This window comes from Sapajus apella, unplaced genomic scaffold, assembly GCF_009761245.1.
Source record: "Sapajus apella isolate SASKATOON/1434 unplaced genomic scaffold, GSC_monkey_1.0 scaffold22, whole genome shotgun sequence".
Classification (NCBI taxonomy): domain Eukaryota; kingdom Metazoa; phylum Chordata; class Mammalia; order Primates; family Cebidae; genus Sapajus; species Sapajus apella.
In genome coordinates, this window is record NW_022436962.1 from 21,839,291 (window position 1) to 21,911,379 (window position 72,089).

Genomic DNA, 72,089 nt, shown 5'->3' on the forward strand with positions numbered 1-72,089 from the left:
AGTATTACTTATAAGAAAGGTAAAAACCTGATTTTGTGTTGATAGTTAAGCCTTTCATATAAACAGAAGGAGTTTGATCTGAGTTTACTTGTACTGTCTCACTCAAGATGCAGTTTTAAAAATCATCCCCTGGCCCGGCGTGGCTCACACCTGTAATCCTAGCACTTTGGGAGGCTGAGGCGGGTGGATCACGAGGTCAAGAGATTGAGGCCATCCTGGCCAACATGGTGAAACCCTCTCTCTGCTAAAAATACAAAAATTAGCCGGGCGTGGTGGCACTTGCCTGTAGTCCCAGCTACTCGGGAGGCTGAGGCAGAAGGATCACTTGAACCCGGGAGGCGAAGGTTGCAGTGAGCTAAGACTGGGACACTGCACTCCAGCCTGGTGATAGAGCAAGACTATGTCTCAAAAAAAAAAAAAAATCACCCCCTTGTTTGTCACATGTTAGGGTGTGTATGAGAGCAGGAAAGAAGCAGCCAAGGATTAAATTCGTTGGTCTTAAAATGTTTAGCTTGTAGTCAATAATTTCACTTCAATGTGCTATATCATGCTACAATAATTGTTTTAATCCATTTCCTGGTGACCATAGCAAACTTTCTATGAAATCAATTTGTTTGTCCTTTTGAAATTGCTCTCTAGAAAACAAGCGATATAAAGTTTTAAAGCAATTATACAAATAATTATGTCAAAATCCAACTGTTTTAAGTGGAGCTTGTATTTTTCTCTATTGGCTCACATATTTGGACATATTTTTCATGTAAGACACTCAGCTGTACATTTTGCAGGATATCAAAGTGCTTAGATTAAATGGGTCAATCAGTTCATTAACAATTAATTAATAACTTCCTACCTCACTCTTCTTCTAAATACATAGCTGCTAATATTGCTTTGGGAGAGCCAAACATAATATACTGATAATTATTCCCATAGCTATTATTTCCTGTTATAGAGGTTTTGTAATACAACATCACAAAATTACAATGTCCTTTTAAAAAAATCCCTTCCCCCACCCAAAAGAAAGCTATAAATTTAAGCCAATATAAACTTGTCAGAGTTCTCTCTCTCTCAATTTCACACCAGGGCGTGGTGCTACACAGCTGGGGAGCTGAGCTAATAAGTGTTGAAAAATGAAAAATACTGCTTTATGGCATCACATAAACTGGCAAAAAGAATACTTTTACCTCCACCCCATTTTTGACAAACAAATGCCAGAATGTGGATGGTGTAACAATGAGACTTTATGGTAGTAGGCCCATGGGGCAAACAGAATTGTTTTGTGGGATTTTCTTTTTATTGAATACTGTATGTAATAAGAAGTGGCATAGTATTTGTAAAATCTAATCACTTTTGGTTCATTTTTGAACCTCAAAGGGGTCATTTCTAGAAAAGCTGTTGGAAACACTGCATAATGATCTATTTATGCAGTAGTGAAACAGTATTATCCCTTTTATTCCTTTTACAAGGAGACAGCTTTCCCTAACAATGTAAATACTATAATACAAGTGTACAACTTGAGGATTTTGAGGAACATCATGTTCAACAAATATTTACTGAATAACTACAACAGAGTTCAAAGAATGATGCTAAGAGTTCTTGTGAAATTTACATGACATCATATAGTCAGGACCCAGCTGTTTTTCTTGGGCTGGTTTGTTTCCCAGCTGATGGTCATTCACCCACTCATTCACCCTCTCACTCAATCACTCACGAGTCACTCATTCAACTTCCAATCAGTAAATGTCTATTGTGAGTTTACTATATCCAAGTCACACAAGCCTAATAAATCACAGAGAACGTGCTGTTTTAGCAAAAGATCTCAAATCAATCATAGAAAAAAAAATCCCTTTACACAGGGGCTTGAAATAAATGAGCTGCAGCCAGAACAAGGTAAGCAAGAAAAGAGAGGCATGAGGGTGCATTGGTAGGGTACATTCCTTTCTCACAGGGAAATACTGAACTTCAATGAAACAAGAGTACACAGAGTAGCTCTAAGCACTACCTGAAGGCTCCTAGGTGCTATTGACTCAAGTAGCTGGGAATTTCTGATTATAGTATTTAGAGAACTGTGATTGTCTGTTCTACAGATGCCTTCCCTGATTTTACACAGCTAGAAATCTATTCTCGCCCCTGAACTTGTAAAAAAAAAAAAATTGCTATGACCTTATTATAGCAGCTATTGTTAGTTATCTTATTTTATAAGTATACATCTCATGTCTCTTTACTAAATGTAAACTCCTTAAAGGTAGAACCAAAGTCTGATTTATCTCTCATTTTGCATAGTACATTACAATTACAAACATTCTATACTATTTTGTTGGATAAAGTTTTCAATGGATTCAACCAATATATAGTCAAATACTTACAGCATCTTAATAACACACTGTAGTAGTAAATAATGACAAAAAATATAAATACTAGTTTAGAAACCCAAAAAGTTAACTAACATTTGAGGGAAAACTACCATTTTGGTAGTCTAAATCGTGTGCAAATTAGAAAATAATGGAACAAAATAAGGAAATCCTGTTTGCACCTTTTAAAATGTAGAATTACATGAAGAAGCCACTGAAAAATGACCTTTTTCAAATTCCCAAAAAGTATCTGAGTATATTGAGTGTACTATATTAAAGGACACAATACAAGGCTGCAGTTACATAAGCTGTGTGATATTACCTTTATATGTTCCATAATTCAATAAAATGTATCACTGGAGTATTTTCCTTACAAACAAATGCAAATTCTGAAAATAGCAGATGATTTCCATGAGCAAATTCATTCCCCTGTTATTATTACTATTCTTTTGTGTGTATTTGTGAGATGGAGTTTCGCTCTTGTTGCCCAGGTTGGAGTGCAATGGCACAACCTTGGCTCACTGCAACCTCTGCCTCCCAGGTTCAAGTGATTCTCCTGCCTCAGTCTCTCAAGTAGCTGGGATTACAGGTGCCCACCACCATGCCCAGCTATTTTTGTGGGTTTTTTTTTTTTCGGTAGAGATGGGGTTTCACCATGTCGACCAGGCTGGTTTTGAATGCCTGACCTCAGGTGATCTGCCTGCCTCAGCCTCCCAAAGTGCTGAGATTACCAGGCGTGAGCCACCGCGACCAGCCTGTTACTACTCTTTGTGTTACTAATGTTAAGTATCATGGAAATGCTAAAAACAGAACCATTTTGGTTAGTTTTAGTAGGTTCCAACACATTTTTTAATAGTACAGACTTATCAATTAGCTTCTGTAATAGTGCTCAGGCATAGCAGGCAATCTACCAGTGCTATTAACATTTCAATGAACTTGATTAAGTTTGATAAAAAGTTTCTATTACTGATCCTCAGGTAATTATCTATCCTTAGGTAACATCTACTCAATTTTTGGTATCTAGTTGAATTTTGAGGATGACTAACACTGTGAAGGCAAGTTTGCCTCATTTCCACATAATCTTTAGGAAACTAATTACTGATTTTACTCTGGAAGGAAAGATTATTAAAAACTTTTTAAGAATCTCCTGCTTACATTGGGTAAGTGGTGAATACTGGACAATTCTGCATTGCCATGATACATCTGGGTATGTGAGTTATTGCTGATTTTGTATCCTTTACAATGAGATTTTCAACCACTTGAATTTAAATTATATTGATCACAATACAATTACACTGGTCTAGGCACAAAATACCCTAAAGGCTTTAATGAGTTTAACTGCAAATAGCAAGATCCTGACAGACAGACTCTTACAGATGCAGTAAGTACTTCTTCAAACAACATGGGAGGTAGGCAAGAAACATCAGCAGAACAGCTAGGAGCACAGTACTGTGGAACGTGGTGACATCTTTTGAGAAAAGGATTTAGTCAATCACCGGTCAATAAAGACAATAATTAAAAACAGAGCTTTTGACAACAAGAACCATAGCTACAAAGTAAAGTTCTGTCTTCAAAGAGCTTCATTTTAAGTTACAGATCCCAAAATAATTGCCATAATTAGCATAATCTTTGTATATAAAGAAAAACCTTTATTTTCTTCCTAACTTGTGACATAGGCCATTATTAAAATGAAAAAAAAAAAAAAAACTGGTTCTTTACAAGATTTGTGTCTTTTTTTTGAGTTCCTATGAACCTTTTAAATGCCATAGAATCTACAGTAACAGTCATAGGGACAAAATAAAAATGTCATCATTATTAAACTGTATTTTAAAGAAATTGCTAAAGAAGCTTCTTGGATTGATATTACTGAAAATACCTGAGACATATGTGGAACACAGTTAAATGACTGCTGTTCAGTAAAAGAGTATGGCTAAATTTTTTATATTACACTCTGTATTTTTTTCCATACTCAGAAATGAACAAGTCTGGCTAATAATGTTATGAGAGAAACTTGGTGCTTTACACAAAGCACAAATTGTAGGAAAAAAAATGCATGCACCTTGTGTTTATGGCCAGGGCCATGGGTCAAAATGAAAATCACGTCCTGTGTAAACTGAAATAATCAAGAGATTTCATTTGCAGTGCATTTTTATGTTTTCTGGAAGTTTGGTTTAGGACAAAGAACATATTTATTGACAGTTCAATCTTTTTACTAGCCTAATGGATGACGTAAAGACAATGATGAGATTTGAGTCCTTGTGTGTCAAAAGAGATATAGAATTTTCCTTCTTTACTTCCATTCTGGTATGCCTCCTCTGAATAAGCAACAAATCCATGGTAGTTATTACCTCGAGTGACTTCCAGATGTTAACCATGCCGCATGGCTGAACTCAACTCTTCTCTAACAAAAGTGGCAAAGAGGAAAATTGTTAGTATATATGATAATTTTAATAACCATGAAAAATGCTTTTTTTGTCTATCACATCCATCTGCATGATGTAAAAACCCTACATAAATAAGATACTTTTTGTGGAGAAGAGGAAGACTTAAATATGTATAGCATGGGTGAACTTTCTCTTAAAAAATAGCTAAATTAATGAAAGCAGACTATAATTTATTATCTAATCCTTTGTTTTTAGATTTTAAATTATATGCCTACAGTCTATAGAAAGGGACATACATTATTATGGTTTATGTTAATTTATGACAAGCCCTTTTAATGTTTTCCACTTTCTCGGTAAATATATGCTGTTAAATTGTTTTCAGCCAAATATTGATGCACTTCACATTTTCTATTAAGAAAAATAAATAATTCACACTTTTGCAAGGGAAGGTATGTTCTTTTTCTGGCTTTCTTGAAGTTATATTATTACTAGCAGCAAGTGCCAGCAGACTTCATGGGTGGTATTTCTTAGAAAAGCAAGACATGAATCAATATTTTTATTAGAGTCAACTCACTTGTCTTCATAAATAAAATATTAATGTTTTTCCATTTTGATTTTAATGCTAGCAAGAGGAATATACAAATTGTTAGAAAAGAGAAACAAAATACCTGGATAAATAGTTTTTCAAAGACTGTTATTGGTACTTACTAAAGCAACAGTTGAGAATGTCAGTTAAGGTTCCAAAAACTGATGTGTAGTGTGTGTGTGTGTGTGTGTGTGTGTGTGTGTGTGTGTGTATTTTAAAATCTAAATTACTGAGTAAATTGCTTGTCTTTTATATTTTTCCTATAGAAGCTGACATGTTTAATATAATTTGTGACTGTCCTTTGTGTTTTATACATTCTATAATGACCATACAAGTATAATAATATGAGAAAAAAATTAAGCAAAACTTCTTTCTAAACACACACACACACACACACACACACACACACACACACACAGATATAAACACACAAACACACACACCCTGCATCCTATTTTTAAGTGAGAGAATAATTAAGGACTTAAAATAGTGTCAACACTAAGAGGAAGCTCTTTATTTTTGTTGATATTATTGTTTCTCAGGCACACAATGCAGGTATAAAGAGGGAAAGGCAGAATAGTAAACAGTCAAATGTGCAAATGCTATGTTAGTGGTAGCTGAGCTTGCTAGGAGCCAGTATAAGAGGACTGACCAAAGGAAGAAAAAAAATCTGAGCTTTGAAGAATGAGTAGGCAGGTGAAGAAGTAAATAGAGGAGGGCTACACACTTAGCTGAGATTAGAATGGGCAAAAGTGAAGGGACAGGAGGTAGCACTGCACATTTTTAAAACTCCTGGTGTTCAACATGGTGAAAAGTGTAGAATATAAGACTATATGTCTCCAGATATAAAACTGGGAAGGTAAGTGGAGGTGTGTTCCTAAAGAGCTTTTGGAAAACTGGTATCAATCTTTATATTAGATGCACTATAAAAGCATCTTTTTAAAAAGACAGCTCTGTGAAGAATGCTTTTATAGACGCTGAGAAATTAAAATGAAAAAAAAAATCAAGTTAGCCTATAAGGTCACAGAATTAGACACTCATTGAGATATAAGTTATATATAATCTATCATAAATTAGGCTTTGGGATATTTATTATACTTTCTTAAAATGAGGCATTCCTATCAAAAGGATCTTACTTGCTTTTGTTTCCATGCTTAGATTTACCTAATTAACCTAAAGATAGTATTTTCTAAATAAGATTACTATACCTCAAGGGTGTACAAGACAGTTCTTTGGCATGTGGAAAGAAAATATTAGATTTTATTTATATTTTACTTTTATCCTGTGTTTTACATTTCTACTTTTTACTATGTTAAGTATGCACATAATGCATTACTATAATAGTGCATTAATATAATTTATGAACACATACATATATATTTATAAGAGATGTTGTAGAAACTTTTTACTGATAGGTACATATAATAGAAAAATTTCTGAGACAACCACCATAAAAGTTAATTATTTTTATTATACCAATTAAACTGGACAATCATAGCTAACACCAGGTAAATGGTACTGCGTTGATTTAGTTGAAGACATAAAGCACAGGACCTCTCATAAAGCTTTGCTTTGTTGGGAATTGGAAAGGACCTGTGGCCATTAATTTTATGTGTTGCTGTCCTCAAAAGTATAAAAGCATGAGGTAGGTGAGTCACACTCTGAGATCCACATTTCAAGGGGTTCACTCATTAGCTTTGGTGGGCTCACAATCCTCTAAGCAGCATTCAGAGTAGAGTGTGTGTGTGTGTGGGGGGGGGATACATATTGGTTTCCCTTTCACTCGAGGGGTCTGTAACTTTAAGCTAAATCTTAAATGAGACTATAAATATCTCCTGCCATTGTCACCATCAATTTAATTGATTTGCCGCAGTATAGAGTCCCTTCTTCATTGGCTGACTGACCTCCAATCACACATGCCACATTTTAAGCTACCAGTCTTCCTGTATTATGATTCTTTCCCTTCCTTGTCTTTTATGACCTACTTATTTCTTGCTCAGGGTCATGTTCTAGCTTTGCTTGGTTCTCACTACAAGATTTGACATTGGGCTTTGCAATTTTCAAAAATGTTGCTTCCCACACTAAGCTGAAAACCAGTCCTAATATTGTGATCCTGACCCTGGCCTTGGTTGGTTTTCTCTAAGAGGTGGCCTGTTACCTGTCTACCTCTGGTTCCTGCTTACATGCCAGAGTAACAAGTAGATGCCAGAGAAGTGTAGTGTTTCCCTCTTTGTTCATCCTTTCCGTTCAAAATATAACTCAATTAAAAACATAATTTAACTCCAACAAGTAGTATCTAAGGCACTGTTACAGGTATTTCAGGAGGATATGAAGAAATAAACAGTTATTGCTATTAAGGCAACTTCAATTTAGTAGTTCGCAGGGATAGCCATGGCAGGAAAAATATTCAAACCTAGGTTTTCCTACCTCAAATCCATTGCACCTTCTACCACAGATCAATAACAATTTTGCTTATAATTACTTTGAAATTGTGTACGGGTTTTCAGGTTTGCAAGAGTATCTAACAAAGATATTTGTTTTCATTTATTTTATTTTACTCAGTTAACCCCTGTGGGGAAAATGAAATAAATGCATATAAATGAAAATATATAATGAATGACAAACTAATATTTTGAACAATCACTGCTTTAAACTTCCCTTGTTACTTGCATCCTGTTTTCTATTTGTGATTTAAAAAAGCACAAAATGTAAAACCATCTTAATCATTTTTAAGTGTACAGTTCAGTAGTTTTAAGTATATTCACATTGTTAGGAAAGAAATCTCCCAAACTTTGTCATCTTGCAAATCTGAAAATTTATATCCATTAAACTACTAATCCCTTTTTCCTCCTGTCTCATATTTCCTATAAGGGAAAGCAAACAGTATTTGTCTTTTTGGGACTGGTTTATTTAACTTAACATAATGTCCTCACGGTTCACCCATGTTGTAGCATGTGACAGGATGTTTTTAATTTTTAAGGCTGAATAATATTCTATTACAGGTACATGCCACATTTTATTCATCTATTTATCTGTTGATGGATATTTGGGTTGCTTTCGCTTCTTAGTTAATTGTGAATAGTATAGCTATGATCATGAGTGTACAAATATATCTTTGAGCCTCTGCTTTCAATACTTTTGGGTATATACACTTGCATCCGTTTTGAACCTACGCAAAGAATATACGCTCCTGAAGACTGACATTTTGCCATCAATCTACAAGTAAATAAGTTCTTTGGAAATATGATAAGACAAAGGAATTGTATTAACTTGCCTTTAGAATATGAACTAAGGTGAATTTTTCAAAGCTTCCTTATTTTCTTCACATAAAATTATGACAAAAGAAAATCCATTTACATACCTTGATGCCAATTATACATATATAGAAAATATTCATATACATATACACACACACACACACACACACACACACACACACAGAGAGAGATGCATACACACAGACACATCCTGAAAATAGTCTACTTCAGAATAAACTGCACTTCCATTTTCCAAATTGCAAAGATTGACTTTATATTTTCTAATTATCTTTTTTAAAGGTCCTTTTTTTTTTTTTTTTTTTTTTTGAGACGGAGTTTCGCTCTTGTTACCCAGGCTGGAGTGCAATGGCGCGATCTTGGCTCACCGCAACCTCCGCCTCCTGGGTTCAGGCAATTCTCCTGCCCCAGCCTCCTGAATAGCTGGGATTACAGGCACGCGCCACCACGCCCAGCTGATTTTTGTATTTTTAGCAGAGACGGGGTTTCACCATGTTGACCAGGATGGTCTCGATCTCTTTTTAACTTTTTTTCCTGACTGTTAAAAGTCATCACAGAAAGAATAGGAAGAGATTAAGGCTGCTAAACCTAGCCACGCAAGGAGGAAGGAGAACCACATGTGCTGAGCTTTCTCATATTATTAACTAAAAGTTTATGTAGTGCAATTAAAAGTTTCAAACCATTAATTTGTAAGCAGAATTAAATATCAGAGGTATATTCATAAAAGAGTGGCACATGTCATATATATAAATTCTTTCAGGATCTCAGAATTGTAGAACCTAGGGCTCCTCCAACAAGTCCTACTCCCTTATTTCACAGTTGGAGAAATGTGTCCGATGAGACTAAATGGCCTAATGTTACATAGCTTGTCATCCCTGAAGCTGGAACAGGAACTCCTATCATTTCATTACTTCAATATTTTTCATATCTACCTATCTAATCTTCTCTTACATAAATGTGGCAAAATACAGTAGACATTCAGACTGTACTAATAGGGAAATTAATGTTTTTGCTTTTCATTCTTTTCTTTGTAATAGACATATGCAATGCAAGGACTTCCCCTCTCATGGGAGGATTTGAACTTCCCTCCCCTCAAGGACCCAAAACCTGATTAGGAGTTGCTGTTAATTTTTGCCCTGGGTTTGAAAAGCCATCAAGATTTGTTATAGGAAAAAAGTAATAGGTTCTAGAGTACATAGACAAATATGAAGATTGAAGGAGGGACTACTGAGACTAATATAAACACTGAGTGGAAGTTGAAGGAGAAGCGTTTACAGAGGTGACTCAGGAATTTGAGAACCGGCCATGAGAGGTGCTCAAATGAAAGAAGACCCATCTCCCAGAAAGAGGAGACAAATGGCAATGCAAAGAACCTTGTTCTGGTGTCCAAGCATATACAATGACCCTGTAGTCTGCACCCAAGGGAGGAAAGTTCACTGTCCTCTAGGGCCTACACATTGCTTTGGTGTGGATCACATTGATTATTAATAATCCAGCAGAGTAATCACTATCCATGTTCCAAGGCTGCATTTGGTCTGTGTTTGAGGAACCCATGTATTCCTCTACCCCCAGTGCCAATGCCGTCACAGCCCATCTCATAATGCCCCAGGTGACCCATCTACTCTAAAAAGAGAATGAGACCATGCACATCTAGTAGTGGGGTGAAGTAGAGGAACCACCCACATCTGTATCTAGAAAGACTGGACTGAAAAAGATTAAGGTCTCCAGAACTGAGGCAATGGTTATACTAAAGTTTATAAGCTCATTTTTAAAAAGTATTGGTTTTCTGTTTTATAAGAATTCAAGACCTGTAAGTTTTTTTTTTTTTTTCCCTAGCTTTTCTTTCATGAATAAACAGGGGGAATATATAAAGGAACTCGTTTTGTTAATCTATAAAAAATGTTAAATTACCTAAAGTTGAAGTATTTTGTGCAATGTGTATGTATTATTTATGTACACGTGTTTCTCTCTCTCTCTCTCTGAATGATACAACAGTTGAAAACTAACCAATAGAGAGGATATGGTTTGATGCTTAAGAATGAGCCAAACAACAAATGCATAACTGTGTACTATTTGCATGACTAATGCAACTTCATTTAACTGTTACCATTTGAAAATACCAAGTACACTAATCTTGTTTATTGTTTTTGCTTCTTTTTTGAGACAGTCTTGGCTCTGTCACCCAGGCTGGAGTGTAGTGGTAAGATCTTTGCTCACTGCAACCTCTGCCTCAGGGTGCAATCAATTCTCGTGTCTCAGCCACCCGAGTAGCTGGGATTACATGCATGAACCACCATACCCAGCTAATATTTTGTATTTTTAGTATAGATGGGGTTTTGCCACGTTGGTCAGGCTGGTCTCAAACTCTTGGCCTGAAGTGAGCCACCCGCCTCGGCCTCCTAAAGTACTGGGATTACAAACATGAGCCGCTGTGCTCAGGCAAAATATAAAAATCTTAAAGGCTGAACTGTCAATTGTTTTTCTGTTTTTTAAGCCAAGTGTGGCCTAAAGCATTTCTCAACATACTGAAGAACAGTAAACTAAACTCCAACTTTGCCATTTACATGTTAGATCCTAATAGATATTGAAACCCTGCAAAACAGGGGATTTTTTTACTTTTGTTCTGTTTACTTGCTTTTTTTAGTTTATAGAGTGGCAGAAAGCAAACAAGTAACAACAAAAAAAAATAATTAGGAGCTATACAAAAGTAAAAGAATGTATGAATAGAAATCTTCCAGTAATAATATTCCCCCACCTTTCATAGGGCAAAAGATCCACCACAAAAGAAGCAAATAGCCATTCTGAAACTTAATTACATTTCAAAGTAGTACAGTAACATGAAAGGAACAAAACATTTTTGTTCAACAGTTTGCCTACCAGATGGCATCTCTAAATATAGTAATCTAAAACCTTTGCTTATCCTATAAATAAATAAATAAAGATGAAAGGAATAGCAACAATAGCTAAGAATTTAAATCACTGAAAATAAAATAGCACTTTGGTTAGGTTTGGAAGAATCTGGCTCATTCTAACAATGAATCTGGGAAGGCTGGAGTTGTCAGTGAAATTCAGAATACAGAAGGTTGCTTCTGGTATCTACCACCTGCTTATCGACCTGTTTAAACTGGTAGAATGGTTGGAAAAACAAATCAGGAACTAATAGCAGGAAACTTGGGAAAAACTAAAGAAACACAGGAACACCTAATAAATAGAGACTCTAAAGGGCCACAATACAAATTCCAGATTTTTGCTTTTGAAATAAGAGTTGGGACATGCCCTTGCTTTATTTCTGTGCACTCATGTGTAAACATGGGTAATAGTTAAGGACCTGTGCCCTGGAGTTAGGCCTAGCATATGAATCCAGGTTCTACAACTGACTGGCACTATGACTTTGAGCCAGGTTCCTTACCTCTTTGAGCCTCATTGAAAAAAGCAGATAGTAACAGTATTGAGTTTTGTTGGAATTCATATATGACAGTTTTTGGCACTTAGTGAATCCCATGAATATTAGTTGCTTATTATTATTAATAATCATGACTCTTAAATAATAATATTCTGATTTTTTGCTGTCTCAAAAGCATGGGGTGATGTACGGCAAGATTTTCTGGTAGTAAATGGAATTCTAAGAGTAGAACTCAAAGCCTTCCCTGGCATATCTCCAGCTGGTCTCTCCTAGCAGCACTGCCCTCTTCTCACCTGGCTATGGAAGGTTATCTAGAACTTACACGGGGAAGGCAGGTCAAAAGACAGAGGCATTTTTTAAGAATTGGCTATCAGAGCTCAGCCTATCCTAGTCTGTCCTCCTCAGGGACTTCATTTTTACTACTCTTAGCTGCAGATGTATGGGCTTTGGAGAAATGACTCAGGATTTCTTTTTGATCTGGTTAACTAATGGCATGTAGGACCGTTCTGGTTGACAGTATTGGTATTAACACAACACCGAGATAGCTGCGAGTTGATTTTGGCAACTAACCTTTGATAGTAAATAATTTAGTTACCTGGAAGTAGGGCGATTATCTGGAACAAATAAAAGATAAGTTGTAATTGCTTAAACATGATGCAGACTACAATGAATGGAAGACCAGTGTTTAATGGCACTTTAGCTTCTACTGTGTTAGTTTGTTAAATTTTACATGAGGAAAGAGCAACCTGCTGGTGCCACAGCCTTCAGAATTAAAAGATACCTATGTTTCAGCCTTTATAGAGGAAAAATATCCATTTTTTAGTATTTTTAAATTGTGGTAAAACACACATAAAATTTATTAAGTGTACCGTTCACTGGCATTTATTAACAATGTTGTACAACTATCATCACTGCCCATTTCTAAAAATGTTTCACTATTCTAAGCAGAAACTCTGTACTCATTAAACAACAACCTTCCAACCCCCCTTCCCTTAGCCCCTGGTAACCTCTATTCTACTTTCTGTGTCTATGCATTTGCCAATTCTAGATATCTCATGTAAGTGGAATCATACAATTATTTGTCCTTTTGTGTCTGGCTTATTTCACTTGGCATAATGTTTTCAAGGTTCATCCAAGTTGTGGCATGTATCCAAATCTCATTCTTTTTAAAGGCTGAGTAATACTCTATTCCAATATGCACACAGCACGTTTTGTTTCTCTCTCCATCTGCAGATGAACATTTGTTTCCACCTTTTAGTACTTGTGAATAGTGCTGCTATAGAACACTGAAGTATGAGTATTTGCTTGAGTCCCTGCTTTCGTTTCTTTTGGGTGTATACGTAGAAGTGGAACTGCTGGATCATACGCTACGTCAATGTTTAACTTTTTGAGGAACCACCAAATTATTTCTATTGCTGCGACATCATTTTACATTCCCATCAGCAATGCACAAGGTTTCTAATTTCTACACATCCTCACAAATACTTATTTTGTTTTTTTTATAAGAGCCATTCTAATGGCTATATAAAGTAGAATCTCAATAAATTAGATTTGCTTTGTAAACTATTAAAAATAAGAGACACGAAGAGAAGTTATTACATGTCTGACTTACCCTGTATATCAAAAGCTGCAAACATCCTGTGCGAGTCCCAAAGTGAAAAGTAAAATATGGTTCTATTAAATTTTAAACATAGTAATACTGATATTTCTACAGGTAATCTTGACTTTTGGGATTGTATTTAAAATTCCTACAACGAATGTGCGGGATATAAACATATCCATTAGTCATTACAGAAGTCCATACGAGGCTGACACACGTAGAATACCATTCTTGGCAAAACTAAATTCAGTAAGGTTACAACTGCCTCAAACTTGACTCCAAACTACTGAAATCTCAGAGAGCGGGCCAGCCGCGCTGCGCATGCGCGCTCCCGGGCGGACTCCCTCTCGTGCGTGCGTGCCTGCGTGTTTGCGTGCGCGGCCCCGCTCGGCAACGCAGGGGCGGAGTCGCATGACTGGCAGTGGTATCAGCGATGGCGGCTGCGTCGGGGTCAGTTCTGCAGCGTTGTATCGTGTCGCCGGCTGGGAGGCATAGCGCCTCTCTGATCGTCCTACATGGCTCAGGTGGATTTCAGTTTTACGTCCTGGTTTTCTACAGCTCGGGAAACATCCTCCCCTCGGTTACCCCAGTTTTGCCCAAGTGGAGGTGTCGCTGGGCCCACATAGGGCCCGATGGGTGGCTAACCCGTCTCCAGCCCCGGCTGTGGATTCACGGGCAGCACCACCTTCCCCCAGCCTCCCCTCTTAGTCGTCCTCTTTCTATCGGGCGGTCACTGGCCCACCACCCTCGCTTAAGGGCATTGTGTCCCGCTGCTCAGCCAGCCCTCTATCCACACATTCTCTCCAGTGCAGCCTATACCACATCCCCATTCCTCGCCCCAAGTTTAAACAGAGCAAATTAGTAAGGTAAGTCTTCTGCTAGAGGGAAATTATTTAGTTTTTGTCATGATCAGCTGCTAGTGATTTTTGGGTCGTAATTGCCCATTGCTTTCTCCAGGCTCCCCTACTAATGTAGACAATTGAGATTCACAGTTAACTTAGGTACTGTTTACAGAGTATCTCCTTTCTGTGAGCCACTGTGCCATGGCTGGAGTCCTTTCACTCCCTTTCCTTTTTCCTGCTCCGCTTTCCTTCCTTCCCCTTTATCGCCTGTGTCATTAAACTTCCAATATAGACTACAGGGGCAGGAGCCCCAGAGGCAGGTATATCTTCCACTGCCTGCCCTTAGTAACGTGTACTTAATGCTGTATCGTTTTTTACACTCATCTGTAATCACTTTTATCTGTCTTCCCCACTGGACTGTGAGAGTAAGGGTCCTTGTGTCAATCTTTGCACCCCCAGTGCTTAGCCCAGGGTAAGCTCTCAGGAAATTTTTTTTTTTTTTAAAGAAATGCGATGCAGCCGGTGTCCTTAGGGGGCCTACCTAAAGTTAAAAACAAAAACAATTCAATTAGCTTGAGTCAGCAGTGCATGGAAGATCACAAGACGGTGCCTGGTTTCCTGCCAAGTGAATTGTAAGAGAAGAAAATGTGGTTAGGCATTATTAAGGCATTTGAAAGATGAAAAGCTTGTCAGACTTTTCGAAGAAAGTGGTCTTTGAGCCGAGACGGGTAGGCTAAAAGGAATGGTGATTGGAAGGGAATTAAAAAGGTACTGGGCAGAGACCTGGAAAAGGGCAGTTCTGGGAGGTGTTCTCTTTATTTTGAAAATGAGGCCAGACAAGTTCAGCAGCTTGGCCAAGTTCTCTTAGCTGTTACTGTGAGTGGTGGCGGATTTGGGATTAGAACCCAAAGCTCTCCGACCTCACACTCAGGGTTCTGGTTGGGTAAGGTGAAAAAGCTTGAACTAGGATGTATCGTTTTGGAGACAGGGAAGAAGAGGACCGATGGTGTTTAAAGGGAAAGACTTGGCATATATTTAGAAAGTGAGGTGTGCAAGATGACAGCGATACTTAACTAGGAGGTTAGTAGTGCTATTTAGGGCTCCAAGAGTGTTCATTTATAAGTACCCAGAAATTCCCCAACACTATATCCTTTTGCATGAATTATCAATTCTCATTATCTTTAGGAAAAACTCCTAGACTGTGTTCCTTTTTTCCTTCCTGGAGCACTTTGTTTAAAATAACTATCCTTACTCTTTTAAATTTCAGATTACATTTTTATAAACTGTAAGGGTATGTCTCTAAAATTCAGTCATATATATATATTTTTTTCCTTTGTACTTTGAACAAAGAATTTACGCAAAGAATTCTGCAAAGTGTGCAAGTATAATGTGATTCCTATATATTTAAATCTCCATTGAAGTAAATAAAACCCTTATTGGGAGTAGGTCTTTTTCATCTTTGTTTTTGGGAGTAGGTGTTTATCATCCAGTAGGTCCTCAGCAGCGAATGATTTTACATTAAACTGTAATGTATGTGGTTATGTTATAGGAGGTGTTTCGTTTCTGCTTAATTAGAATATGGGCAAACCAATTCTAATAGTTTTATCACACTCAGTTTTACCATACTGTTAACAGTTCTAACAGTTTTACTCTGGAATAAGGTACCAGCTTTTTTAAAAGTGGACCTTGTGAATGGATAGATAGATGCCATTTTGCAGCTTCATTCTTATTCTTCAAGGTCGAAAAAATGTTACGACAGTTTTTTGTTTGTTTGTTTGTTTGTTTTTTTAAGCCTTAAAAGCTTGAGATTTTCTTCTAGGAGATAGCAGCCATAGAACATATGAGAGTGTAAATTGTATATAGCCAACTTAATTTGAGCCTTTTCTATTAATAAAATACTAAAGACAGACCTTCTTTTAAGATGATAAAAATAAATGATAGGTTAATTAGTTTTGTTCAGTCTCTCAGATCAGATTAATTCACTGTTTTTCTCCCATAGGACATTGGTTCTTCTTTCAGTGGTAGTCATATCTGTAATTATGTAATGTCTGTATTCCACATTAAGTTATTAGGCTCACAAAGCCCAATCCATGTGTCTTGTTTATGGCTTTCTTCCTGTATAGTAAGGCTCAGCAAGTTGACTGAGTAGCCTCTTGGTAAAGTCGCCAGTAAGCTCAAGCTCTGTGTCACTCAATGTAATGGACATTTTTTCAGTCTTCCTCTTACTTGAACTGTCATCCACATTAAACTTTCTTCTCAGAAAACTCTCCAGGTTCTTTTTCTGTCTTGATTTTCTGCTTCTGCTTTCTTTTGCAGACTCATCCTCCTCTGCCTGGCCATTAATGATAGGGTTTCTCTAAATATGGTCCAAGGTCTTTTCACTCTATATTTTTCTCCCTACGCTAATCACAGAAATCTCCTAGAGATACCCATTTATGTCACTGATATATAGGGAAAAATAGAATCTTTGAATTTCAACTGCCTGATAGAGATTAATTAATGAATTCATTCATTCAAGAAATATATCACAGCCACTATGTGTAAGGCACTCTTCTGTGCTCTGATCATAACGCAGTGAACAATACAAATCCATGGTCTCATGGATGTTATGTTCTAATGAAAGAAAGAAATACTGTAGTAGAAGGTAGTAAGTTTTATGGAGACAAAGCAGGTTAAGGGAATGCTTCCATGGTTGAGGAGTTGGAACAGTGTTACAATTTTAAATAGGATATGCCTCACCACAAAGGTGACAGAAGATGACACTTTACAGCTAGACTTAGGTGAAAGAATAATGTACATATTGGATTAGGCTGTTTAGACAAAGGAAAAGCCAAGTCACAGGCCCCAGGGTAGGTTCCTTGACATGTTCAAGGAACAGCAGTAAGGCTAGTGTGCCTGGAGTGAGGAGAGTAGGAAGGGATATCCAAGAGGGTACCAGCATCAGGTAGTGTAGGGCAGGGGTTGGCAAACTTTCTGTAAAAAGTCAGGATTTTATGTTTTGTGAGTCATGTAAGGTCTCTTCCACATGTTTTTCCCTTCTCCCTCTTTTTAAGAAATTACACTTTAATAATATAAAACCCATTATTAGCTTATCCTCCTTAAGGACCCTAGGCTGGATTTTGTCCTCCCCTCTAGCTGGCCATAGCTGCTCCATCAACCCATGGTATAAGAACTTGTTGTATTCAGACTCAACCTATGTATACCTGTTGCTTCTTGTGTTTCCCATCTAGGCAGGTGTCTAGTATTATTGTTCACCCAGTTACTCCAGCCAAAAGCCTGTCAGTCATCCATGAAACCTTTCACTATTGACCCTTCATAACTAATCTGTTGTCAATCTCTATTAATCTTACGACCTAAATTTCTCTAGTATCTGTTTCTATCTACATCATCACCCTAGTCTAAGCATGAACAGTAGTTTCCTAACTATCTCTGTACATCTACTTTTGCTCTCTTTCAGTTCTGTCTTCACACGGCTTCCAGATTGATCCTTTAGAATCATGCCAACATTGCTGTCAGAAATATTCATAGCTTCTCCATGAACAGATTTGTCACGTTCCTACAGTTTCTCTGGTCTCATTTTATAGTCACTACTCTTCCTTTCATTCTCTGCTTTTCAGTTCTTTTTTTTTTGAGACAGTCTCACATTGTTGCCCAGGCTGGAGTGCAGTGGCACAATCTCGGCTCACTGCAACTTCTGCCTCCTGGTTCAAGCGATTCTCCTGCCTCAGCCTCCCAAGTAGCTGGGATTACAGGCACGTGCCACCACACTCGGCTAATCTTTGTATTTTTAGTAGAAACTGCTTTTCAGTTCTTACATGTCATACTGCTCCCTCTTGTCCAGACTCTTGGCACCTCTCCTTTCCTTGGCCTGAGATACTTTTTACTTCTGTATTGTACTTGTCACCATCCTGCAGATTTTAGTTCAAACCATTCAGCAACTATCTTTGGATACCCACTTTTGTCAGTCCTGTTCTAGGCAGTAGGTGAACAAATAACTCAGATAAAATACATAATAAACTTAATCTTGCAGAGTTTATAGGCCTAGTGCATTTTTCTTTGAACTCCTTAACCCAATCAGTTCTAAATCCTTGCAGCACCAAGTGTCTCATCTTTGCAGCAGTTATGTTTCTCTTTCACATTTATTTCTGTGATATTTTGACTAATTTCTGTTTCTCACAATATGCTACATACTGAACGAGAGTAGGGACCCTATTCCTCCCTCATCCCACCATCATTGCCTCTCTAGCAGTGAACACAGTGCGTGACACATTAACAGGGATTCAATAGACAAGTTTTTGAACTGACACCCTAATGAGTTAATTGATTAAAAAATTAAAGTTGTGACCTCTCAATTTCCTCCTCAGGACTACATAAGATGGATTTATATTTCCTTCCATTTTTTGTGTAAATACATATATATTAATTTTTGTAGAAGTTTTTATTTTCAGCTTTGGAGTAGATAATCATTCTTTTAGGTCATGTAAACATGTTTTCAAATTTAAATTGTAATTTCTTCAAGTTTAAAATTACACTGAATATATCTTTTGGGCTTTTTTTTAACCAAGAAAATTATATTAGATTGTTCTAACTACAGAAGTTTAACAAAGTTTAAAAATCACTTTGGGAATTTATTAGTATTAAGAATAAGATAAGAAATGACTATTAAAAATCACACATAAATATGGAAATAATATTTTTTTAGAAAAATCAAGTTATTTATTTTTTCCTGTAATACCCGCTAAACAAATTAGGAAACTTAAAACTTAAGCTTAAACAAAATCTTTGAAGTAATCAATGGTAAAGCCAGGAATAAAATAATCAAAATTATTACTAGTTATTGAGGCTTGATCAGTTGATTTATATTAATGAATCAGTTTCTATATGGTTATTACTACATATGGAGTTTTTTTTTAATCCCTTATTCCATCCTCTGTGTGGCATAAAAGTTTTAGATTGCTTTTAAGTGCATTGTATTACTGAAATAATTATTTTAATCTAGATTTTGTGATTCATCAGGTGATTCTGGACGAGGTTTAAGAATGTGGATCAAGCAGGTTTTAAATCAAGATTTAACATTCCAACACATAAAAATTATTTATCCAACAGCTCCTCCCAGGTATGCAGTAATTTATCTCACTTCTCAATATAACTCTGTGGCATAAAATGTATGTAAAGAGATGTGCCAACTAGATGTTCTTTAAGCTTAATTTTGTATTTAAGATACTTTAAATTAGAGTACTTTTTCCTCAGAATGTATTCTTTATTGCAGTTACACTGTTGGGCCAAGTTTTGCCAGTTGAATAATTTATTCCCTCTCTGTAAAGCATTCCCTAAAGCTCTGAATTTAAACTGTGTCCCAAGCATGGCTTATGTAACTGCTTCCTCTTGCCCTGCAGATTGCTCAACTTTCATACTTTATTCTTCCCTACATTCACCCCAAAAGGAAACTTAATAACTCCAACAAGTATAATCTTTCTATTAATTTAGTTAAGCCAGAGTTCATAATCTCTGGAAAAGGGTTTTATTACATTCTTTCCACATTTAAAAGGATTATTAAGAAATAATGTTATGCCTTTTGAATCAGTAAACCAGAATAGAAAAACGGAATTGACTACTTAATAAATATTTAGGTTATGTAAGCTGTAGGTGTGTACAACAAAGTTCACAGTAATAAAACTAGTATAGTTTTGAGGTTAAACTGCTTTTTGTAAATATTAACATCTGCATAGTCTTTATTCTGAACACATGCTGTAAATCAAGGATCGGCAATATTTTTTGTGTTAAGTGAAATGATGTGTGGAACTACGCCCCAATCTGATTTCTCATAATCTGTTCTTGTTTTTTTCTTTTCTTTTTTTTTTTTTTTTTTTTTGATAGAGTTTCGCTCTGTTGCAACCTTTGCCTCCTGAGTTCCAACGATTCTCCTGCTTCAGCTTCCCGAGTAGCTGGGATTATAGGTGTATGACACCACACTTAGCCAATTTTTGTATTTTTAGTAAAGACGGGGTTTCACCATGTTGGCCAGGCTGGTCTGGAACTCTTGACCTCAGGTGATCTACCCACATTGGCCTCCCAAAAAGTGCTGGAATCACAGGCATTGAGCCACTATGCCCAGCCTATTCTTGATTTTTTTCTTATCAGGCATACTATGCAAATGCTTTGCTTTATCTTTCCATTAACTTAGTATTAAGGAGAAATTGAGCCAGAACTTCAAGGACATTTTTATATGTACTAATAAGAATTTACTTACTTTAAGTGATAGAATTCAAAAAAGGAGAACAAAAGGATAATGTAAGAGTAAAGATTCAAAGAAGTTATTATTTAAATGTAATTTTAGTAGAGTTTAAAAGTTTGGTAATGTAGTTAAAAGACCCAATCAGCAGTGGGATTTTTTTGTCAAAAGAGCTTGTTGTTAGTGGTTTTTAGGGTAGTTGAAGTTGGAAGGGAGAAACAGTGGTATTTCTGGAGGGATGAGAGATAAGTTCATTTCTGCCTCAAATAAATACAATTGGATGATTAGTCATAAGACCATTGAAAACCTTATTCTAGGAATTAGTATTTTTTATCTTAAGAATTTCATGTCATGGCTGATTGTGATAGTAATTCTAGACAGTATTTTTCAAACTTTAGGCCAGATATATTTCAGAAAATTCAAAAAATCTCCATGTGCATTAAGCATTATTTGTGGGTACTGTTGTGATTTAGTAAAATATGAAATTATTAGACCAGCTTCATAATAACTTTTTGTTATACATTTTTATAATAAATAGTTATTTGGACAGATCATCAAACATTTTAGGCCATACTCACCAATAGAAACATAATATGAGCTACATATAAATTTAAATTTTCTTGGTACCACATTATAAGAAGGAAGAAATGGGTAAAATTAATTTTAATAATATATTTTATTTAACCCAGTATATTCAAAATATTCAATAAGTATAAAATTATTACAGTGATAATTTATATTTTTAACATTAAAGCTTTGAAAATTGGCATGTGTTTTACGTGTACATCTTATTTTGGATGCGAATTAGTACATTTAAATTAAATAATAGTAAAAATTAAATTCCTCAAGTTGCACTGACTACATTTATGTGCTTTATAACCTTATGTGGTTAGTGGCTGCCATTTTGTACAGCTTAATTTTAGACCTTAAAGAGGAGTTACCATATACAATATGTTGGGAGCCACAGTTATAGATCAAGTCATCATTTTAACTTATGCATACAATACTCATTGGTTTGTTCATTCACTTATTAGTAGCAAAACATAGATTTCCAATATTACTTTAAATATTAAATTATTTAATTGCAATAGAAAATGAAACTGGCATAAACAAATTTGAGAACATAGTTGACTCTTGGTAAGCATAAAAAGCCTAAGGCTCCATTTGTAGGAGCAAAAGTGTGAGGTGGTGCAAGAATGAAACCTCTTGATCCGGACCATTTATTCTTCCATGAGCATTAGACATAGGAATACATGGCTTTGGTTAATATTATGAGGCAATTCAGTGGAGGTCAGTTAAGAGAGTTAATATCATACTTAGTATATTATAATTAGTTGATTTTTTTTCTACCTTGTGCTCTAGACTAATTTTCTAGAGCATTTTATATGATACTTACTTCTGTATCTTTACAGACACTTAGGGATACAGTATCTCTAAGCACTTAGCATAGAATCTGACAAATAGAAGACTTTAGTGAATATTGAATAAATATCTTGCAGTATTTGTTTGTTATAATTTAAAATAGTATAGTAGGAATGAGTATTTGTGGGTATTTATATATAATACTAATATTTTAATTGTATAATAGTTTATGCCTATGTGAGTTTTTAAAAAGTGTATTTTGTTGTGGTAAATTACTTAAAAATTGTTGTTCATAAGGGCTTGCAGTTACTTGTCCTAGGACTTGACCAGTAATAGTTTAATTGAGTGAGCACAAGATTATGGACCACTTTTAACTAATGAGTCTCAAATTGAGGAGGACTGCAGTATTATTAAGCCTACAGCTCTTAACTGGTTTCTAGATTTCAGAATGCTGTTTGATAGTATTTTATTAGAATGCTCTGGTATTCATGATGTACTTTGCTGTTCTAAGACTTCTGACTGATGCTCCTAGCATGTTACTCTGTTTAGGCAAGTGGTTTGGGCATAGATTTATTGTCCTTGTTTTCGTAGCATAATATGGCTTCATTTGGGGTTATAAGGATAGTTGCTGCCTTCCATCTATTATGGCAGTGTTTCTTGTGCTGCTGATAGAGAGACTGGTGTCATCTACCTTGCTTGCTACCTTTCCAGTGGCATCTAAAAGAGGCATATGGTAGATGCATGCCTTCCTTTACTGTCACTCTTTTTAATGTGATTGATACAGGATAAAAATGAATTTTAACAACCTTTTTAAAAGTTTATCAAGGTTTCATGCTTTAACATTTTGCTACGTACTTTCTGATATAGTCCACATTTCTGGTATTTATTATCTCTCCTGTTTTTTTCTTTTACCACCTGTAAACCTGTAAGTTTTTCTATATTATGGATATTTCATTGACTATGTTACTCTATAGGGTATACTGAAGATATCACTTGGCTTTTAAAATCATTCCATTGATGGCATCTAAATGATATTCAGGGTTTACCTGCCTGTTAGTTGGCCAGTTTTGTCCTAGAATGTATCTAGTCTCCCATTACATTGAAATGATGCTTACTATTATGTGCCTTTACCCAAGCCAGTATTTATAGAAGTGAATGAAAATGACATGTATAAAAGCAGGTTAAGGTTTATTAGCTTTGGCACACAATGCCAACATATTTCCAGAGAGGCTGTAACAATTGACAGCCTCACCAGCAGTATTTGAGAGTCCCATTTGTCTCACATCCTCCTGAACACTTTCCATTGTCAGTCTTTTTAAGTTTAGCCAAACCAGTAGATATGTAGTGGTATCTTATTGTGCTTTTAATTCATATTTCTTTAATATTAATGATGGTGCACACTGTTTCATATGCTTATTGAGCATTTAGATATCTTCAAAAGAAATACCCACTCAGATCATTTGCCGATTCTTTTATTTAGTCATCTTTTTCTGTTGATTTGTGGAGCTTTGTAGTTTTTGGATACAGTTTGTTATTGTTGTTGGATATATAAATACAAATACCTTCTCTTTGTGGTTTGCATTTTCACATTCTTACTGACATCTTGTGGACCTAAGTTCTAATATGTTTCTTTAAAATTTACAGTGAAATACAAAAATTGTATATGCATACTTAATTTTAATAAACTATTCTACACAGAATTTTGATAAAACTATCTCCTGTTATCTCAATTAAGTTGGAGAATATTCACATCACCCCAGAAAGTGTCCTCCTGCTTCTTTCAAGTTAGCTTCCATTCTCACATAGGCTATTATTGTTTGGATATCTATTACTGTGACATAGTTTGGCTTGTTCTTGAATTACAGTTAAATGGAATCATTTAAGGAAATAATCTAATGGAATCTTTGGTCTGGCTTCTTTTATTCAACTTAGTATTTTTGGGATTCATCTGTATGTATATATCAATAGTTCAATTTTTAAAATTGAAAGTAGGTATTACATAAATAATACCATAATTTGTTTATCTGTCTACTGTTGTTGGACATTTGGATTATTTCCAGTTCTGAGATCTAGTGTATAATGCTGCTATAAATATTCTTGTTACAAGTCTTTTTGTGAATATAATTTCAATTAATTCTTATCTAGAGTCTATTCCATTGGTCTGTTTATCTAATCTTCTAGTAGTATAAAATTATTTTAATTAACACAGTTTTTAGAAAATTTTGAAATCCAGTGGTGTAAGTTTGCTCATTCTATGTTACTTGCATTTACGTGTAAATTTTAGAACGTACTTTTCAATTTAATGAAATACCTGTTTGGATTTTTATTAAAATTGCCTGGAATCTACAGTTTGATTTGGAGGAAATAGATGCTTTCTAATACATACACATGGTATGTCCCACCATTTATTGAGGTCTTCATTAATTTCTCTCAGAAGTGATTGAGAGTTTTTAGTGTAGAATTCTTTTGCTAAATTTATTTACAAGCATTTTGTTTCTTCATGATATTGTAAATGGAATTTTAAAAAATTTAATTTTCAGATTGTTGCTAGTACTGAGAAATATTTTTATCTTCTTGTATCCTGCTGTCTTTCTAAATTCACTTATTTCTAGTACTTATTTAGTATATTCCTTATGAATTTTGTGTGTGCATTTTATTTCCTTGTCTTGCTTTTTGAACTTGTTTGAATTTTCAGTACAATTTTAAATAGAAGTGAGTACTTCCCTTCCTGTGCAATCTTAGAGGGGAAGTGTTCAATATTTCACTGTAAAGTATGATATTTGTTATACGGATTTTTGGATACATGCCTTTTTTATATTGAGGACATTTTTTTCTTAGATTAGTTGAGAGTTTCTTTGTGAATTTATCAAATGCTTTTTTGTGTCCTTTGAAATAGTAATGATTTTTATCTTTCATTTTGTTAACACAGTGAATTACATTAATGGATTTCCAAGTCATAAACCAACCTTACATTCCTGGGATAAACCCTTTTGTAATGTATTATTCTTTTTATATATATCTAAATTTGTTGTGCTGATACTTTGGTAAAGAATTTTGTATCTGTGTTCATGAGGAATATTGTTCTGTGATTTTCTTTAATGCCTTTGAAAAGCTTTATCATCAGGATTATGCTAGTCTCTTAAAAGCATTGGGAAGGATTCCCTTCTCTGTGTCTGAGTTTGTTTATATTATTTCTTCCTTAAATGTTTGATAAAATTCACTAGTGAAACTATCTGGACCTGAGATTTTCTTGTGTGAAGGTTTTGATAACGAATTCAACTTCTTTCATAGAAACAGAATATTCAGATTTTATATTTATTTTGGGGCCAGTTTTGATTATTTGTGTTTCTCATTAAATTTGTATATTTAATCTGATTTTTCAAGTTTATTGACACAAAGATGTTCATGATATTTCCTTTTAATGCTTTTATGATTTGTTGTTGATACTTTTTATTTCATTACTGGTAATAATTTGTATCTTTTCTCTTTTATTTCGTGGTTCATCTTACCAAGAGGTTACCAATTTTATTAATCTTTTATAGAACCAGCTTTGGCTTTTGTTATTTTCTCTCTTATTTGCTTTCTATTTTATTTATATCTATTCTTACATTTCTTATTTCCATCTATTTACATTAAATCTATACATTTCTCACTAATCACTACTTTAAGTTCCACTAATTTTTTCTCTTCTTATTTATGTTGAAATGTTTTGAAATCTTCATGGTCCCATTTCTATACTTGTATAACAGACCACCTCAAATAACAGTTTTGTTATATTCACAAATTTTGTAGGCAAAGAATTCAGAAAGGGGACAGTGGTTATGACTTGATGTGGGGACTCTCCTGTGGGAAAACTTGAAGACTGGTGATGACTCATGATGTGATTGCTAGGAACTGGAATCTTACTCACATGTATGGCATAATGCTGGATATTAACTGGGACCTTCCTTTGGTCTTATTACTGTAACGCTTATGTGAGACCTCACCATGTAGTATTTTGGACTTCCTGGCAGCATAGAGTCTGGGTTCCAAGAGCAAGTGTCTAAAGAGAACCAGAAGGAAGTTGTATTGCTTTTAAAGACCAGAAAGAAGCTTTATTGCCTTTAAAGACCTAGTGTTAGCAGTTACATAGTACTCTTCCCTCATTAGTTAGAAGACTACTTAGATTCAAGCAGACAGAACATAGACCTCTGTCTCTTAATGAAGTATCAGACAGAGTTACACTGTAAGAAGGGCATGTGGGAAGGAAGGTATTATTCTGGCCAGTTACGGAAAATATAGTTCTGGGACCTATATTACCCGTGGGACCTAAATAACCCATAAGTTCTGGGACTTAAATAACCCATGAGTTATTTAGAAATATATTGTTACTTTCCAGATATTTAGAGCTATTCTAGATATTGTTAATATCTAGTTTCATTTCATTGTTGTTAGAGAAAATATCCTGTATGATTTTATTCTTTTGATACTCATTGGGATTTTTTTTTTTTTTATGGCTTTGCATATGGTCTATCTTGGTGACTGTTATTGTGCATTTTTGTGTGTCATGTTCTATAAATGTTAATGGTTCAAGGTGTTGGAAAACATTACACAAATTCTGTATATGCTTAGTGATTACTTTTCTAAGTTGTTAACATTAGTTACCAAGGGATGGATATTAAAGTCTCTAACTATGATAGATGGGTGTGTTTCTCCCTTTAGTTCTGTTAGTTTTCTCTTTATGTGTTTTAGGCTACATTGTTAGGTGCATACTCATGTAGTATTATTACCGTCTTTTTTATGGCTACTTTTATAAATTGTTCCTTTTTAATTTGTGGTAATACTCTAAAGTATACTATGTTTAATAAAAACATAGTATACCTCAGCTTCTCTATGCTTACTGTTTACACGGCACTTCATTTTTCATCCTTTTACTTTCTTTTTATTAGAGCTGTACAGTATGTCTTTTTCTGTCCTTTTGCTTTTAACCTACCTATATTATTATATTTAAAGTGGATTTCTTATAGACAACACGTAGTTGGGCTTTGTTTTCATCTTTAACCAACCTGATAATTTGGTCTTCTAAATGATTTAAGCAATTTACATTTAATGTAACAATTAATATACATGAATTTAGGCCTACTGCTTTTCATTCCTCTATTTCCCTTTTACACTTTCTATTGAATTATTCATTTTTTAATACACCATTTCATTTTATCTATTTTTTTTCTGATTGCCATAGGGATTATGATATACATAATCAGAGTTGTTTTTTTAACCACCTTAAGTGTACTGCAGAAACCTTGTAACTATATAGGTTCCTTTATCCTCAACTCGTGTATGTTACAGATTTCATATGTATTTCATCTGCATACATTGAAAACAGTACCAAACAAGGTTATAATTTTTGTTTTCAGTAGTCAACCATGTTTTAAAGAGCTTAAGAGGAGAACAATGGTTTATTGTATTTACTCCGTTATGGTCTATTACGGCAAATAAGTATGATTAAATTGTGAATTACTATTTTGATTGTAAGGCATCCCTTTTCCCCAACTATATTTAATAGATGTTTTAAATTAGCTAAGGTAGGGGCATATTAAGTAAAAGTCAGCAGTTACTTTGCTGTGTTCATTTAGATAGAAAATACTGGGTTTTTTTTTCACTATGGTAATTTGTAAAGTGCCCCATAAAGATTTTTATTTCTATGACATGCTTTGACTGTATTTACAATGAGAGGTTTTCTTAGTTTGTGTTTTATTATTAGAATTCCCATTTAAAAAATAAATTTAACAAGTCATTTATGATTTACATGATAATATAGTTTCTTTTAGTGTTTTAAAAAATTCTAAAAGTAATAAGATTTGCATAGTGCCTATACTTTTGGATTCACTGTTTTTCCACATAACGTTTGTATTTTTCAGTAAATATGTATTCTAAAATAGACTGGGCACTTTTTATTTAGACATAGTCAACAATGAATTCCTCTTTACTCCATCACTTAGGATTCCTATCTGAAGCATGATAGTAGGAGAGTTCCTTTCCTTCTATCAGTAGATCTATACTACAAGTATGCTAGTAAGGAACCCTACTAAAAACAGCTATTTTGAAGAAATAATATACTTCTTTGGTAAGTATTAGATATGTTTAAATACTGATATGAAAAAGTTTTCTTGGAAAAAATGGTTTTTAAACAAAGAAACTAAAATGGTCTGTTTTCTACAAATAACAGTATGGATTTTATAAGTGTTAAAGTCAGAATATGTTCAAAGCAAAAATAAAATAACTTTAGACGTTGTTATTTCTACCTGACACGAATTATTCCCAAGTGATACAGATGATTACTGAAATTTATTCAGCAAATATTTAGCATCTGTTCTACGTCAGGCTTTGTTCTTAGCACTGGGACTGTATCTATAGAAGGGATAAAGTCCCTGCTCTCAGTGAGCTCATGTAGAGACAGAAAATAAACGGAAATTAAATGTAGTAATTTCAAATAGTGATAAATGGTATTAAAACTGTTAAATAGAACAATGGAATAGAGAGTATATGTGTATATTGCTGGGTAAAAGGGAGGTATACTTTCAGTTGGAAAGTCAAAGAAACTCCCCTGAGAAGGTGACTCTTGAGCTCAACCTAAATGGACAGTGGGAGCCCACCATGCAGAAATGTTGTCAAGAGCCTTCTAAGTAGTGGGGATATCAGAAGCAGAGCCACTCAATGAGCTTGTCCTATTTGAAGAAAAGGAAGTGACAGATGTGACTAGAACCTAGTGAATGCTGGGAGAAGTGGTGTGAAATGAGGATAAAGAGGAAGACTGGTGCCAATTTGTTATCTTAAAGGTTATGAATGACCTTTTGATTTTATGACTGTAAGGCAACACAGATCAAAACAACTTGGTATCAAGCTGAGTGTCAACTCTTTTTTTTTTAACCTTGGACATTTTATTCTAGCTTAATATTTTACGAATGTGTAATAGGTTGATTGATTGATTGACTTAGGAACCACACAGATGTTCTTTGCCAAACATATTTACTTATTGTGGTAATGTCTGAGGAGTTTTATACCAGCTAATAAAGTGATTTATTTGGGGAAGAAGGTGAATGAGTATAACACATGTGACAGTTTTTAGCTGTTTAAAAAACCTTTATGTTTTATTAAATGTTGTTCTAACATTTTAGGGGATTTATACATTCTTGGTTATGCTTTCTTAGCAAAAAAGTTCTAAATTATTTTTTGACTCATTAAATTTTCCAAATATTCCCTTTGAACAGAATTTTAATTTTCTTAGCTACCACATTAGTAAAATACTTACACTGGGATTCTTACCTCTACTGAGCATCTATCTCTAATTAAGGCATTGTCAAAGAAAAAAGTTAAGTGAACGTCACTTTTTTCCATTAATGGCTGAGTTCCCAGAATGATTCACATTTTAGTCTATGATATCATCCTTATTTAAGTATTTAGACAGACAAATAAACACTTACAGAAATAGCAGAATAAAATGAAAAGGGAAGTAGAAACAATTCAAAAGGATAATACTCTCATTTGAATTTCACAGTGATTGTTGTGTTTTTGATATTTTGATTTAGAATTTCACTGTGATTTTAGTGACAGTTTAACTACAATTTGGGGTTTCATTTTGTCTGACAATGACTATTTGGAAAGCACCTACTCTCATTTTCAGAGTACTTTAAGAAGCTAGCTAATTTTGAGAAGGGATTTTGGGAGGAGGAAATTTGAATGCTTTCTGCCTTCTTTCCCCTTCTAATTCCAATTTATCTACCTTGCTAGAGCCACACAGCTTCTGGGGTCAGAGTCATATGGGGTTGTGGGATAATTTAGACTCCGTAGGAGTACTAGTATAGAGTCGGTGCAAGATTTTATCTTTCCTGCACCAGTTGAGAGCCTGGATAAAGAGCAATGAAGGAGAAGCTCAGTCTGCAAAAAATAAGCCCTCCTCGCAGCTTTATGTCATAAAATGTTAATTCTCAGACAATAATGCAATATTAATTACAATTCCAAAAGGATTCTTTAAGGATAATTACTTGAAAGTATTTTAAAGTTTACTAAATTTTTTGATAAATTTCTTTGATAATGAAGAACAATAGATGCCTGAGAATAGCTAGGGCAAGTATGAAAACACAGACTAGTAGTAATGACGGTAAGGAGAGGGGTACTTACCTTACACAACTTCGAAACATGCTCTAAAACCACTGTAATATGATTAATGTGATACTAACTTAATAGATAAATAGATTAGTGGAACAAAATAGATCCGTTCTTAACAAAAGCACTTCATCTTAATCACAAGACATGGAAAATTGTTTGAGTGACTGTTTACCCGCCGCAAGTAAGATACAGATCTAGTACGATTCTAGACTTTTAGAGGGAAGTCAGTTCATTATATATAGCATATGTCTTAGGTCTTAGGCCTTAATTCTCTCACAGAAACCAGGTTTAAGGAGACTAAATAATGCAGAACTATTATGTGGCAAAGCTAAAATTTCACTGTTCTCTGAGAAAGGTGTCTTCCTCCCTCCCTCCCTTTCTCTGTCTTTCTTTTAATAGCACAAGCACAATTGACTATCCTATGGGATAAATGAATTTGAATCCTTAGGTTACCCCATGTATGAAATACCCCCAAAATTCAAGGCTTAAATGTAAAACTGAAAACAAAAATCTTAAAAGAAAATCTGGGCTTCCATATATAAAAACATGTATGGATTGCCAGGAGCTTCCTAAGCAAATCTGGAGACCCAGAAATTTAATTTTTTTAAACGACATTATGTCAAATGTAGAGCCCTTTATCCAGACCAAAAAAAAAAAAAAAAAAAAAAAACCCTTAAATATGTAATAACAATATTAATATTCAAAATAGACTTGGAAGAAAATACTTGAAAGAAATGTAACAAATATTTGTTAATAATAGACAAAATACTCTTTTAAACAAGAGAAAAAATGAAACCCCAATAAGAAAAAAAAAACAGCAAATGACATCAATCAGCATTTCCACTTGTGTGGAGTTTTAGAACAGGCAAAAGAAATCAATATTGATAGACTCAGTTAGTTGCCTGGGAAGTTTACAGGAGTTGCTTGTGAAGGAGCATGATGGAATTTTTCAAGGAAAAGGAATGTTCTGTATCATTGTGGTGATTGCATTGTAAAAAGTAACTGAACTATATGCTTAAACTGTGTGTAGTTCAATATAGTTTAAATATACATGTAAATTATACCTCAATAAAGTTGATTTTAAAACTTCAGTTGATACTCTTAAATGGTTAACATTTTAATATATGTCAGTACCTACTGCTATTATTTCTCTGGGCAAAAGGACATTTCACTACCTTTCTTGTAGAAAGGTGAATTTTTACAACTTTTATGTAAGCAACTTTGAGACATCTATTAAGACAAAAATTGTACCTTTTAATCCAAGCTCTTTCTTGACTTCCATAGGAATAAAAGTTCCAGTAGATAAAAACATGCGTGTATAAGTTTAATGAAGCATTGTTTTTAGTGACTAAAAGCTATGTACCAAATTAATGCCCATTAGTTGGGGAATGGCTGATTAAATTGTGGAATATCCTTATCATAGGGTATAATATAGCCATTAAAAGGGTAAGTTAGCATTATATCTGATGGGAGGATTTCCATGAGAAAGTGTTGAAGAAACAAAGCATGATGTACATAAGAGAATCAGATAGGCTACTTTATTCTTGAAAAGCAAATAGTGCTCCAAGAAATAACCTGTAAATATGCATGTTTATAATGTGTAAGAAAAACATTGAAGAATACATTTCAGATTATTTACACCATTTACCGAATATAAAGAACAAGATGTGTGAGGGAGTTGGAGAGAAGAGCAGGAATGGAGAGATGGGTAAAAAATGAATAAGATTTATATTAAAAACATCTAAACAATGTATATATGTATATATATAATCTCATATCTTAAACATTTCATTTATCTGCATAAGCTTAGGGAAAACATTAAGTTTTTATGTACTGACTTTCAGAGGTTTTAATCATATCTGCTTAAATTTTTTAGAAAACATGTTACAAAGTAATGTTTATATGATTCTATTTGAGTAAATAAAAGATACCCTGTATATGAATTTTTGTTAAATTTTAGTCAGCACAACTTTCTTGTTTGCAGGTTTCTTCTTCAGTTTCCCTGAGAAACTTTCCAAATATTCCAAGGAGCTTGACGCCCAAGCTCCTTAAGTGGATGTCCATTTATTTTGGAATGTTATGATCAATCTAGAAAAATAGTGTAATTCTGTTCCCTTCCAGTACCACCCATGAGTCCTAAAGATTATATGCATCCCAAGGCCAATGACAATTGAATATTTCTAGCTCCTTGGATTTGCCGAGGTTTTACTTCTGTTTTTCACTAGAGAAGAAGTACAAAAGCATGTTCAGGTCTCACCTGTTGTCTTTTATCCCTCTATTTTTCTTTCTCAATTTAGCTGCACATTTTTTATGCTTTTACTGTCACCTACTTTGGTGGGTGACAGCATACAGCTAAATTTGAGATGGCAAAGTAGTGCATGTATTGGTATGGGAAGAATCCTGTATCTGTGTTCATCAAAGGGAAATGTTACTTGTCATTGGTTTAGAGTTCTTTAAAATTACTACAGGTACTTTTGTCACTGGTTATGTTTTCTGTGGCACTCTATTTTTCATTATTACATGAGGAGAAAGCAGGGCATGCCAAGGGATAACCATTATCTTTTGTACAACTCTTCTCTTGTACAAATGTTTGGAAAACTTTTGTTCTCTGTGTTTTTCTACTGTATCCCTTGTGCCTCTCTGTTTGCCCACAGAAATCTCTGAGATTTTTTTTGTTCACCTTTTATTTATGTCTACAAACATAGTACTTGAACACAGGACCCCCTTTACTCCATTACAACCTGGAATATCTTGATAGTGTGTATGTCTGTGCATGTAAGTGTGTGTATTAAAAAAAAAATCAACATAGTATTCCAGAGCATGAATATACAATGAATGGGTTAAGATTCACTGGTACTGTAACTGTTCTACCTCTTAAAAGATGGAGGGAGTAAGTAAAGATGATACAAACTGACATTAGTAAATTTTAATGGATTAAATATAAGTATAGGATAGTTAATGCAGTGTATATGGCAGTATTTTTAATATGCATTGAATGTATAAAACTTAGAGGAAATTGAAATCATTTATTCAAAACACTAATATTTTGGGAATTAAAGCATCCATTTTCATATTCCCTTTTCCTTTCTTCTCTTTTTTGGGGGGCGGTTGTTAAATAGATCCTATACTCCTATGAAAGGAGGAATCTCCAATTTATGGTTTGACAGATTTAAAATATCCAATGACTGCCCAGAACACCTTGACTCAATTGATGGCATGTGTCAAGTGCTTACTGATTTGATTGATGATGAAGTAAAAAGTGGCATCAAGAAGAACAGGATATTAATAGGTAAGACTTTTAAATGTTGGTAATTTATAGCTCTTTTCACTTTTGTCTAATTCTATACATCAAATCTTACTTATTATTATTATTTATTTTATTTTATTCTTTGAGACGGAGCCTCGCACTGTTGCCTGGGCTGAAGTGCAGAGGCACGATCTCGGCTCACTGCAATCTCTGCCTCCTGGGTTCAAGTGGTTCTCCTGCCTTAGCCTCCCAGGCAGCTGGAACTACAGGCGTCTGCCACCACACACCCAGCTAATTTTTTATATATATTTTTTAGTAGAGACAGGGTTTCACTATATTAGCTAGGCTAGCCTCAAGCTCCGGACCTCATGATCCACCTGTCTCAGCCTCCCAAAGTGCTGGGATTATACAGGTAAGCCACTGCGCCCGGCCTGGAACATTATTTAGAAGCACTTGTATATCATTTGATGCATTCATAGTTTCAGATAAACTTTACATATTGAGGATTTCAAAGATATTAGAATTATAAACAACAACTCATAAAACTTTTAATTGATTTTCTTTTTGAGTAATAACAAATTTTGAGAATCTTGTGGCAGTTAAAATTTTCCTTCTAGTTTAATTTTCAGTTAAGAGATTATTTAAATTTTTAAAACATGTTACTTCTATTACCTTAAGTCTTACAAGTTTAAACATCTATTGCCATTATTAAGATATACAGTCAAAATATACCATTAAATTTGTGAAAATTATAATCTTCAGAGTTAATCTCACAAGAATAAAGTATTAATCTCACAAGAATATTTATAAGTTTTCCTTAAACTTGTCTTTAGCAAGCCCTGTTTTTAAGGGAGTAAAAATAACTTTATATAGGCTCTTTATTCTGCTTAATACCTTTGTTTGGTTTCTGTACTCAGCATATACATAAATTATTAAAATCTCTTTTTCAAATACATACAAAAGTGAGATTGAACATGTAGAATGTGAATGGTACAGGACATATTTTGGTGAAAGGGTTTTATTTCCAAATGTAACTATTTAACTTATAATGAATTATATTTAATTATGAAATTAAAAAGCAAATTAAGTATTATGTTCAAAATAACATTAAAATGTACATTGAAATTCTTTATAGATGAGATATGAGTAAATGAATAAACTTTTTTTGTGTTTATTGAAATACTGTCTGTTGAGTTATTAGAGACAGCATGATATAATTGATAAAATCCATTCTATTCTGTCTTGGTTTTAGTTTCTGCTTAATTAAAAGCAGTGTGGCCTCTAGCACAGTCATATCACCTTTCTGGTCCTTAGTTTCCTCATTATGTTTAACTCTATATTTCTGTGTTTCTATATGTTTCTGTGTTTAACGTTGATATTTAACTCTACTAGAGATAATTTGGAGCATTATGAGAGGACTAGGAAGAGTATAGGGAAGGGAAGCCTGACTAGTCTAGGGGATTATGAAGTAGTTAGAAGATAGAATTCAAAATATGTGAATCATATATCGTTCAGTTATCATTCAATCTTTAGAAAATACTTTTTAAGTCTCCATTATGTGCCATGCAATATTATAGGTATTCAGAGGGACACAGAGATAAATAAAACAAGAACTATCTGCTTTACATATTTCTTACAACTGGAAGGGCCAATGAGGTTCTTAAAGTGGTAACTGTAATGCCAGCCAGGCTATGATGAGTACTCTAATGTGGTATAACTAATAGCTTTTCAAAGCAAATGATAGTGTATATTTCTTTTTATTTCCAAGGACCTATCACAATGCCTGGCACAGAGCAAATACTCAGGAAATCTGCGATGAATAGCATGACCTGTTAGGTAAATTGTCAGTTAGTACCATAGGAATTCAGAGGAAGAAGTAGTCATGCATTTGGGCCTCTAAGAGAAAGATTTAATAGAAAGATAGCAGTGCCATTTAAGATGTGGTGGCATTTAAGATGCACAAATTATTAAAATTTTAATTATTATAGTGTAGAAGTCTAGGTATAGGGAATGATATGAACAGTAAAATAGAAGTAGACAAAGTAATGCTTGTTGTCTTTGTCTGTCTGGACATTAGTTTGCTGACACAAAGTTTGTGTCCAACTAGAAAGTACTTGTTGACTCTGATAACCACAGTAAGAGACTAGAACATGATGGCATAATGGTGACAAAAATGGGTTCAAATCTAAAGTCCACCGCTTCCTAATTGGCTCACCACTTATTACCTACACTTAATTTTGCTACCTAATCTGTAAAGTGGAAATAATAACATGTCTGTTTACTGAGAGATGAGCAAAATAATTGGTTTATTCTAGACTCTCAGTAAATGCTCTCTTCAGTTTTTATCCTTTATTCTGTAGGTATAATAGCATATGTAATTGGTAAAGGATCATTAAATAATGTCTTCGAGTCATAGTTAATTAGAATTGTACTTTGAAAACTTAATTTGGCAGAAGGGTTAACTAAAAGGATGAGAAGTGTGAAACGGGGAAACTAGTTTAATAAAATGAAAGTCTGAAGTGGTATGGTGGCAATAGGAAAAGGAAAGATTAGGATAAGAAATGGCTAAAAAATAAAATTATGCAGTCTTCATAAGCAAAAAATAAAGGAGAAAATATTCTAAGTAGTACTTTTAATGAGTGTGTATTGAAGAGTTTATCACACTGAATGGTAATTGCTGTCCATTTGTCTCTTGCCCATCATCCTTCTTCCTTCCCTGGATCCATTATTTTATCTAGTTCATTTTTCAGTACCAGAGATACTATGCATTTTTCTGCAATATATTATGTTTTAAAAACTCCTAGTATAACGGAATCAAATATTTAAAAAAAATTAGTTTTAAGTTCCAGGATACATGTGCAGGATGTGCAGGTTTGTTATATAAGTAAACAAGTGCCATGGTTGTTTTCTGCACCTGTCGACCCATCACCTGGTTATTAAGCCCAGCATGCATTGGCTATTTATCCTGACTCCTCCTCACCACCTCCCTGCCAGGCCCCAGTGTGTGTTGTTCCCCTCTGTGTGTCCATGTGTTCTCATGGTTCAGCTCCCAACATGCAGTGTTTGGTTTTCTGTTTCTTTGTTAGTTTGCTGAGGATAATGGCTTCCACCTCCATCCTTGTCCCTGTGAAGGACATGATCTCTTTCCTTTTTATGGCTGCATAGTATTCTTGTATATGTACCACATTTTCTTTACCCAGTCTATCATTGATAGATATTTGGGTTGATTCCATGTCTTTGCTATTGTGAATAGTGTTGCAATGGACATATGTGTGCCTGTATCTTTATAATAGAATGATTTATATTTTGGGGGGTATATACCCAGTAATGAAATTGCCGGGTCAAATGGTATTTCTGGTTCTAGGTCTTTGGTGAATTGCCGCACTGTCTTCCGTATTGGTTGAACTAATTTACATTCTCACCAACAGTGTAAAAGTGTTTCTATTTCTCTACACCCTCACCAGCATCTGTTTCTTGAATTTTTAATAATTGCCACTCTGACTGGCATGAGATGGTATCTCATTGTGATTTTTATTTGCATTTCTCTAATGTTAAGTGATGTTGAGCTTTTTTTTAAATCCATAGATATATGTTTTTTGGCTCTATAAATGTCTTTTTTGAGAAATGCCTGAAGAGTCATTTATGACAAACCCACAGCCAATATCATACTGAATGGACAAAAACTGGAAGCATTCCCCTTGAAATCCAGTGTAAGACAAGGATACTGTCTCTTACCACTTCTATTCAACATAGTATTGGAAGTTCTGGCCAGGGCAATCAGGCAAGAGAAAGAAATAAAGTGTATTGAAATAGGAAGAGAATAAGTCAAACTGTTTCTGTTTGCAAATGACATGATCCTTTATTTAGAAAACTCGATCGTTTCAGCCCCAAAGCTTCTTAAGCCAATAAGTAACTTCAGCAAAGTCTCAGAATACAAAATCAATATGTAAAAATCACAAGCATTCCCGTATATCAGCAAGAGACAAGCAGAGAGCCAAATCATGAATAGACTCCCATGCACATTTGCTACAAAGAGAATAAAATACTTAGGAATACAAAGCACCTCTTAAGGGAGAACTACAAACCACTGCTCAAGGAAATAAGACAGGACACAAACAAATGGAAAAACATTCTTTGCTTATGGATAGGAAGAATCAATATCGTGAAAATGGCCATACTGCCCAAAGTAATTTAGATTCAGTGCTATGTCCATTAAACTACACTGACATTCTTAACAGAATTAGAAAAAAAACTACTTTAAAATTCATGTGGAACCAAGAGCCCATATAGCCAAGACAATCCTAAGCAAAAAGAACAGAGTTGGAGACATCATGCTACCAAACTTCAAACTCTACTATAAGGCAGCAGTAACCAAAACAGCATGGTACTGGGAGAAAAACAGACATATAGATCAACGGAATAGAACAGAGATCTCAGAAATAAGACCGCACATCTACAACCATCTGATCTTCAACAAACCTGACAAAAACAAGTCTTGAGGAAAGGATTCTCTATTTAATAAATGGTACTGGGTAAACTGGCTAGCCATGTGCAGAAAAATTGAAATTGGACCCCTTCCTTATGCCTTATACAAAAATCAACCCACAATGGATTAAAGGCTGAAATGTAAAACTCAAAATTATAAAAACATAGAAGTAAATCTAGGTAATACCATTCGCAACATAGACACAGGCAAAGATTTCATGATGGCAACATCAAAAGCAATTGCAGCAAAAGCAGAAGTTGACAAATGGTATCTAATTAAAGAGCTTCTGCACAGCAAAAGAAACTGTCATCAGAGTGAACAGACAACCTATAGAATGGGAGAAAATTTTTGTAATCTATCTGTCTGACAAAGGTCTAATATCCAGAATCTACAAGGAACGTAAACAAATTTACAAGAAAAAAAATAACCCCATTAAAAAGTGGGTATAGGACATGAACAGACACTTTTCAAAGCAGAAACAAATCTTAAATTAAGTTAAATACACAAACAAATATAGTAGCAAGAAAGGTTACCTGTTTGAGCACCTATATTTTCTTAGAGGGGATTATGTCTTAGCAGCCAGAGCGCCCATAAACCTCAAAAAAAAGTCACCTGGGAGAGAAATACAACATAAAATTTAATTTTGCAATGTCTCTTAAGCTCCCCAAGCCCCAAACTTGGGGCTCACTGAATACAGAGAATTTGTTTTTCTATTGCTTTCTTCTTGAGAAAAAGATGATTTTTGAAAATCAGTGCCTTTTGATATCCTCTCAAAGTCTTACTACATTTCTTGTAAATGCACTTGATTAAATCCAGTCTCGTTGACTTTTTCTAATGTTCTAGGGTAGTTTTCTGACTGACAGCATATACAGAAAGATTTCAAAGTTTATTGTAGAAAAGCCAACAGAAATGACCAATTATAGACACCAAAAAAGAAAAAAAAAAAAGCTATTAAAAATTTTAAGAATAGTCTATACTTATATGCATATATGTGTATATAATATATATTTTTTATATATATAATTCAGCTTTCATCATAAGTGACATAAAAACAATATCAGAAATAATTGTTTTGAAAGTATAGTTTAGAATTATAATTTTAACAATATATAAAAATTTACAATAATTTTTATAATGATTACACATTGGATAAATATATTTTATCTCATAATGGAAATGAATATTATATAGAAGTTATTAAATAATTATGAAAATAAATTTAACATTCATTTAAATATCTGTTGCTGTTTCCTTTGGGTTCTTCCAGAATGATTTGTTCTTATTCTTTATCTTAATTGTTAAGGGAATTCAAGAAGATACCCATGTTTATAAAATCTAAATTGACCTTTTCTTCTCTTTTCATTCTAATGTATGAATGTACAACCCAGAAATAGATTGCCAAAGCTATGTTTCAATATTATATGAATACACAAATATGCATAGTAAGTAAAACTATAAGTGAACGAATTTCAGACATTTCCTGTTGGTTAAGTTGAAAAAAGGCTGAGTACATTTTTCCTGGTTCCCATATCCTACCAACACAAACTTGAGCTTTTCACCAAATACAGAGGTTGTTCAATTTGTGTTTTTAAATGCAGTAATCTACTTACACATGGCATGTGACTATTCAAAGTATATATATCGTAATATATGAGACAACCAGAAGCTCTGGACACGAACATATGAATGATGATTTAATTAATCAGTTCTGTCTTCCCCATTTATTTCTTGATACCAAGTAATATGCGTGCTCCAAAGTATAGTCATTCAGTGAAAAAAATGTATTAAATATTTCTTTCTGTTAATGAGCCAGAGGTATTAATATATATATGTGAGTCCCTCAGTTACCCTGTGCAAGGTAAATTCTTTTAGATATGATTAGAATATCTTAAGATAATTGGAAACTTCTCTTTTGTATCTTTTTTCTGAGGTGAAATGAGATACTGTACAGACAAGAAGTATTAGTCTATTCATGAATAATCAACCTTTTACTCAACTTTAATATTGTGTTAGTCTATGAAAAAATTTTATTACACTTCTTTTTAAAATGGCGAAAAATTATACAAGTAATCATGATCAAACCTCTAAACTGGTTAACACTGATCTTTTATTATTGCCTTCAAGTATCCAAGAAGTTCAATTTAAGGTCCATCTGAAGGAATTTAGCACATTTCATTGGCCTCACATAGAAGGAGCCATCATCTTTCATCAAGAGGTCAGTACCACACACATCCATCCCCAGGATATTAAACACCTGGACAGCTAGCAGCTTCCCTTGTTTACTCAGTGAGCACATCATCTCCACACCACCTAGTGAACAGTTGCTTTGCATCCTTCTGTCTATGGAACAACATAACATGGTGCCAACCATACCGCCTCCCATGACAGTGGCACATACATCCTGTCCATGAAACTCTTCGACATACTTCTGGAACAGGTATAGAACTTCACGATAAATAAGGTGGCTTAGATCAGACAAATAAATTGTGCTTATCTTGAGCCAATAAAAGAGCTTTACCTCTGTGACCCCATGTATTCTTCACTACCACTGGTAGCTCCAGTACTTCTGCTTCATCAGTCGTTTTAGCAACATTTTCATAGCCGTCTTAAGAAAAAGCATCTGGCAGAGGAACACCATGGCCAGTCAACTCTTGAAATGTCTAGGACTTACTAGTGCATTTCAGGATGGCTTGAGGTCAGTTCATTAACTGGCATCTCTCTAGATGGTGCAAAACCTTGATGTCACCCAAGGGGTTGATACTCTCACTGCCATTATGTGGGGTAGGCAATTAATTGATCCTTAGACCTAGTTTCCTTGCTTGACTGTCGGCACCACCTCATCCATCACTACAGCCCTAAAGTCCAGTTTCTTCTCACAGCATTTGGCCTTCAGCGTTCATAAGATCTCTAGGGGGTGGTCTACCTGATGCTATGATCTGTCAAAAACCACAGCTGGCAGCCAAAGAGCTACACATCTTGATCTGCTTGCTCTTCCTTGCTTGAATATAAAGTCTTGATTATAGAAGATACTATAAAGGATAAAGGAACAGCCAGGTAAAGAGATATGTGTGGGAAGGTCTGGAAGGGTCCTGAGCACAGAAGCTTCTCTCTCCATGGAGTTGCCTCCTGGCACATGGTGGCAGCCCACTAACCTGAAATCTCTGGATTTTCTTAAGGTCTGAGAGCCAATATGAATTTTGAATCTAATTTTATTTCATTTTAAAGCTAATGATTCTTTCACCTAGCTGAACATTTTTAAGATTCTTGATACGTTTTATCAAATTCCTTTCACAACAAGTTATACCAGTTGATACTTTCATCACCTTTAGTAGAATTAGAGCCTTATTACATTGAATAATATGGTCTTGAAAAAATTTTTTCAAAATAAGTATGCAGGAAGTGTTAACTAATTTTAATTTGTGCTTAATTTATTATTTTCAGTTCAATGATGTTTGACATAAAAGGCTTTTTAAAAATCTGTGTCTTTTCAAATAATTTCTGAGTTTAGGTTTTCTTCTCATTAGAACTTGGGTGAATATTGAAATAAATTTTCTGCTGGTTTTTCTAGTGTGGCTTTTTTTACACTGCATTATCTGACACATCTGGAGTTTATTTTTGTTTCTTTCTACCATATAATGGAAGACTAATTATTTTCTGAAGTACCAAGAGACCCTTGTTAAAGACAGTCTTATTTATATTTCTAAAGCAACAGTTATATGGTCAGGATTTTGTTAAGGCTCTTTGGATTTATGAGAATAAAATTTCTTTTTGGAAGATTTTTTGACTATTTTGAAATTATAAAATCTAAGATTTATTTCATATTATCAAATTTTAAATGGGGGTAAAACGTTTTTTGTGAGATAAGCTAATTAATATCTATAAAGCCTTTTTTTCTACATTGAGATACAGAAACAGACCACAAAAATGCAAATACAGTCATGTTTGTTTTGGTCAACTGTGTAGTTCTTTAACTAGCCCGTGAAAATAAATCTTCACTAAGGTTTACGGAATTATACACATGCCACAAAACACATGTTTCTTGACCTCTAATACTATGACCAAACATTAGTCCTATTACCCCACTTTTCATATGCTGGATTCTTCACATACATTAGGTATTGATTCATAGAGCAAATAGTACTAAAGCCTTTTGTTGCCGTTGTTGTTTGTCTTAGTAATCTAGCTGAATCTCTCATATATTTGGAAATATGGTACAAGAGACAGTATCATCACTCTATTAGAGATGATTTAGGATTATTGGTACATGTGTTCCCTGAGTTAGCACATTTAAATTACAAATACCCTTAAGCTGACATCATATAATATAGTTAAGAACTTGGGTTCTAGACCCAGAATGCTGAGTTCTAGTCCTACATTCCCTACTTTGTAGGTGTCCAGTCTCCTTAGCCTCTGTGTCTTGGATGATAGTAATAATACCTACCTTTTAGAGTTGTGATAGTTGAACTAGTCAATTTGTGTGATATACTTACAAATGTGTCTGACATGTAATGTTGAAAAAGTTTTCCTGCTGTTAATACTTTATACCAGCCATCCCATGGTCACCTAGATGGCAGAAGGACACACTGGAACAGTGGTACCACTTGGAGACTTACAGGTAGCTCAATTGTTTCTTCCCTGCCAGCTGCTTGTTTTTTGTTTTTTGTTTTTTTTCCAGTAGTATATGAGCTATGCTTCCCTCTTTTTCATTGCTCCTAGCTTATTTAAACAAGAGTTACTGTTTGGCATTTTTCTACTAGCTTTTATATTTGTGTACAATGTCTATTAGGGTACACTTAAGTCAGATTTAAGTGCTGTTCATAACATTTTAATAAAGGAGGGATACAGTGGAAAATAAAAGAAAAAAATGCATATGAGATTCCAAACAATTTTTATTAAGTATGCACAACCCATAGTGAGGAATAAAATTAGGTAATTTTGTTTTTTGAGACAGAGTCTTGCTGTGTTGCCCAGGCTGAAGTGCAGTGGTGTGATATAGCTCACTGCACCCTCAAAGTCCTGGACTCAGCAGTCCTTCTGAATCAGCCTCCTGAGTTGCTAGGATTATTAGATGCATGCTGCCATACCTGGCTGGGTTTTTATTTATTTATTTTTTGTTTTATGTAGAGATGGGGTCTCTATGTGTTGTGCAGGCTGGTCTCAAACTCCTGACCTTAAGTGCTCCTTCTGCTTCAGCCTCCCAGAGTGTGTGTATTACACCTGTGAGCCACCATGCCTGTCCAGGCTAGGTTGCTATTACAAATTAATTATAATGCGAAAAACTATCAAAATATAAGATTGAAAAGAAAATATGAAGGTAATAGGCCCAAAAGTTGTTACTCTTATTCATTTTGTTGAATAATCTGTTCAGATATCTGATTTAATATAAGATAATATGTCCTAATGGAACCCTGTCTCTGAGAGTGTAGTTTCATTTGTATAACTTTATAAACAAAACTACTCTCTATCTGATGTAGATAGGAGCCCATTCTTTCTTTGTGGTTTTATTTGATTAGTGGTGTTTTGTTATGTTGAACTCGGTTTTAGAAACAATTTTTTAAATAGTATATGATCTTCCACCTTTTCTAGGTAGTGAGATTATCTTATCTTAGATCAAAAATGATACTTCTCACTAAATTTTATTTTCAAATTGTCAATAAAATTTTAAGTGCTGGAGTACAAAAGACACTAAGAAATTTACAGTTTAGTAAGGCAGATATGGAAGTAAAGTATTCTAATACCGTGGAGGTACTATTGAAGAACAATGTAGAAGGTGTAGTGCAGGCAGCAAGGAGAGAAGTAAATCTTTCTGGGAGTTGGGAACTGCTTCGTTTAAGTGGCAGCTGAGTCTTAAAGAATGATTGAGAGTGTGACTGGTAAACAAAGAGAGAAACATATTCATGAAAGAAAGCAAGGGACACGTTAAATCCTCCCAGGAAATAGTTTAGTGTACATCCCAAACCCTAGCATCACTGAATTATATACAGGAAATGAGTGATACGATCAAATGGGCATTTTAGAAAGATTATGCTGACAACTCTGGAGGGCTGACCAGTCAGTGTGAAGGTCAGGAAAACAGCAGGAAAGCAAATGCAATAGCTCTAGTAAAATGATGAAACGCTAAACTGACCACTATTTTAAGATTTGAGAAATACTAGGATGAGTAAAATTACACTTAAAATTTTAATCGTCTTCGGGGTTTAACTATGAAGACTTTGTTTTCTAAGTTTTCTGTAATGGATATGTACTGGTTTCTTAATAGAAACAATTAGTAAACTTTGTTAAGATAGGAAGAACTCAGCAAAAGGCTCACTACAGGGGATGCTCAATTAAAGGGGGTTCCTTGGAGACATTCATGAATCCTCACTCTGTACATTAGGAATATAAGAAAAATGTAGATTTTTTTGAATTTATTTTTGTGTCTTTATGTTTCATATGATTCTACCAGAGGTTAAGATAAAACTTAGGGAAAACAGGCAATAAAATAGTGACTTTTAAGTTACTTTTCAAAAGTTGGCAATATAGTCATTGACAGAACCAGGATTCAAATTCTGTATTCTAAGAAAATTATTAATAATATATTATTCTGCCTTCTTCTGGCTTTATTAACATATTAAAGTGTCCAGTGTGCAGAATGTAAGCATTTTATTGTTAGTATATTCTCTATCACTGTTAAAGCTTGTCTGGAACTTTTCATTTCCTTCTAGTTTGTTTCTGTGTAAGACAGGAAACTGGAGAAAGGTATATCATTTTTCCCTTGTGTATTGTTGTGCCTAGAAAGTATATGTGATAGTGATAGCCTTAAATTAACTGTATCTTTATTCCACTGGATAGTTTTTAAATTGCCATTATATATCAGTGTTTTATATTTAGATAGTGTTTTAAGTTCTGAAGTTGTTTTCACATACATTAGATCCCTTGGGCCTTGCAGTGGATCAAATAGGATATGATTATTCTCATTTCAGAGGTGAAGAAACTAAAATTCAAAGAGATTCCTGGCTAATAGAGAGTTGGGACTAGAACCCAGGTCCCCATAATACCTTCCTTTATTGGCCACTAGGTGGTGATAATTTGTTGTTAAGAGAAAATATTGATATAATTTAGGCTTAACTTAGGTCTAGGTTGTATAAAACCTGACAAATGATATGAACAGATTTATCAGAATGTTGAAAATATGAGCATATTTTCAGAATTTTGAAGCAGAGAGAATCCGTGCTTCTGAAACTACACTTGAGTAATTTATGTGGATGATCTAAATACCCATCATGACAGAAATGGTTAAGGGAATTATGGCCCATTAATAGAATTGAGTATTATGTAACCATTAAGTACGATATGTGCACACACATAGAAGGCACTCAGTAAGTATGTTTTCAATTAAAAATAATTATAAAATTTTGTAATTCTTTAGACTTTCAAATTAGTATACATGAAAGAAAAAATTTTACATGTCGAGCTAGTTTAACGGTTAAAATGAAATTTAAGAGAAAATGTCACAATTATCCTGTACAGTACAAAATATTGTAAAATTTTGTACATTTTTGTACAAGAAACATTTTGTACAATGGGTGTATATTAATTTTGCAATAAGATTAAAAATAAAAATAAATGAAGGGATAGTTGGAATTCCCAAAATGAAGTCTAGCACCAAAATTTCCAGGCTGCCTTTTTCTCAATTTGTACACAATTTTTTCTAAAGCCTACTGGGAGCTAAAACTTCAGAATGATAGCATTCTTCTACTTTCTTTGAACATACATGTATTTTAATTAAACATTTTATGTTTCTTCAACAACTAGTAAGACTTTAAAGGCTCTGGACCATTGTTCTAAGAGTTTTCCATAGAGGAAAATATATATTTTGTTTATCCCACAAGTTTTGTATGAGAGGAGATATACAAATAAGTATGTTAGTCATAATTTCTGTATTCCCAAATATGAAGAATAATTAAAATAGTACATCAGTTAAGTAAAGGAGCTGTTGAAAGTTAGGATGGTAATGGACTTTATTGTATGTTTAAAGTTCTTTTCAGTTGATAGCACACTTTAATTGTAACTGGATTTTTTTTTTTTTTAGGATTTTACTTTCAGTTTGATTATCTTAATTTTCCCAATATAGTCTTTTTATAGATTGTTTCTGTTTTATTTTATATAAAGAGCTCATAAAGCCAGGTTTATTATTTTTTAACATGTTTTATTCAGCTTGTTAATCTTAAGTGTATGTTGAAATGTTAACTCTTGACATTTTAAATACTTTGCCAGCAACTGTAAATATCCGTTATAATCATTACCTACAATGGATTTACTATTTTGGTATTTACTTATTGAATGGTAGATTTTATATCATTTTTTAGACTCTTAGGTGGAAAATTGAATTCAAATAACTAGTCCTTTGTGTTAAATTTTCTTCTGTTATGAAAAAATACACAAAGTCCCTTTTCACAGTAGTGTCCCATGCTAAAGGTCATTGTATTGTCAAAGACGGCTAGTGAGGAATTACAGATTACCTCACAAAATCATAAATGGGAAAGGGACTTTAGATTAAATCTTAAAATAATAATATTCCAATGAGTATATTTTTCTTCATTGTAACTTTAAGAATTGAACATGAAGTTAAATGTCTGCTGGATGCATTTATGTGTGTTCATAATGACATTTTATGAGAGGGAAATGTTTTCCTTCTCTCTCTCTTTTTTTTTTAAAGTTGTTACCATCAAGGGGCTCTGAAACTACAAAAAGTGATTACATTCCCTGGTCAACAAAAATGAAGTGTTCGTCACTTAATATGTAAAATGTCCTTGATAGGTATGCTTTTAAAATATTTTTTTAATCTAAGTTTTTGCCTACTAATCTATTTTATTTACATTTTATCTTTTAATGATCTTTATGTTAACCTCAAAATTATCTATGAAATACTAACTTTATTTTTGCTTCATTTATACATTTTGAAGCTTTTTTCAATCATTTGTACAGCTTACATGATCTAGAACTATGGTAGCCACTAGCTACATGTGGCTCTTTAGTTAAAATTAAATAAAATTTAAAATTTTGTTCTTTGGTCACACTAGCATATTTCAATATTAATTAGTTACATTTGGCAGACACATATTTCAAGCTCTTGAATTTTTCAGAAAAATAACAACTTGACTCCTGCAGCCTTGGTATCTATTGTGTATGGATTTTTCTTTAAATCATGACTACATTTTCACTTTTTGTTTTTACCCATTATACTTAATTTTGAATTATTTGCCCACACAGCTGTGATTCTAGACATCTGATTTATGGCATTAAAGCTTTTAAAAATTAGACATATGCAGTGAAATTTTTTTTTAGTGGGTCTGGGATTGGGTCTAAAATCTTTTAAGAGGTCAGATTAGGAATGGTGGCCCTGGAGCACACTACTCATTTGTTCCTTGATTTCCTAGGTTTTTTTTAAGCTTTATTTTATATCAGACTAAATCACCAAACACCTGTATTTCCTGATGATAAATGTTTCTCCTTGCAGAGATACTCTTATTGAGTTACAGTTATATTAAGTTTATTTAATAAATATTTATTAAGTACTTTCTATGTGACAGGCACTGTTGTAAGCATAGAGGAATATATTGGTGAATAAAACACAAAAATCCCTACTCCCATAATCTTTAAATTCTAGTGACTGTTAAGTCTTTATGTCCCTGAATTTCATGAAAAGAATCAGCAGCAGAAGTGGCTGTATGTAGAATGTCTGATTTTGAATTTTGTATTTAATAAAGTTATTTCATTAAGGAATTAAATGCTGAGAAAAATTTCTAGTATGACTTGTTATGATTCCATCTCTTAAAGAATATTGCCTTGCTACAGAGAAACTGTTAAATGCCCAGTTGCAAACTTAATTACTGCCCCCACCCTAACATCATGGTCTTTGAGTCTTTTTTTGTTCTCCGTGTCTCACTCTTTGCTCAGATCCCGTCTTTTCCTCTCTTACATCCCCTCTCCCATTTTTGAGGTGTAGTTTTCTTGTTAACAGTGTGTTTGATTTTAAGCAACCCAAAATTATTTTGTAAGTAAATGGGCTATAAGGAACAGAGGGGAGATTGGAAGAGATGAAGGAAGTAAGTGTTTGCTAAGATTTGTACTGTGAACTTTCAGGAAGGCTAGAATTGTGTCTGAGATACAGGGATTCTTAAACTGAAAGTAGATTTCTGTATTTACAATAACTACATTTTTAAAGCTCTTGGAATTTCATTTTTATAACTGATTATTAAGTATTATTTAAAAGCTTGATGGAAACTCTAGAGATTATCTAGTCCATCTCTCTAGTTTTACTATAAATGAAATCCAACATTTTAATTAATTTACTCAAAGACATTCAGCTAGGGAGTGTCACAGGGGGACTAAAGTTTCCTTATATTAAGCCTAATGCTGTCTCTTTGATAAGTTTAAGAGGTATTTGTAAATTACTACGTTCATTAGAAACCTATAACATATGGTTTCTAAATATTCAGTTAAACTTTTATTGAGTTACTGCTACATGCAAAGCACTGTACTCACCACTGGGCATGTAAAGTTGAAACCAACTCATTAGTATACGTACACCAAGAGGGCAGAGAAGACATTTTGTTCAACTAATCATAAGCACTTAATGAAAATTTGATTATTGAAGAAAAACTTTCATACCCTTAAGGGTTTCAAAATCTGAAGAACTGATTTATATTCAATAAATTAAATCTTGATAAGAATTTTATTTTAAAATGTGTTGGCTTTACAACCCCATGATGTTATTACAGAGAAAACTTCAGAAGCAGAGAGAGATCTATAACTAGAATTGTGACAAAAAAAAAAAAAAAAAGAGAATTCTTTCTGTGTACCTACAATAAATGTTTAACTACTAGAAATATTAATTTTGTATATTTACAGCAAGCTGTTCATATCCAAATGGGACATATCAAAGATTTATTAATGCACAAATTCATGGATAATGTAGCCCAGTGGCTTTTAACCTTTTGGAGAATCTTATGTACATTTGGAAATTTTACATATAGTGTTAAAATGCTCATGTTCCTTTCTCCCTCAACATCGTTTATGAACTTCTAATTAGATGTATCTGCATCTGGAGTTATTAGGAGGTATTTTGAAAGAGTCTTTTAGGTGGCTCTTGTCTATGTGGACTACTGCTACTGATGATGAGACCCTATTATTTCTTGCTGGTATGTTGAAAATCACAGATAACTTTTATTCATTATTTACATAGTATGCGCTTTTTTAAAATGTAAACTTTGCCAGACTGGTAATCCTCTCTCAGGTATTGTATTCTGAGTCCAAAATATTATTACTTGCCTACCCCAGATAAAGTAGTCCTATTTTAATAAATATCAAGGAATGGTAGAAAGGATATTAAACTCTGTTGCAAAAGATCTGAATTCCAAAATTACTATTAATAGCTCTGTATCTAAATAATGGGCACAACCTTAAGCAGGTCACCTAATCTCCTTGGGCCTCAGTTCCTTTCATGTATAAAAGATTATTGTAGTAAATTCAATTTATAGTCTCATAAGAGCTCAGCTTTATACTTCGTTAAGTGAAAAAAAATGCAGACTGAAAATTAGGAGATTTGAATTCTACATCAAAATATATTTTTGTATTTTCATGAGTGTGTGGCTACATGATTAACATTCTATATTTATTTTCTCATGGAATGTAATGAGATGTCATTTAGCTTTCTCTCAAGCTTAGGAAAGTCACACTGAGTCAGTGGCTTGTTGTCAGCCTTGAAATCGCCATTCTCTCTGCTGACGTCACCTCACACACCTGTCTCCATATTCTGTGTTGGATGTGTTTCCTCATCAAAGTTCTCCTGAACAGGAGGGCCTGTGTATTTTAATCTGTATATGTGACTGACATAGAGTTTGGTACATTAAAGAGACAATAACAGTTTGACTAATGTTTTTTTTTTTTTTTTCAAACTTTGGTTTTAAAAACTACATATAGACATGCATGTTTTATTTTTATTATACCACCATAAGTTAGTTTCCAAAATAATATTGTAATCCAAAAACATGTTAACTAGCTCCCCAAATTTTATATCATTCTTCCTAATTCAGAATTCACTAAGCATCTGTTTTACACCAGATACTAGAAACATAACTCCTCATGGAGCTCACAGCTTGGCAAGACAAAAAGGTGCAAGTTATTAATTGCAGTGTGAGGATTTCTGTGACTGTAAACAAAATATAAGTAGATATTGAGTATTAAGTAATGCTTGTAATATGACTCATTTTGAATTATGATAGATATTTTACTTGATGAACATGATATATTTGTTTAGTCCTAGCTCCTTGTATAGCACAACTCTCTTTACCAGTGGTGACATCGATGAAACAGGGTTATTTATGCATCACAGGCCTTTTTCTATGAGACTTACCGGAGACAAAATTTCTTTTTAGCACTCTATCTCTTTAAAGGTCTCTAGATATTTTAAAAATATTTATGGAAAATAGTTATATATCCTAAATTATTTTATGCATTCTGCTTTTTCTGTTAAGTGTGTTTTTGCTGCTTCTAGGAGGATTTTCTATGGGAGGATGCATGGCAATGCATTTAGCTTATAGAAAGCATCAAGATGTGGCAGGAGTATTTGCTCTTTCCAGTTTTCTGAATAAAGCATCTGCTGTTTACCAGGTAAGTTCCAGATTTAAAAAAACAAACAAAACTGAAGAAAAAAGAAATATATACATGTTGAAACTAAAACAAAATTGGTAATAAAGCTGTAAAAACGCATACAGCTGATGTACACTTTACGTAAATTGAGCATTCCTGGAATTCATGGCCAAATAAGTCATAGTGATTAAATTCCAGCTGATTATTAATGTTTTGGAAATGCCCTGTACGAGAAATACTGTTAAGCAAAATGTCAAAGAGGAAGGTATAAATATGTGTGTGGTTGTGGAGAGCATATATATAAATTTTATACGTATTAAAACTGCATGATGGTTATAGCTGGGTTTGCTTATTGCATCATGAACATAAAACAAAATCAATTACATAGTTGAGAGTTCTTATTCAGCAATATCCTCACATATAAATATGATGCAACTTCAATTATAATGTTACACCTTCAATATCAGAAGTGGAGATGATAAAGCAAATATAGAATAGAGAACTAAAATGTAATTGTCCCCTTGATTGTACCGTAGCTCTGTACTACTCCCTCCTTCCACATTGTATGAAGAGGTCTGTCTTCCCAAGTCACTCAGTTTCTTCAGGAAATGATTTGGCCGTTTTTGAGACATCCTCTGTAGAGTTAATGTAAGTGACATACAGCTACAGCTTAAGTGGTGCCAGGAACCAGCTAAGCCCCTAGGCCTGGCCCACCAGTGTATACCTCAGACAGCACTACCTCTGTCTGTTGTTCTTGTGTTTTTTACCCCATTAGTTATCGAAGCCTTGGTAAAATTGGAATTTTCCTGGTCTCTCTGATTTCTAAGAATGATCATAGATGGAATTTCTTAAACTTTTCTGTCTTTATATCTTCTTCTCTAGGCGCTTCAGAAAAGTAATGGTGTACTTCCTGAATTATTTCAGTGTCATGGTACTGCAGATGAGTTAGTTCTTCATTCTTGGGCAGAAGAGACAAACTCAATGTTAAAATCCCTAGGAGTGACCACCAAGTTTCATAGTTTTCCAGATGTTTACCATGAGCTAAGCAAAACTGAGTTAGACAAACTGAAGTCATGGATTCTTACAAAGCTGCCAGAAGAAATGTAAAAACAAAAATGAGTGAATCAAGAGTGATTGTTAACATACGTGTAATGTCTTTGTGAAAAGTGATTTTTACTGCCAAATTATAATGATAATTAAAATATTAAGAAATCTCAATTTCCTGACTTACTTATTATTAAAATGCTTATCACTGTAGAGAGTAGCTAGTCTTATTAATGAAAATCAATAGACAAACATCTGTGCATAATTTTTCAGACTCAATTCTGCAAATATTTGGAAACCTTTTAAGTATTTAAATGTTTAAATTTTTGAAATAAAGTATTTTTAACTAATATTAATAAGGACAATGAAAAAACATGAAAGGACTTAGGATAGTGTTATTTTATCTTTTCTACAACTTTATTTAAATTACCTTTCCAAAGATATTTGTGTTCATGTAATTTTCCACAGAATAACATTAATATTCTATAAAGCGATTTCACATTATCTCATTTGATCATCACAAGAGCTTTGTGCAGTAAGCTGAGTAATTGTTATTGGTATTTAATAATGATGATAGAGGGGTTAAAGACTTTCCCACAGCTTCCAGGTCAACACAAGAAATTCAGGTTTCCTGATTCTCAGTGGAGCTCTATTCCCTGTTAACCCAAATTACTGCTCTGCTTTAGGTCTTAATCTTATCTGTAAAATGATACTAATAATACTTATCCTATGGGATTTTTATTGAGATTTAAATAAATAAACAAATAGCTGAAAACCAGTACATGATAAACACTCAATAAAGATTAACCATAAGGAGAGTCATCATCTGGTTCCAGGAATATATTGTTAAATAATGACTGAAAAATGAAATTGTATTACTTCAATGAAAATACTATAAATAATATTTTCATATATTAGTTGGTTCTCTCTCAGGCATATATCTCATTTTATTTGATCCTCACAACTTTTTAAGTTTGGTAAAATGTACATTATCCCTATTTGTGTAAATAGAATCATGCAATGTCTGCCTGCTTGCATTCAACAAAATTATCTTGAGATTTTTCCATGTTGTGTGCATTAATAGTTCATCTGTTTTATTGCTCAGTAATACATTGTGTGGATGTATCACTATTTGTTTATATATTCACCACTGACAGATACTTAGGTTGCTTCCATCCAATATGAGGCTGTAATAAATAACGCTGCTATGAATATTCATGTAAGAGTCTCTGCGTCGACCTATGTGTGTTATTTTTGTTTGGTAATTAAGTAGGAGTAGAACATCTGGGTTATATTTTAGGCATACTTGCAACCTTCCAAGAAATAGGCAACTCTTTGAGAAAATAATTGTGCCATTTTACACTCTAGCAGCAGTGAATGAGAGTATTATTGCTCTAGATCCTTGCCAACAGTCATTATGACTCATCCTTCAATTTTATCTATTCAATAAGTATATAGTAGTAGTATATTGTGGCTTAATTTGCATTTTCTAAATGAATATGTTAATCAGTTTACATGCTTATTAACAGTGTCTCATCCTTATTTCGTAAAACGAGTATCTTTCCTATAGTGGAAATACTTTTGCACCTTTGTCAAAATCCAGCTAGATCTTGCCTGTGTAGTTCTGTTTCTGGGTTCTGTCTTCTGTTCCACTGATTGATGTCCATGCTTCAACCAGTATCACACAGTCTTAATTACTATAACTATATATAATCTTGAAATCAGGGAGAGTAAGTCCTCTCAATTTATTCTTTTTCAAGATTGTTTTTGACTATTTTTGTTCCTTTCCTTTCCACATAAATTTTTAAATAACCTTGTCTGTATCTACAAAAAAAATCTTGCTGGGATTTCGATAGGAATTACTTTATATGTCAATTTGGGGAGAATTTGCATCCTTACTATGCTGAATCTTCCAGTCTACAAACTTGATATGTTACTCACTTATTTAGATACTTCATTTCTTTCATCAGTGTTTTTGAGGATTTCTACATACAAGTTCTGTATGTTTTGTTAGATTTATACTTGTGTTTTATTTTGTAATTGATTTAAGTGGTTTGTATTACTATATTCAGTTTTTGTGTGCTTTTTCTCTAGCATATTGAATCACAATTTTTATATGTTGGTCTTGATCTTATAGAGCTCAGTTAATTTTAGGAGTTTTTCTGTACATTTTTAGGATTGTTATGTCATCTACAAACTAAAACAGTGCTGTTTTTTCCTTTCCAAATATATGCCTTTTATTTTCTTATTACACTGGCTAGAACTTCTAGTACTATGGTGAACAAGAGTGGTGAGAGCAGACATACTTGGCTTGTTCCCAGTCTCCAGAGAAAGCATTCAGTCTTACATCATTAAATATGTTAGCGATAGTGTTTTAATAGATGCCCATTATCAAATTGATGATGTTCCTCTGTGTTCCTGCTTTTCTGAGAGTTGTTACCATGAATGACTGCTGAATTCTGTCCAATGACTTTTTTGTAACAATTAATATATTTGTGATTTTTCTTTTTCAGTGTGTTACTGTGGTGCTCAATTTTGGCATATTGAGTCAGTCTTGCATTCCAGAAATAAACTGCCTTGGTTATATTGTATAATTCTTTTTATATATTGCTGAATTGTATTCACTAATGCTTTGTTAAGGATGTTTGTGTCTATGTTCACAAAAGATTTTGGTCTGTAGTTTTGGTTTGTTTTAAACTATTTTTGTCTGGTTTTGGTATCAGGACAATATTAGCTTCATAAAACAAATTGGGTAGTATTTTTCCTCTTTTCTGGGAGAAATTATATAGTATTGCTATTAATTTGTTTTTGAAAGATATTTTCACTGAGTGTAGAATTCCAGATTAACGTGTTTTAGTGTTTTAAACACATTGTTTTCCTATCTTCTTACTTGAATAATTTCGGACAATACATTTTTTGTCATTTTTATCTCTGTTCTATCTGTTGTGTCTTTTTGTTCTTGCTGGTTTTAGTAGTTTCTTTTGATCACTGATTTTGTCCAACTTGAATTGTTCTGTGTCTTGGTGTAATTTCTCACGTGTCTTGTGCTTGGAGTGCCCTCTGATATTTTTGGGTGGTTCTTTCCCCAGCCTGAGGGCGTTTACTCACACCTATGGTGATCAGCAGTCTGCTTGATACTCAAGATAGCGCATCGCAAGATCTCAGGGCTTCTCTGTCTGTGTACCTCCCTAGTCTCTGACACTCTGCCCTATCAGCTGTGGCCAGCTTGATCTACTCAAACTCATAACTCTGCATCTCACCTCAGGGAGTACACCAGGTTTTGCCATGGATTTATCCTCCCTGTACCGTGGACTGGGAACTCACTCAAGTCAGTAAGCCAGAGTAGTCATAAAGCTCACCGTTTCCCATCTCTGAGGGTTCACTGTCTTTTACTACCCAATGTCCACTGCTTTTGAAAAGAGTTTTTTACAGTATTTTGCTATTTATTTGTTTCTTTGTCTCAGGTGAAAGAATAAGAGTCCCTGTTATTACATCACAGCCTGAAGCGAAATTATCCTTTAAAAATATTTTTTAAAATTTTATATTACCCTTACATTTTCTTTTTCTAATGTTCTTCATTCCATGATATCACTTTAAATTTCCATATGATGTCATTTTTCTTCTGCCTTAAATACTTCATGAAGTTCATTGATCTTTTATTCTAAAATGTGCTGTATTTTTAATATCAGATAGTGTTCAACTCTAGTAGTTCTTTTCGGTTTCTTACCTTTTTCTATATAATATGCTTAATCTCTGCCTTTTTTAATATATGGAATATAATTATAGCAATTTTTAATATCCTTATTTTCTGAGTCATTTTTGACTTTGTATATATTGATTCATTTTTATTCTCATTAAGGTACTATTTTCTTGGTCACTTTATAATGTCTAATGACTTTTGATTGGATTCTAGACATGTGAGCTGTATCTTGTTAGGTGCTTGATATTTTTGCATTTCTATAAATATTCACAGCTTTGTCATGGAATACAATTATTGAAAAGTGTTTTACCCTTTCAGGCTTTCTTTTGTGACTTCCTGGTGATAGCAAAGCAGTGTTTAGTCCAGGACTAATGGTGCTCCACTACTCAAGCAATACATTTTGACATATTCTATATGATACTGTCTGGATTGTGAAGTTTTTACACTACAGCTAGTGGGAACATAAACTTCCCATCCACATGTAAACCCCAACTATTGCACTTCTTCCTTTCAGGAGGTTCATGGCTTCCTCACACACATCTGATGACTAGTACTCTACTGAAGACTTGTAGGGGTGCCTCTACAGATCTCTGGCACTCTGTGTGCAGTACTCTGCTCTGTGAACTCTAAGCTTTTGACGTCTGTGGACTCCCAGCTCAGTCTTCTCATAACCCCAGCTAGATCTCCTTCCCTAGGCTGCAATGTGAAAGCTCTGATTCAGACAGTAAGCTCAGGCATTCCTTAGAGCTTACCTCATTTGTCTTCCCTTCTTAAGGGATGACTGTCCTGTGCTGCCAGAGTCCAATACGTAAAAGCATTTATGTAGTCCAGCTTTCTAGTTGTTTCAGGTAGAATTAATTTGGACCCTGTTACTCCATCTTGATCAACTTGGTCAAAAGTAGAAGTCTCTTCATTGCTCTGAGATTGCGAATTTAATAAAATCCCTTCAGAAAAGACTCAACTCATGCAGTGCTTTAATTTTCTAAAGCTTTTAATGACCTTCACCTTTTTGAAATTTTGAATGTTCCATCTTGACCATATTCTGTGCCATTCATATTTAAAATCCTCATGGTTGCATTTTGCCTTAAGAGCATGCATATTATATGCATGTGTCATCATGCCTGTGATAGATGTTCAGTGTATATACCAAATATAGTATAAAGGAAAGAAGTCCAGATCTTTTAATGAATGCTTATTCTGTATTTTAAAATTATGTATTCTCGGGTAAATCTCAACTTCTGTTTTAATATACTTTTTTGTGAAATTGAGGATCCATTTAAATGGTATATGTGAAAGTCTTTAACAAAATGAAAAGTTAAACAGATTCAAGGTATTGCTAGTATTCTTTTGCCAGAGGTGGAGGGGTGTGTGTGTGTGTGTGTGTGTGTGTGTGTGTGTGTGTGTGTAATGATTATAAATCTTTCTTCATAGACTGTGTGGAAGATACATTGAAATATTTTATGATCTTCAATTCTAGTCCTCCATCTAATCAGCTGATAGGATATTCAGTCTTAGTTATGAACTCTTACTTCATTCTAAATCATGCAAGGTCTGGGCCCCTTGCACAGGGCAATGTATTCAAAGGAGACCTTCAATTATCTACTCCTCATTCACCTCGAGATGGTGAATGCCCGTATATACATATGTTCTCTTAAAGCCAAGTATTTGAGACTGGCAAATCATTGCTAAGGCTGAGAACCCTGGAGTTTCAGGTTTTATTCTAAAGAAACCACTCAACCATTCTCTGCATTCCCACCCCATCCCCCGCCCCGCTCCACCCCATAACTTTCTGTTGCTTTGCACATACAAACATTTCCTAAGGCCAGGAAGTTGAAGTAGCCTTGATACTTTGTTACATGGGTGAGGAGAAATTGCAACAAGAAGAAAGCATAAATCAGTATCACAATAAATTATATTTATGTGTTGGGGGAACTGGATTTTGCAAAAGAGGAGAGAGACAGGTTAGGATGTGAGTAAAGGGGGACTTTCAATTTTTATTATATACTTCTGCTTGAATTTTTATAACAGGCTTTATTACTTTATAAATTCTTAAAGAGAAGTAAAATTCTTATTGATTTCATTTTTTCTTAGCTGAAAACAATACGAAAAAGCCATCAGTAGTAAGGAAATTAAATATATTGTTTGTTTATAGGAAATTGGATAGCTCAATTGAAGAATAACAAGAAGAACGGAGAACAAAATAGGAAGCAGACTGGTTATAATTGAGCATGTATAGTACTTTCATATGTAAAAGAAAATGTCCAGATATTATTATTCAAAACATATTTAGACAATGTCTTCATTAGATGAAAAAAATTTCTTGATACAAGAGTACAGAATTAGCAAAGTCATTTAATTACAAATTACCAAACATTTCTAGAAAATACCAAAAGCATGTAAACCAAGATTGTCCAACCCACAGCCCTTGGGCCACATGTGGGCTATGACAGCTTTGAATGAACACAAATTCATAAACTTTCTTAAAACAAAGAGACATTTTTTTTGCCTTTGGTTTTAGGTCATCAGCTATCGCTAGTGTTAGTGTATTTTTGTGTGTGGCCCAAGACAATTCTTCCAGCGTGGCCCAGGGAAGCCAAATAATTGGACACACTTGATGTAAACATTTCAAGAAAATATCTGATCACTCAAGACAACTGATTCACCAGCCTTTGAGGAATTTTAACACATGAAGAGCTAGAACTGGATTTAGAACAAACAGGCTGTTTGGTATATTTTAATTCTATTTCTCTTAAGAAATGTTGGGCGTACACATGTAAACTCTTCTGAAGGGAAGACTAATCATATCCTATAGTGAAGGCAAGATACAGACCCATGCACGTGTTGTTTTTTTTTCATGTTTGTTCAGTTCTGCCATTTAGCTGCAGTGAAATCAGTCCAATTTGTTTCATGTAGCATTGAATTAAGACAACCATGAATAAGAATGCAAGCACCAGAATGAGGCCAACCTGAAGTACTTACATCCACTGTGCCCCCGGGGGTCTTGGCCCCATTCCGCCAAACAAATCCCATGATGATTAAAGGTATGCCTTAGGGGGCCAGCTGTCCTCCTCAAGTTTCTATATTGACCTTCCTGCTTTGTCCAAAGCATTAGTCCCAGCATTGTAGGATGTATGAACAAGTACACAGATTTCACTTCGGCCTGCAAGGAGGACGTTTAGAACAAAGTTGCCATCCATAGCATCCATAGCCAGAGAATTGAGGAGGACCTGAATACTTCCAGGGCCAAGATGGTACTATTAATCATTTTAGCTAAAGACAGGCACAAATTTCATACCAACTTTTCTAATCATTCTCACAGTTATTCCCATTGTACGTATCATGGGCCCTCAGGCTGTACTTAAATCAGTTTCCTCTCCAGAAAGTTTTCTTTAATAACCAAGGGAAGCCTCATTTTGGAGAGATCCCTGCAGTCACCTGAAGTCTACAAGAGTGATTTGTGGTATTTCCTTAAATTACAAAGTCTCTTACAAAAGGTGAAAGTCACCATGTTTTCTAGAGGCAAGTTAACACTTATTAGGCCTCCTCAAACAGGACCAATGTCAGTCATGGGAATAGGTGACAGTGTCCTTAGTGTAGTCTTCTGACAATCTGGTAAGCCTTCAAGTTCCCAGTTCAGTTAAAACAATTGAGTCTAATTCTTGGTTGATGCAGGGGATGCCCAGGGTCATTCCTGTGCCTTTTGCCTGCACCACCAGCTGGGTGGTATCTGTCCATACCACAGAATGAATAGTGACAACTGTTCATTCTATGGGAAATGGGGAAGATACCCGGGGGTATTAGTAGATTGGGTTTGTGTATGCATATGTGTGTACACACACACACACACACACACACACACACACACACACAGGTGTGGTACAGGAGCTAGGGCTCCCTTTTGCTGTTTCCATAAACTTCTCAGTAAGATTGAGGAAAATAGTGTCCTCTGTTGAGGTATGGCAGGCCTAGCAGTCAGATTTAATTTCAGCTTTAAATTTAAGGTGCCGGCAACAGTTTGAGAGAACAACATCATGTTGTTTTCCTTTGCAAGGAAAGCTCCAGGGGTGGTTGTGGAAGACAGCAATTATTAAAGTTCCTTCTCTGTAGCAACTGGAGTGTTCTCAGGTCCTAGAATTGTTGCTTTCCCTCCTCTTACACATTATTTGTGTCCCATTTCAGAAGCTATAACTTCCTCTTTTTTCCAGTCATCCCTAATCCAGAGCTTTCCTCCAGAAGGAGTAAGTACAAAAGGGACTAGGGCATTTAAAAAACATACAGAGAACCATTATGCCACCCTACTTTGGCCCACATGGATCACTGTAGGGCACTTGGTGAGTAATATACTCAACCAATTAGCCATTATATTTTTGATCTAAGACCATGTTAGGGCAACAAGTAAATCTGTATCTGTTAACCAGAATTAAGTTTAAATATCCTGCCCCCTTTTTACTAAGCAGCCTCCCAGAAGGTGTGCCAACAAGGACAGCCATCTACTAGTACCAACTACCGTTAGAGAAAAGAAGGGCTTTTCCCTGGGGATACCATTAGGGAAAAGAGCATCATTATGCCCAGTAATGGTCAGATGGAATCCCAGATTTTCAAAGTAGCTCTGAATACTTTCCTTCTGACCCTCATCTGGAATACCATTGAAAGGAGATGATCTCTTTCTAGGAACACCTGCATTTACTGACCAAACTGCATTGCTAAGGCATGTGAACCAGAAGAAAGTGCGGGAGGAAAAGCTAGGCATAACATCTCTCGAGTCGATTTTTGAAGAGAAAACCCCGACGTTCAACAATTCTAGATCGCTGAGAATTACAGGGAGCATAAGAAGTCCATCAAATCTACTAGCCCATTGTTGAACTGTTTTGCAATAAAAGGCACATTATTGTCAGATACCAAGTGGCCCATAAAGTCAAAAATACAACAGATTAGTTTCATAGGCCACAACGTTGTGCCTGGAGTAAACTTATGAGACTGGAACAGCAATACATAATCTAAAAAGTGTCAATTGCAGTAAGGCAGCGTTTACAACTCCTAGGAGAGGTCATAGGGCGGAGGTAATTAGTGTGTCAAAAACAGATATGGTCAATGTCAATGACCCATGTTGTATGGCTGGCCTTATTGCAAGACAGCTGGGTCAACTTTTAGCAGGAATCAAAAATCTGGCATGCAGTCATAGCCTATGCATCAAAAACACAGGGTCTTTTACTTTTTGCCCAATGTGATGGTTGATGTGTTGCCGTATCTGCTGTGGTGGTGGTTTAGGTAAGCAAGGGTAGCAATCTAGGCAGTGCAGGCCCAGTTGACAACTTGACTACAGACAGTATCAACACACAGTGGGTCCATGTACATGAGTGACCCAGATGATTCAATCATCTTTGTTTTCTTAGTTTGCAGTGCCAAAGAGGAGTGTTTTAAAATCTGCCAGTCTGTAGTTTTCCGAGTGACAGTCCAAAATATATCAGGCCATGGCAACAATTCCAGAGTCAGTAAAAATATAATACGGTTCCTCAAGGAGAGTACTTGTCAGAGCTGTGAGAACAGCCTTGAGTTCTGCCCACTAAGTGCAGTGATGACTGTGTCTATTTTCGGTTCTGTAGTTGGCCCTCCCTGAGACTGAGGAGTTGAAGCCACCCAGTGGACACCAGCAGATTTCAGCATAGCCAAGCTATTGGTGAAGCAGGCCAAGGCATTATGGGGAACTTCTATGAACCTCAGGGTCTCTGTTGAGCCAGCAGCTTGCTACAGATGGTGGAGTAGAAGAGCTGCATGTTTTCATGTAGCACCTAGGTGTCATCAAGGCCAGGCTAACTGTGTTCTTGATTTACCATTTCTATTTGACAAGTGAGCTTTTCTGGACCCTTTTCACTTTGTTAGTCATAGAGTCTGAGTTGGTCTTGCCCAAATGGAAATATCAAGCCAAAGAGTTACAGTTCCCCTGGGGGTCGGGTGCTCAGTTTCAACAAGAACCCACCTAATAGTAAACTAATAGCTACTGCTTTTCAAAAGAGGCATAACTGCTGGTAGCTCTGTCAGGGAGGCAAAGCTCAGATTCTAAGGGGCACCTCCAAGTGGAGGCCACCTCCCTTTGCCAGAGACTCCCATTGGCAACATCAGCGTCACGGAGATGTGTAACTCAAAGGGATCATTGAAGATGTGGGACTGCAGAAGTATTAGCACCTCTCTACATCTGGCTGTTTCCAATTAGTAAAATCCCTTTTGGTACTTGCAAGCATTCACAGTATAGGCATGTGACATCAACACCACTTATACTTTCAGCAGTAGAAGCCAAAACAACAATATGTTAAAACAACAGAGGGCTCAACCCTCAGGTTATGGTAACTTCCCTTCCCCACTTTGATCTCTGCCCCAACTCAAATTTGGACATATCCTCACGGTATGGGACCCAGTAGGATGATAACTCACATGCTAGGATCCAACAGAGCCACAAAAGTTGGAATCCTTTCCCTACCAGACATTCTTGAAACTATTCAATAGATGTATGGCTTTTAATTCCTCTTGGGAGCAGGGAGATGTTGTCCTGTCTCAAATCATCCTTCTCATAGCAGTTAAGGCAGTGAGAGGAGGAGGGATAGATGGATGAATGAAGGGGCTCTCCATGGAAAAGGAGAGTGGCGCTATGCAGTAAGCAAACCACTTTTCAATTTTGAGCAATGTGGCAGCTGCTTGCAAGAATTTATTTTAATTTCGGGGGGTCAGTTTCTCACTCTTCAGGGCATCAACCTCTTCAGCTGTGTAAACTCAATCTAAACAATAAGACTCTTAATACTAGTCAATGTCCATTTTTGGTTTCCCATGGGAAATTGTTTGTCTCCGGGAAGTCTCCCTGAGAGGGCCAAAGCCTCCTGAAAGCAGGCATGACAAGTTGTAAAGAAAACAAAACAAAGTTCTGAGTGGTTCACTGCCGTCTTCAAATGGATCAAAGTTTCTCATGATGAACTCTAGGAGAAGTCCCACTGTTGCCAGTTTTTCCTCAGCAACTATCATGAACACCACCCCCCTCATCTTCCAGGTGTACCAGTCAACTGTCTATCAACTTCCTTGGTTTCTGCTTAAAAGGACTGTAAGTTTCCCTTCTTTGTGATGTTATTTAGGCCTTTTGTTTTTTATTTAATTTGGAAAGTCATGTGATTTTTATAACGAGAATAGAATTAATGGTTCCATGATGAATAGTGGATGTCCTGTTTTGAAGAAATCATATTTTGGGCAAAATGCACATAAGAGACTTATGGTTTTGCCAACAGTTTGGTTCAGAGCCTCTGGGATCTTTTTTTTTTTTTTTTTCATAAGAAGTGATGAGGAAGTCTGATGCTTTTGTGTTTTATTTTTAATTCATTTTAAGGGTGATTTCAAGATTTCAAAATAACTTGTTACTTCATTTTTATTGTGATAAGTTCATAATTGGTGTTTTGCTTTGTTTTTCTTTTGATGTTTCACTTTCTACTCTTAAAGGCATATAATTACTTTAGTTAAAAATCACTCTTTCATTTTTGTCTCTCCCTTTCTTCCCTACCCTGATTTTTCCTATTCAGTTGTTGGCTTGTCCAATTGAAACTAGAGATATACTTGACATATTAGTTACTTAACATATTAATTTTGGCAACTTCTGGTATGTGTTCTTTTGCCAATGAAATTATTGAAATTGAAATATTGTCTGGGGGTGTCCATGAGAGACAGAAGTCTTTCCTTTGGGCATTAGGTATTAAGTCAGCTTCTTGATTATATAACAAGAAAGAAAGAAGTGTTAAAAATGAGAGTTCACAAACTGAACTAACTGGCAAGAGCAAATAAATAGCTCTATTAAAATATTTTACTTCAACGGCAATAAATCTCTAGGTAAGTCTAACAACAGTATTTTTAAATGGCAAAAGGAAAAAATATCAATGTCAAATAGTAGCTGAAATGCATTTTTGAGGGGGACTTCTTAATTATCCTGTGAACTGTTGTGTGTTTTAGGTCACCTGGTTAACTTTGTCTTAGTTCTTCCATAGAATCAAATAACTTTTATTACTGGAGGGGAATTCAGAGATTATCATTTTATACATATAGAAACAGAGATCCAAAGAAGAGCGGTGGCATACTCATGGTTCTGAATGTGCAGGATGAAAACATAATTCTCCTTATGGATGCTACTGTCACTTTCTGCTCTGCTTTCCTCTTTCAAAAACAGGAGTTGGATGTGGATTTGTGGTGTCTGTTTTGATATTGTGTTTTTCCTGGCTAATATTTCTTAGTTGGTGCAATCGATTTGGGCTTTCTTCCTACTTATAAGTATTAACACTTGTTAAGGTTATTTTTGCATCTTTTTGTTAATTTTGACCATTATAGTGCCAAAAATGTTGTAGTCTTGCACTTTAAACAGCCAGCCTTCCTTAAATTTAGTGTGTCCCCTTTGGGGAAGAAGTTTGTATTTTAAATGAAAACTTTTGCTGTACAACATGGCTTTGGAAAACTGCCACGGGAATGTTTTTAGATTGTATAGGACTTGGCAACAAAAATAATTGAAGAATGACATTAAAAAAATTTAATCTTAGGATTTTGATACCTTATAGTAGAAAAGAGGGAATGATATTGTATTGCCTTTTCTCCATGATATGGTTTTCTTAAGGAGAGCCGTATATGTTTAACTAAATAATAACTTATTCCTTATCGTCTATTTTAAAAGGATATTCTATCAGCTTGGATGCTTTGGAACAGCATATAATAGAAAATACTAACTCAAACTGACTTAAGAAATATGGGCCGGGCACAGTGGCTTACGCCTGTAATCCCAGCACTTTGGGAGGCCGAGGCAGGTGGATCACAAGGTCAAGAGATCAAGACCATCCTGGTCAACATGGTGAAACCCCGTCTCTACTAAAACTACAAAAATTAGCTGGGCATGGTGGCGCGTGCCTGTAATCCCAGCTACTCAGGAGGCTGAGGCAGGAGAATTGCCTGAACCCAGGAGGTGGAGGTTGCAGTGAGCCAAGATCGTGCCATTGCACTCCAGCCTGGGTAACAAGAGCGAAACTCCATCTCAAAAAAAAAAAAAAGAAATAAACGTATTACTTCATACAAAAAGAAGTCCAGGAGTTGGGTAAGCCTAGAGCACTCCACAGTGCAGCCAGGCTGTTAAGAACCCAAGTTCATGCCATCATTTGGCACTGCCATGGTAAGAGGGCTGGTTTTGCTCTCAGATTGACACCCTCTCTGGTAGACAGATGGCTTCAGAGGTTCCAGGCATCACATTCAGATGTAACATCATCAAGAGAACAAAGAGAAACCATCTATTTTCCTGACTCTTTCTCGAGAGTGAGAAACCTTCCTTAAAGGTTTCCATAAGATCAACTCTCACATGCTGTTGGCCAGATGTGGGTCATATGCCCATTTCTAAACCAGTCACTGATGAGAGAAGTGGAATTATCATGATTTGCTTAGGCAAGTTGGAGTTTATTACTTACAACTGGGAATAGAATCATCTTTTCATGAAGCATATGTCTTTGTGGAGAGCAGATACCTGAATATAATTACATTTTGCAAAAAAAAAAAAAAAAGGTTGGAAAGCAAGAAAATCAATGCGAGGTAGGCAACTGGAATTCTCTCCAATGTAGAAAACTTTCCCCTTAAATATTGCTGTGTCTTATCATCTCAAGTAAACGTAGTTGTTTTTTCCACGACATAATTTATTATTTTGTTTACTACAATTACATGTATTTCCTCGAGCTTCCCATATAGAATATATGCCTGATGGCTCATTGTATCTCTGTGGTAAGTCATTATCTGGCAATATATTATTTCAGATACAATTAAAAACACTTTTTTTGAGACAGAGTTTCGCTCTTGTTGCTCAGGCTGGAGTGCAATGGCACAATCTGGGCTCACTGCAACTTCCACCTCCCGGGTTTAAGCTACTCCAGAGTAGCTGGGATTACAGGCATGTGCCACACACGCAGCTTATTTTACATTTTTAGTAGAGATGGGGTTTCTCCATGTTGGTCCTGACCTCAGGTGATGTGCCGCCTAGGCCTCCCAAAGTGTGGGGATTACAGGTGCGAGCCACCCCGCCCAGCCATAAGCACTTTATATGTAGTGTAACTCTTTTAATCTTCACAATAACCCCTTGAAACAGATACTACCAATATTCCCATTTTCTATATGAATAAACTGAAAAACAGAAAGGATAATTTGCCTAAAGTCACCTGCAAGTAAATGCATTTTTAGCTATTTAGAGTAAGTAAAAGGAGAGATACCTAAATATTGCTTGTGATAAAGAAGTGCTGGGAAGAGAAGAGCATGGTCCCTTTAATAGGGACCTTTGATAGGGAAGTGGAGAAGGGTATGGTCCCTTCACTCCCACGGACCTAGGTGAGGCCAGGCATTTTTGGTTTCCTGCCCAAATGTTGCATTTCCCACGACCACCCTGATCTGCCACACCCCCATCCTGTGCCTATATAAACCCCGAGACCCTAGCAGGCAGACACAGGCGGGTGGATGTCCAGAGGAGCACTCAGTGGAGGAACAGAAAGGTGGCTGGATGTTGGCGTTGAGAGGGACACGCCGGCAGGTACCAAGGCTGACCAGCAGAACAACGCAGTTTGGCTGGAGCAATTGGAGGAGAGACCTGGCCATTGAGCCGCCCCAAACCTGGGGAAAACCATCTCCCTCTGGCTTTCCCATCTGCTGAGAGCTACTTCCATTCAATAAAACCTTTCACTCATTTTCCATGCCCATGTATGATCGAATTCTTCCGGTACACCAAGACAAAATCCTGGGATACAGAAAGCTCTCTGTCCTTGAGACAAGGTACAGGGTCTAATTGAGCTGGTTAATACAGGCCACCTATAGATGGCAAAACTAAAATAGCACCCTGTAACACACGCCCACCGGGCCTTTAGCTGTATACATTCATCCCTAGACACCACCATGGGGGTGGAGCCCCGCAGCTCCAACAGGTCTGTATGCTCCCCTAGAGGTCTGAGCAGCCCAGCACTGAAGTAAGCCACATCCCCATCACACTCATTGCAAGAAGGAAAAGGGAACTTTTCTCCTTTAATTTGGATCCTTTGCCCTAAACTAATATTATCAAGGTCCTCTAATTATACAAAATGAAATGTTTTGAAGAGGGCAAAATTCCCTTTCAAAGGTTGGACATATTTTCTGTAATTTAAAAGGGTGAGACTTAAATTTATCTGTATCGCAATGTATTATGAAGACTACCACACAGATGGTCTTTTAGTCACGTAAATAAAAATAAAAGATTTTTCTCTAAAATAGAGACTTTTGAAATAATCTAGCTTCAAGGAATTATAATACTACATTCTCATTTCATTCCATGTAATAAATATTTACTGAGTAAGCTGTCTGAGCTAAAGACCACACCAGGTGGTAGCGGTATAGGACTGAACAAGCAAGGAACATCTCCTGTTCCCAGGAAATGTAATAATACTAAGCCAATGAATTAAATGAGACAATTATTAATTCCAGCCAATATAAGTTATTCAGGGGAGGAAATATAACCATAGAATACTACATAGCTCTAAATGGAGTTTACATAATTACAGTAATCATTACTAAAATATAAATATTCCACAATGGTTGAACTAATTTACACTCCCACCAATAGTGTAAAAGTGTTCCTATTTCTCCACATCCTCTCCAGCATCTGTTGTTTCCTCACTTTTTAATGATCACCATTCTAACTGGCATGAGATGGTATCTCATTGTGGTTTTGATTTGCATTTTTCTAATGACCAGTGATGATGAGCTTTTTTTCATATGTTTGTTGGCCACATAAATGTCTTCTTTTGAGATATGTCTGTTCATATCCTTCACCTACTTTTTGGAGGGGTTGTTTTTTTCTTGTAAATTTGTTTAAGTTCTGTGTAGATTCTGGATATTAGCACTTTGTCACATGGATAGATTGCAAATATTTTCTCCCATTCTGTAGGTTGCCTGTTCAGTCTGATGATAGTTTCTTTGGCTGTGCAGAAGAAAATACGGCAATTCCTCAAGAATGTAAATCCAGAAATACCATTTGACCCAGCAATCCCATTTGGGTATATACCCAAAGGATTATAAATCATTCTGTTATAGAGACACATGTACATGTATGTTTATTGCAGCACTATTCACAAGAGCAGACTTGGAACCAACCCAAATGCCCATCAATGATAGACTGGATAAAGAAAATATGGCACATAAACACCATGCAATACTCTGCAGCCATAAAAAAGATGAGTTCATGTCCTTTGCAAGGACATGGATGAAGCCGGAAACCATTATTCTCAGCAAACTAACACAGGAACAGAAAACCAGACACCGCATGTTCTCACTCTGAAGTGGGAGTTGAACAATGAGAATGCATGGACACAGGGAGGGGAACATCATATGCTAGGGCCTATTGCGGGGAGGGATAGCATTAGGAGAAATAGCTAATGTAGATGATGGGTTGATGGGTACAGCAAACCACCCTGGTACATGTATACCTATGTAACAAACTTGCACGTTCTGCACATGTATCCCAGAACGTAAAGTATAATTTAAAAAAAAATTAAAAAGACATTTTTGTTCAAAAAAAAGAAAATATAAATATTATATGTATTTAAAAGAATATACATCTATAGAGACGAGCGAGAGGAGGGAGGAAAGGAGATAGATACATAGATGAATAGACAAAAAGATAGATAGATAGATAGATAGATACTGCAAATAGAGAATAGGAGGATGGAGAGGAGAGAGGTGCATGTGTGGGATAGGTAAATAGAAAGCACAGGTAAAAGAAGGTGTCTAAGTCAGGGTTCTCTAGAGAGACAGGACTAATAGGATAGATGTATATATGAAAGAGGGGTTATTAAAGAGTATTGACTCACATGATCACAAGGTGGAGTCCCACAATAGGCCATCTGCAAAGTGAGAAACAGGAAAGCCAGTCCAAGTTCCAAAACCTCAAAATTAGGGAAGCTGACAGTGCAGCCTTCAGTCTGTGGCCAAAAGCCAGAGAGCCCCTGAGAAGCGACTGGTGCAGGTCCAACAGTCCAAAAGCTGAAGTATTCAGAGTCCATTTTTTAGGTGCAGGGGACATCCAGCATAGGAGAAAGACGGAAGCCAGAAGACTCAGCCAGTCTAGCCCTTCCATGTTCCTCTGCCTGTTTTTTCCCTAGCCACGCTGGCAGCTGATTAGACGGTGCCCTTCCAGATTGAAGGCGGTCTACATCTTTCAGTCCACTGACTCAAATGTTAATCTCCTGTGGCAACACCCTCACAGACACACCCAGGAACAATATATTGTATCCTTCAATCCAGTAAAATTGACACTCAATATCAAACGTCACAGAAGGGTAGATTCACTGTCCCCTACTGGAAAGATGATAAAGTCTAAAACTGAAAAGAAATAGTAGCTAAAACATATTATTTAAAGATGTGAAAGTAAATACCAGAGTAAGCAACTAAAAAGACATAGAAGTCTGCTGTTTTATGTGACAAACCTTACTACACTAAATTTAAAGTGTTAATAAGAATGAAATGAAAACAAATGACATGTGAAAGTATTTTATAATTGCTAAGATATCCAAATCACATCAGTATTTTAAGTCATTGAAATGTCATGGAGAAGCCATGTTTCATTGTTCAAGAGAATACTCTCTGTGCTTCTTGCTTTTGGTTAATATCTTAATTTGTGTTTTTAGCTAACTTTTCCAAGTTAGCTCTTATGAACTACGGTGAATCATTTTGTATAAAGGCCATTTTGAAAACAAGAATAAAAGTCCTGAGTTACTTTCACTATTCAACTAGTTAATAACTGTATGGTAGGCTTCTCTTGAAATTTGATTGACCTAGCAAAGTCAATTCATTAGTCAATGGAAAGTTTGTTTCTGTGGGATTGTATTTTCCTGATTCATGTTTTCAATGGTGTCTAAAAGAAAGATACAAGAAAAATATGTATCAAGCTAAACTTATGGCATTAAAGTTTTAAAATGTAATTATAATTAAAGTTTAGCAGACAACCTCCTATCCCAAAGTATGACAATCTGCCTCCAGCTGTGTCTCCCTTAACCCTATTCTATTAATTCAGCTGTTTCTTAATGCCTAAAGGGTTATCTAAATGCTCAGTGAATACTTACATTCAAAATGTTTCTTCAACTTAAATACTCATGAATTGATGCAAAGAAGCTTTTTGGGGTGCTGATTGGAAGTTGTTTTTACTAGCCAACATTCTAGCTGAAGAGCTGAATTCTATAAGACAACAGTGCCAGTGCAGGCCTCCATCCAACATCGTGCCAGACTCACAGAAACTCACTTGTCCACCCACCCAAGTGGACATTGTTCTGATTCAGGAGTCATTTTTAGAGACTCTTTAAAAATTACTTGTCAAAATGTAATTATATATATTTTTGCAATAGCTAATAAAAACCACTAACAATGACAGCTAACTCATATAGGGCATTTCTAAAGAAATATAATTCTACTTTTAAATTAGTCCTTCTTGCTGGTGTATTTAAATGCTTAGAATTTTAAGTAAATCATCTTTAAGACCCCTTAACAATTTTGTACAGATGGAGGGCCATGTGGGTGAATGCCTTGCATACATGGAGATGAGATCCAGATGACAAGAATGTAGAAAGGGTCGGTTGAAACATGTTTTAGGAGAACATTGAAAACATCAAACACGGTGATTGTAAGCAATGGAAATAACTGTAAAACAATGCAAGAACATGAAGATGTCAAAGCCCATGGTATGTTCATTTAGTCATTCTCTGGACTGAAAATATTTGTATTTTCTATCAACAAGAGTTTAGCTTGATATATAAATATATTCAAGCAAACATGCATATTAATAAACATGCATGTATGTATATAATACACATACATTGTGTGTATGTATATATATATATATATATATATATATATATATATAGGTGTGTGTTTCCATGTATTGAGGTTTTTCAGAGAACAAATGTCACTAGTAAATGATAGAAAATGTTTGTTATTAAACCTTTATTTCCTAATTTTCTTAACAACACCACCAAAGTTAGAAAATAATAAGGATTATTCATTCTTAAACAGATGGCAAAAACACTCCCTTGGGAAGTTCAACCAGACTGATGTTTTGTCTGCATCAATTTTCCTGTAGACTGTCTGCCATGCTTTGACAAGCTCGGCATGCCTTACATGTTGAACATCAGTATCTATAGGCAACTCTATATATGTTCTCATGAGGGTAAAGGCTATGTCAAATAACTACCAATATGTGTATATATTTCTATGTGGCATATACTAGCTGTCATATTTTCACGAAATACTAAACTCTTTCAGAAACAGGAACCCTTTTGTATTTTTTCTATGTTCTCCATCATACATACCTTAATACTATTCCTTCCTATACAATTGAAATTATATATGTTTCTGCCACAGTCATTTCCATACAACTGGCCTTTGTGTTTCACAAGACATGTTTTCTCTTTGAATTCTACATTTTATTATTTTAAATCTCATACTGTGTTTGTTTCAGAAAGGGTATTGGTACTACCTGTGTTCACCTAAAGTCTCTGAGTTTTTAAGGAAGATATTTATTACATAGATTTGAGATAGTCAAGTGGTCATCTTTACCCTCAAACAACTTAGCTGTTTTATAGCTCAACAGTAATGCCCAAGCTCAGATTGACTCAGTGCAGTTCGTTTAAAAATATAAATAAACACATACATACAAACATATATCCATACTTTATTTTTTTGTTGTACTTTAGGTTTGGGGTACATGTGCAGATCATGCAGGATTGTTGCATAGGTACACATATTGCAACATGGTTTGCTGCCTCCATCCCCCGTCACCTACATGTGGCATTTCTCCCCATGTTATCCCTCCCCGACCTCCTCACCCCCACACTGTCCCACTCTTGCCCCCCCAACAGACCCCAGCGTATGATGCTCCCTTCCCTGTGTCTATGTGTTCTCATTGTTGAACACCCGCCTATGAGTGAGAACATGTGGTGTTTGATTTTCTGTTCTTGTGTCAGTTTGCTAAGAATGATGATTTCCAGATTCATCCATGTCCCTACAAAGGACACAAATTCATCGTTTTTTATGGCTGCAAAGCAATGGGGAAAGGATTCCCTGTTTAATAATTGGTGTTGGGAAAACTGGCTAGCAGTGTGCAGAAAGCAGAAACTGGACCCCTTCCTGACACCTTACATTAAATTAACTCCAGATGGATTAAAGACTTAAACATAAGACCTAACACCATAAAAACCCTAGAAGAAAACCTAGGCAAAACCATTCAGGACATAGGCATAGGCAAGGACTTCCTGACTAAAACACCAAAAGCATTGGCAACAAAAGCCAAAATAGATAAATGTAATCTAATTAAACTCCAGAGCTTCTGTACAGCAAAAGAAACAATCATTAGAGTGAACCCACAACCAACAGAATGGGAAAAAATTTTTGTAATCTATCCATCTGACAAAGGGCTAATATCCAGAATCTACAAAGAACTAAAACAGATTTACAAGAAAACAAACAAACAAACAAACAAACCCATCCAAAAGTGGGAGAAGGATATGAACAGACACTTCAAAAGAAGACATATATGAGGCCAACAAACATATGAAAAAATGCTCATCATCACTGATTATTAGAGAAACACAAATCAAAACCACATTGAGATATCACCTCATGCCAGTTAGAATGGCGATCATTAAAATATCTGGAGACAACAGATGCTGGAGAGGATGTGGAGAAATAGGAACACTTTCACACTGTTGGTGGGAGTGTAAACTAGTTCAACCATTGTGGAAGAC

General features: G+C 35.1%; 1 protein-coding gene and 1 pseudogene across 4 annotated transcripts; one reads left to right on the forward strand and one right to left on the reverse strand.

Moving 5' to 3' along the window:
- The first annotated feature begins 13,982 nt into the window (after positions 1–13,982).
- Positions 13,983–52,815, forward strand: LYPLAL1 (lysophospholipase like 1). Of its 4 annotated transcripts, none has more exons than XM_032289263.1 (6): positions 13,983–14,120; positions 19,455–19,554; positions 33,300–33,469; positions 50,452–50,567; positions 51,429–51,668; positions 51,707–52,815. In XM_032289263.1, the coding sequence occupies exons 1-5, from the start codon at positions 14,030–14,032 to the stop codon at positions 51,651–51,653; spliced, it is 702 nt and encodes a 233-aa protein (XP_032145154.1). In that variant the 5' UTR covers positions 13,983–14,029; the 3' UTR covers positions 51,654–51,668; positions 51,707–52,815. The 4 variants fall into 4 exon arrangements, with proteins under 4 accessions (XP_032145154.1, XP_032145153.1, XP_032145156.1 ...); XM_032289262.1 differs by having other exon boundaries at positions 13,984–14,120; positions 51,429–51,665; positions 51,704–52,815; XM_032289265.1 differs by having other exon boundaries at positions 14,023–14,462; positions 51,429–51,665; positions 51,704–52,815.
- Positions 40,033–40,888, reverse strand: LOC116559058 (annotated as a pseudogene).
- Positions 52,816–72,089: the final 19,274 nt, after the last annotated feature.

Excerpts from the sequence above, each read along its gene's own strand:
- LYPLAL1 (XM_032289263.1), top strand. The coding sequence starts at position 14,030 with ATGGCGGCTGCGTCGGGGTCAGTTCTGCAGCGTTGTATCGTGTCGCCG. Across the intron at positions 14,121-19,454 it reads GATCGTCCTACATGGCTCAG|GTGATTCTGGACGAGGTTTA; the intron begins GTGGATTTCAGT and ends GTGATTCATCAG. Across the intron at positions 33,470-50,451 it reads GAAGAACAGGATATTAATAG|GAGGATTTTCTATGGGAGGA; the intron begins GTAAGACTTTTA and ends TGCTGCTTCTAG.